We start from the raw sequence: 72,089 nt of genomic DNA on the forward strand, positions 1-72,089 counted from the left end.
CCATGTCACAATTTCTGATTCTTCATGCGCTTGTGTGTAGTTACGGTCATTTATGGAGCTAAGCTGCATAGTTTTTATAGCCTTCCGTTTTATCACAGAAGAGTATGTCTTAGTTGGAGACTGGAACGGGTGGAAAATAATGAGAACATTTATTTCTACTCAGGAAAACATCTAATATTTTCAAGAAATGGCAAAGAGATTTCATCTTGCAAATGTGTAAAGGAAGTCACAGTTTGGTCTACCTTTCTGCTTTTTCTCCCCTCTCCCACTTCCTAGTCCTTCATCCAACATGTTGTTCTTGAATGTGTTATACAAAATTAGACGCTTTCGAAATCTCCAGAAGACTCTTGTAGGATTTAATGTATTTAACCCACTGAAAGGTAGAAGACCTTCAGAAGAAAGGCCTTTACTGGACTGGGATCATCAGAAGCACTAAGGGGAAACAACAAACAAACAAATTACTCAAGGGACTGGCAGATGGGACAAAGAAGTTAGGTGTTCACTAAGTAAGTTGGAACAGAAGTTCAGAGAAACAAAAGCATCTTTTTTGAGATAATTCTATACTTGATATAGGAAAAGAATTTTTATCTCTTGATTTTAAAAAAAAAATGGTGTACGGGACTCTGGTACACCAGAGATATAAAAAGAATGTGTTTCATGGGTCATTTTTGGGCTAATGCTAGTAAAAATTAGAAATCCGTTCCCTCTTTGAAGTGCTCTAATCCCCAGATTGTTAGAAATGTTCAGTAGTTGTTTTTATTCATTGAAAAACTGTTGATTTCCATTACATGAGTTTACAGCTTTAACTCACAGTAATCTCAGTCTCTAATTGAAGAAATTATCACAATTTGGGACAATAACAACTCTTTTGGTAGTTGAAAGCCTGAAAATTGAAAAAAAAAAAAGGAGATTTAGACTCACTCCAGATGACTTTAAGGCACATTACTGAGTTGTCTAAATTAAATATCTAAATGTCATTTCCCTAGACTCACTGCATAGTCAATGGAGAGAGACCAGGACGTCTCAATATTGATTTCTCCCACCTATCATCTAAAATGTCATTTTGGAATTGTTTAACTCTCAATGCTCACAACCGAGGAGACCTACAAAAATTATGCTCTTAACTTAAATTTCTGTTAGGTGCCTAATGTTAGATGGGGTGAATATGGGTTCATTTCTGCCATTCACCCCCTTATTCATAATGACATTACCCAACTGGTTGAGAAGGTGGCGGATGGGAAAATATTTCAGGAAGTTTGCCCTGTTGTTATTTGTTCTGCAGAGAAATAGCCAGACAGTTTGGGGGAGGACTGGGTTTATATGTACTATGAGAATCAAATGAACTAAAAGAAAAAAAATTCTTTCAGTTTTCAACCTTTTACGTAGATGCAGGCAATTTTAATATCTTCTTTACCCCCTCTACCATTGTCTGAGATGTCTCATCTTGTACAATGATGTTACACAAGTTTTGCTACAGTTCTTTTTTTAAAGGTAGAGATAGTGAAATGTCAGCCATTTGATTATACAGAACTTGCCCTGGCTTCTCTTCCAACTTTTGTCTAATACTAGATAAAACACATGACATGTTCAGATAGTGGCACAGTGTATTATGGCAGGATGTTATAGTGAACAAATGTTATTTCTTATTATCTGGCCAATCTTGAGATAACTGGGGCTTTGTGAATAAACTTTGCTTAAATAAAAAAAAAAAAAAAAAAAGAGGGTGGTGGGGAGAGAAATTGCATGGTCCACTTTAAAATCTAATTCAAAAAGGGTCCCTGTGATTCATCCTTTCCAGCTCCAAGGCAAACAGTGAGATTGGTAGCACATTCATAATTCAACATGGTTAAATGCCAAGGGCCGAACAGAGAGCACCCTCCCGGCCAGTACGAGCAGAATGACATTCATGGTTGATTCAGCTCCTTGCAGCAAGCTGTGTAATTGGAAAAGCCAAGGGAAATGACCCCAGTCTCTGTGTCCTGCTGATGTCAAAATACATTCGTATCACTCTGACAAGTGGCCAGTTTGGAGGCTTCCTTAGAGTAGGAGGCTGAGAGGAAAGGTAAGAGCTTGTAAGTAGCCTGAAATAGCTATAGCACAGGTAGGGTATATATACAGAGTAGAGGCTTTGTAAGGTTTGTGCCTGAGTTTTGAAAAGGATTGAGCAAAACAGGCTCGGAAGACGACATCTGTTTAATTTAATTTGGTGTCTTAATTACACTGGATGATATGCACCAATGTGCTTAATGACACTTGCTGTACTTAATAAACGTGTAGACACTGCTGTAAAGCTGATCAGTGTGATCAATAGAAATGGATAGGATACTTGAAGATGCTGACACTGTGTTCAAATCTAAAAATTATGATCTGCAGTTTATCTATCTGGATCATGAGGAAGGGAAAATGATAATCGGGGGGGGGAAGATCTGAAGCTCTGTATCATTTGAGGCATTCAAATCTCTTCAAGGAGGAGAGAAGTGGTTCTGAGTTCAGACCATTTATGGTATATCCTTTTCCTGTCAGATCACTAACACAAAATATAATTTAGCTAAACAGTGTCCAGTCAGGGCTTTAAAAGTAGGTACTACAACCTGCTTAGTAATAATGCATTATTGATAATACATTGTTATTAATAATAATTAATATAATCATATTATTAATAATGTATTATTATTAATACATGCACACAATCTTGCTCAGCTGGATTTTTCCATCTGTTAAAAGAAGAAAATGAACAGCGTTGAACAAATGAAGAAATTGGTTTCCATTCATTTCTTCTGAGCTATGGACTGTCACTTCCACAGTGAACTGTGGAATGAGGGTCAGCTGCATTTATACACCATTTAAACTGTTCGGATATTTTCTGGGGAGGAGAGTGTGCCTGGCAAATTGTTTGTGTTCTTTAGTATGTCCCTACCACTCAGCATCAGTTCTTTCAGAAATTTATTACAAAATGCTTCCCCATGGTAATCTAAAGGACGTACTTTCTTTTTACTAAGCTTGGCTCACTCTCAGTACATGAAGAATAGAACCTTTTTTTCTGGGTATTTTGGTTAATTTATTGTAAGTTTTATTGTATCCAGAGCATGCAGACACTATCATTTGAATATAATAGTTGAAGATATATGGTCTTATGCTTCATTTACTTATATCGGTTGTAATGCTGATTGTAAATGTGAAATGCTTAATATTTTTCCAGATTATTTTCCATCTCTCTCATATTAATTCAGGTGCATTATTTTTGTTTGTATCATTGGTCAGAAATATAGTTCTGAAAAAGTGCTCCACATTCTCTAAGTCCCTTGTTAGAAATAATTTCCCTAAATAACTAAATTAGTAGGAGCTCCATATTGGGCCACAGAATCATAACAAAACACACATAATTCCTGACAAATCTATTTTTTTTTCTCTGTCACATAAATATTGAAGTGTAAATATGTATACACATACACATTACTATTGAAATTTGCTTTTCAATAATACTTGATCTGAAGTGCTTGTCTGCTTTACTGTTAGTAACACTTTACAGGTCTTCACCTGTGTATGTGCCTGAAGAGACATCTGATAGCAATAGTTGTTTAGTATTTTGTTTGCTAGTATAATTTTTTTCTTATGTTTGTCCAGTATCAGGCAAATAATTCAGTGATTAATTAATGCCACGTCTTTGAACTGTCTTTTTCTTGCAGACGTCACACACATGTTACTGTTGTTACCTGAATTATGATGGCCTAAGGACATTGCGATTGAGACAACTATTATCTGTACAGTGTTACACCAAGAGATTGACCATGCTCCAGAAAAGTTACAAAATATGAAGATGAAACTCTTAAAATTGCTGAAAAAAATTATAATTGTTTTTGCTTTTTTCTATACAAGTAGTTCAGAAAAGAGCTAAGATTTCTCTTCAGTTTAGGAAAAAAATGATTTTTGCTCCTCAAGGGTGAAGGCTCAGACCTGTCCAGGGACAGAACATTCCAAAAGAGTTATGGTCAGAGTAGAGTCAGGATGGGCAGCAGGGGAGAGCTCTGGAGAGTTAAGTAAGCTCAGTGGTTGCTCGTAGTGTCTTGTTCTGGCTTTGACACCTATGATCTAGAACTTCAACTGGTGTAAAATGACACAACTCAATTTTAGCAAAGGTATGTATTTACACCAGCTGTATCCATCCTATGATTTTACACATTTTTGATAAGGATTACCCAAGGATACATGTTTGTGACCCTTAATTCTGCTAGGTAACACATGAATCATTGAAAACTCTGAGTCAGTGAAAGAAAGTGAGGTGGACCGTGAAGTGGCAGAACTGGGCATCCTGTGAATTTGTTATACCAACCACCTTGTCTAAGAAACCTGCATACTCTTGCTAGCATTTATTAATCTCCTGTCTTCTTGTGTGCTTGTGCATGGGTGCTTGAACACACACACACACACACATATATGTATACATCTGTGTGTATGTTTTAATCTAATGAAATATTTCTGATGGGACCTGCAAGGGTGTCTAGAGAAATGTAGCACCTAAGTTTATGTGAATCACCCATCTATTTGGTATTTAATTCCCATAGGTGCCTTTAAAAATCTAACTCTTAACTAGTTGAATGCATAATTCACTACAGATTATTTGCTCAGCTCTACTCTCAATAATGATACTTAGCTGTAGCTGAATAGCATTTTTCATCTTCAAAGTGCTTTTCATTCGTTAACTAATTCATTAGCCTTCTAGATCTCACCGGTAAGATTTTCCTGATATGCAGTTTACATTTTCTTTTTGCTCCAATTCTTCCCATGGCTTTCACAGTTATATTCCCTCAGACTTCCCTTAACAGCTCTTCATTCTCTCTCACTCTTTTTCTTATGGCCAAATTCATCCCTGAGGTAACACTACTGAAGTTGACTTGAGTGAAGTTATACCATGGATGTATCTGGCCCTTGGTGATGACAACATTCTTCAAATACAATCTTTGTAGATGTTTATCCTATTCTCCACCCCCAGCTATCATTTGGCCAATCTATACATATTTACTGTCGCTCTTTTCATCTTTCCTCATAAATCAATCCCTCCAGCCCCTCAATCATGTTGGTTGATCTTGTCTTTATTACCTCCAATTTGCTCACAATTATGTAGTGCTTAATAGCTTTTCTGAATAACTTTAAGTCAAGAATGACACACGGCAGGGGAACTGCAGTAGTTGTGAAATAATTGCAAGTGCTGGTGGTGCTCTGGAGAGGGGGAAATTTTGCTGTAGCCAATTATGTTGCTTTCTTAGTTCTGCCTAGATGGCAAGAAACATAAGGCAGAAATTATTTCTGCTAAAGATTATCATACAAAGACAATCAGAAAGAAAAATAGCCTTTTTTTCCCCCAAAATAAATTTCATTAAAATATAAATACATATTTTTTTATTTACTTACGAAAATCACTTAAATACATTCTATGAAACCACACACTTCATAAGTTTTTTTGGGTGGGAAATAGAAAATGTTAATATCCCCTGAACTGTCTTTTATCAGAGGCATCATTTTCTGATTTATTCTATTCTTAATGGAAATGCAGATAAATAAATTGATAAATTACCTTTTAAATTACACTTGCCTAAATTTCTCTGTATTCTCCTTATTTCATACAATACTTATTTGTCATCTTCTCACCCTCAGCTTTTTCCTATTATCTTTGCCTCCATTAATCCAGTCGAAATACTTCTCAAAGCTGATTGCTTGCCTTGTCTGACTCTGCTTCCAAACTGTTTTTCCAAAACCACATTTTAGTTTTCTTCCCAACAGTACTTTTTCTACCTCATCTTTACCTTTTCCCTCGCCAGCTTCATCCTACCCCACTTAACCTGATCTCATCTTTTCTCCCTCTGATCACTCTATCCCCTGCAACAGTGACCTGAGCTCAGTGCACCCTGTTGGCTTCTCAGGACCTCGACTGAGGCAAATTATGTCCCACCAGGCTCAGGTCTCCGTAGCGGGAGGACAATGTTCTAGCATCATGCTATAACAAGATGAGGCACCTCCTTTAACTCGGTTTATGCTCAGACATTAGTTACCCAGACAAAAGGGGCACTGTAATTACCTGTGGTTCATGTTGGCATCTGAACTTTTACATCTTACATAGGAATGGAAGTGTAAGAAAGAGTTGGGGAGATTGAGAATGGCTGTAAGGGAAACCCTAAGAACAGTAAATCAAGTATAGCTTGATGTTTATGTTATAATATAATTGCTTTAGTTACTAATAAAGCCAAATCCAGGGAGTAAATTTCAGTTTCATATTTTTTGTGATGAGCATAACCCTCTTTCTGTATGTGTATACATGTTTGTGTATGTAGGGCTGAGTGTAGTGTGGGGTGCATTATATTGTTTAAAAAAAGCATGTGAGTTTGAGAGAATTGATTTCTTATACAAAGAATGCTGACTGAGTTGAAAAATATGTTTCTCCAAAGAAAACCAGGAGGACTGGGAGGTCTATCATATTGATAAATATGATATATGAACAATATTTTATTTACATACTGAAGTATTTCCTTGAAATTGAATCTATATGCTTGGGCTACAACGTCTCCTCATCTGTAATCTTGAATTGTCTGAAGAGTGTTTTAATTATTTGAAAAGCAGCGTGTTTGCCGTAGCAACTGGTATGTTATTACTTATGCATGAGAAAATTCAGTCATGACTCAACTTGTTTGGGTTGTTAATAACATCTGAGCTAAAAATCCCACCAGGGTCAGTTAGAAAACCTAAGTAGAAACTCATATTAACGTTGTTATTATTAATATTATTAAACAGAAAGTTGAAAGGCAAAGCAGAAAGTATTATGCATACATGTAAAAAAGATGTTCCTCTGCAATGTTTGATATTGACAGATATGTCTATAAAGCCTGTACGCAGGGGGAATGGGAGTAGGGGGGACTTTAATTGAATCTGAGCTGCAGCAAACTTCTGAAGATTTTGAAGAAAAGCCATTTTAGTCAATTAAGTCTGATGCAATTGAATTGAGCGTAACAACGAGGATGTAAAACCACTAACATTAGAGTTCTAGAACTTCACATAGGATCTTGAACTTAAACTCAGTTTTCCAGACTTTGAAGGTGTTCACATATACTGGCACTGGCAGTATTATCAGAAGGCTTCAAGTAATAGCTGATTTCATAAACAATGTTCTAAACAAGACTTATTTCTGCAATCCATACACAATCTTTAGCACAGAAAGTCTCTATGCTGCTAAGAATTTATAAAAAAGCAATAATTTTCCTGCTTTCCTTGAACATTAGCCATTGATCACAACTGGAAATAGGATGATGGGCCAATTTGTTACATGGTACTGTCCAGAAAGTCACGTCCAAAAGCCTTTTTTGGATAACCAGAACAGAGCTGGCAAATCTTTAAGGATGCTTTCCATAGAACGCAAGAGCTCTCGATCCCCAGGTGTAAGAAATCAGGAAAGGAAGGCAAGAGGCCAGCATGCATGGGTCGAGACCTGCTGGTCAAACTAAAGAGCAAGAAGGAAATGCACAGGCAGTGGAAGCAGGGACAGGTATCCTGGGAAGAGTATAGGGATGCTGCCCCGTTGTGTTGGGATGGGGTCAGGAAGGCCAAGGCACGGCTGGAGCTGAACTTGGCAAGGGAGGCAAAGAATAATAAGAAGGGCTTCTATAGGTATGTCAGCCAGAAAAGGAAGGTCAAAGAAAGCGTACCCCCCCTGATGAGCAAGACTGGCAAACTGGTAACAACAGATGAGGAGAAGGCTGAAGTAATCAACAACTTTTTTGCCTTAGTCTTCACTGGCAACCTCTCTTCCCACACCTCTCAAGTGGATGGACCGCAAGACAGGGACTGGAGGAGCAAAGTCTCTCCTGCTCACTAAGAGAAGATCAGGTTCGTGACCACCTGAGGAACCTGAACATACATAAGTCTATGGGACCTGATGAGATGCATCCCAGAGTCCTGAGGGAATTGGCTGAGGTAGCTGCCAACCCACTCCCCATGATACTTGAAAAGTGATGGCAGTCAGGTGAAGTCCCTGGTGACTGGAAAAAGGGAAACGTTGCACCCATTTTTAAAAAGGGTAGAAAGGAGGACCCTGGGAACTACCAACCTGTCAGCCTCACCTCTGTGCCTGGGAAGATCATGGAACAGATCCTCCTAGAAGCTATGCTAAGGCACATAGAGGACAGGAGGTGATTCAAGACAGCCAGCGTGGCTTCACCAAAGGCAAGTCCTGCCTGACCAACCTAGTGGCCTTCTGTGATGGAGTGACTACATCAGCGGACAAGGGAAGAGCTATGGATGTCATCTATCGGGACTTCTGTAAGGCCTTTGACATGGCTCCCCACAACATCCTTCTCTCTAAAGTGGAGAGAGATGGATTTAATGGATGGACTGTTCAGTGGATGAGGAACTGGTTGAATAGCTGCATCCAGAGGGTAGTGGTCAATGGCTCAATGACCAGACGGAGATCAGTGACAAGCGGTGTCCCTCAGGGGTCTGTATTGGGACCAGTACTGTTTAATATCTTCACCAATGACATAGGCAGTGGGATCGAGTGCACCGTCAGTAAGTTTGCAGACAACACCAAGCTGAGTGGTGTGGTTGACATACCTGAGGGATGGATTGTCATCCAGAGGGACCTGGACAAACTTGAGAAGTGGGCCCATGTGAGCTTCATGAGGATCAACAAGGCCAAGTGCAGGGTCCTGCACAAGGGTCGGGGCAATGCCAAGCACAAATACAGTCTGGGGGATGAAGGTATTGAGAGCAGCCCTGCGGAGAAGGACTTGGGGGTACTGGTGGTTGAAAAGCTGGATGTGAGCTGGCAATGTGCGCTCACAGCCCAGAAAGCCAACCATATCCTGGGCTGCATCAAAAGAAGCAAGGCCAGCAGGTCGAGGGAGGGGATTCTGCCCCTCTGCTCCGCTCTGGTGAGACTCCACCTGCAGTACTGCATCCAGTTCTGGGGGCCTCAGCACACGAAAGACATGGACCTGTTGGAGCAAGTCCAGAGGAGGGCCACAAAAGTCATCAGAGGGCTGGAGCACCTTTCCTATGAAGAAAGGCTGAGACAGTTGGGGTTGTTCAGCCTGGAGAAGAGAGGGCTCCAGGGACACTTTATTGCAGTCTTTCAGTACTTAAAGGGGGCTTATAAGAAAGATGGGGACAGACATTTTAGCAGGGCCTGTTGCAATAGGGCAAGGGGTAATGGTTTTAAACTAAAAGAGGGTAGATTTAGACTAGATATAAGGAAGAATTTTTTTACAATGAGGGTGGTGAGGTACTGGAACTGGTTGCCCAGAGAGGTGGTAGATGCCCCATCCCTGGAAACATTCAAGGTCAGGTTGGACGGGGCTCTGAGCAACCTCATCTAGTTGAAGATGGCCCTGCTCATTGCAGGGATTTGGACTAGATAACCTTTAAAGATCCCTTCCAACCCAAACTTTTCTATGATACTATGATTCTACAATATGTGGAATTTCCAAAGCATCATAGTGTAGAAAAACTGTGGCATGTTTTTTTACCATGGTTTGCCTGTAGCAAATCCAGAATGAGTGGAAGAAGCCAGTGCATTCATTAATTGGCTGTGACTAGAAACCATAGAGGCTTTGAAGAGAGGGAAAGGCTGGCTCTGGAAGAAACATTCTTTGCTACTTTGATTTGTTGGCCAAGCTGTAGCAGACACCATTGAAACTAGTGCCTGCAACTTGGAAATTAAAAGAGAAAGAAAGAAATGGAAGGGAGGGTAGGGCTCCAAGACTGATTACTGCTGCATAAGCATTTTGTCATAAGCAAAAAGGGAAGGCAGACCAGATAGGGGCCTCTAACAGTGACAGAGATAAAGAGGCTAAAGTTTAAAAGCACAGAAGTTTAACTGCCAGTGTTTATTTATAGCTTCACACATACAAAGGCACTGCTATTTCAGGGAAACGGCACTATTTTTTATATGTGTCAGTTTTGAATAGTCCAGACACAGTAAAAGTAAAATAAAGTGAACCGCATGTGTTAAGGAACAAATTTAAATAGCAATGGCTCTGAGAATAAAGTGTACATTAAAATAAGGGAAGAGGCTATAGCTCATTTAATTTGCAGAATAAATCTCTGACAAAGATCCCTGTCTTGGGTACAGAGATGATATTAGGAGTTGAGAAAAAGATATAAACCACCGTCTAATATAATATGTGTGTTTGTATGTATGTGTCTATAAATACTGCCACTTATCTATCCCACTAACTATCTATCCATCAGTAATACATGCACATTTAGAAACATTCATGTTCATATTATTCATTAATATACAAAGGCTTACCTATTAGCTGTATCAATACTTTATTTGGTAATAAATTCTTTGAGGCAATGATTTTCCTCATTTTTATACGTTACACATATATAGCATGGAGAGATAATTGGCTCTATAATGATAAAGAAGTTGTGCTTCCTTGCCACCTTATTACTTACTGACAGTATCAGAGTTGTTCAATAAATGCCACTTCTTCACCCTCTGATACACCAGTTTTACTCATTATATGCCACATGATTTAAAGAGAAAAAAAAAAAACAAGTGGATCACGTTAAAAATGTTTTAAAGTTTCCTAGAACTTCACTGGTGTGTGTTTTCATTGTCTCTGTATTTCTAGAGATAGTTTTCTAACTAACAAACTAACTTTTAAATAATTTTAGCTGGATGAACTCCTTTAAATGAAGGTTACAATACTATTTTCTATGCTATAGAATACACTATCACTCTGGAGATGAAGAAAGAAAAGCTATCCTAAAGATCCATTCCTATCTTTTCTTTGGCTAACATGTATGTTATTTACTGAGTGCTGAATTGCAGACGACTTCTCTGTTGATTATAGAGACATAAAGAAGGATCCTGCTTCACCGCAGTTTTTGACTTGGGCTGTTTTCCATTCCCATGTCTTTGTCAAGGGAAAGTTTAAGTATTTCAATTTTTATGCCTCTCATTCATGGAAATTGCCTTTCTCTGAGATATCATAAAGACAAAAACCTCCTTTTTTTGTAGTCTGCTGCCCTTAGGAAGATCAATCCCTGAACTCTGTGTTTCTCTCCCAGAGCCCAGACACATCTCTGCTTACGAGAAATGGGCCACAGCCTTGCTGGGTGCCCCACAGCAGATAACTAAAGGGAAAAGGGGGCAGCTCTGAACCATGTCATAAAGGGGATGTATCCAGCACATTATAGGGCATCAAAATTACCTCTGAGAGACTTAGTCATTAGTACAGAGGTATGCCCAAATTAGTGTATTTTACCTCCCAGGGCTAACAGGGCAAGTGTGCTGCTGGAATTTGGCCTGGCACCATCTAGTTCCCATGCCTGTAGGAGGTCAGATCTGTTTTTTCCCTATCAACCATCTTTAAAATACATAACTTTTCATTGCTTTAAGAAGGTCAAGAAATTTAAATCCGGAGAAAAATTACAATCTGCACTCTGATTTAAAGACAAGATCCTTTTTTTTTTAAAGTTTGAATGGCTTTCCTCTAAACTGTTTATGAACTGAGGAGAATTCCCACTGCAAGTAGCAAACTGCCTCAGAACTGTCTCAGAAAAGCTTTGCCTTTTTCTCCTTTCCCTTATCACAGCTGTTGCTGAAAAATTTGATACAAACTTGTGGTTTTGATTTCTCTCTTTTTTTGTTTCTTTTACTTTCGTAATTTTTACAGATTAATTTGAAAAACTATAACATTATCTTCTGGAAAAGCAAAAACAGTCACAATTTTCTCATTTGAAAAACATTTACTTATCTTATTTCCCTTAGAAAGGAAAACAGCTTATCTGTAATCACTGATTTCTGTGTCTTCTTTATTTTCTCTCTCTCCGTTCCTTTATTATGATTTAAAAAAAAAAAATACTGAATTTTCTATTATTTCAATTGAATATGAAAGTTACAGAGTCTGGTAAAAATCATCGCAAATGATACTCCTCATCATCTTTATTCTTCCTTTTTCACCCTCTTCTCCTAATGACTTTCTGACCAAAAAAAAAAAAAAAGGCTAAAATCCTAAGATTTTAATGAACAGTTGAGTTTTTCCTTATCTAGTAATTGGTCCCTTTGATTTCAGTGGTACTTCTCATAAAGTAAGATACAGCCAGGTATTATCAAGGGTATATTAATCATTAACAATTATCTAAATGACTAAGGATCTCAATTTTACATAGAATAGATTAGATTGTTTCTAAGATTATATGCTTATGAAGAAGCCAACAACATTGTAAGAACTCCCAAGGCTAATCTATTTAAATCTTGGATCTTTCCCTTAGTACTGAAGGGGGCTAATCAGTGCCTTTCTACCTTTTTAGTGAGACTAGGTGAACATTTATTTGGTTACTCCCCCATTTTCCATCAGACAATATTATATGGGTAGTAATTTGCTACATGTATGAAGCATAACTCCTCTCTCCCAGGAACAAACGGAAAGAAATGAAATCAGAGCTATTCAGAGAGACTTCAACCCTTCTGGGCTATTTCTGCAGTAGTTCACTGTGCATCCATTTTCCACTTTGCTCAGGGCTCATTCCAAAATCAATCTGTAGCCTTATACGTGTTTATATAGCATTGTATTGGCACATCTAAGTATACAACAGCACCTCTTTCCCCCCATGGTGACTTCCAGCATTTTGCTGCAAAAGATATTTTTGGGATGAGATTTTGCTTGCCAGTTATTCTGGGGTGACTTTGTAAAGGTCAATGAAATTCCTCTCAGTTTGTTCTAGTCAAAAATCTGACACACCCGCATGGGGGCAAATAAAATCCATGTGGATTGTACTGACATTATAATAGTCATTTTGTTTGTTTGTTTGTTTATATATAAATATGTGTGTGTGTCGCTGTGTGTGCATTTCTCTACCCCTCATCACTCTTAGACTCTCACCACAGCCCCTGTCATAACTGAAGGCAGTAGACAGTTATCTCATGACCTAAAGGCATTAGCCAAATTATCATGGATCAGACATCCGCAAAATACAAAATGAGGTTTCATTTGACATAGACATTTACATCAAACATATACAGAATAATTATTTCCACTGGAGCATTGATGAATCAACCAATGGCAATTTAATGAGAATACTGTCTGTCCTTGTAAGTTATATTCCCCTTCAGTTGCAAAGGTGCTAGCCAAGCGCACTGTATCACTCAGTCTTGTCAGAGTAGATGTTCTGTCACTGATTAAAGAGCTGGATGTCCTCTTTAGTCACAAAAACATTTCATGGAATAACCTTGTTTCTGTCTTAATGGATTCTTGCAATGTAATGAAAGGATCCAAACTGGACTTGAAGAAACCCTCAGAGAGACAGAGAGTGTCACTTCTCACTTAGTCACCGCTGGCAATTGCTGCCACTCTGCCCATAGCACACCTGAGAAGAGATGTACAAGTCATTTAAAAGGCACATTCCGTCAAATGTATAATGGGCAAGAAAAGCATCAGGAGAGTTTTTATTTCCTTCCCCCTCCCCAGCCTCCTCAACTTTCAGATTTCTCAGATTTGTCACAGCCAAACGAGGGGGTCAGGCGTAAGAACGAATATTTGATACTGTTCTGTGAGCTGCGTGTGACATGCTGATAGCACCTTGGTAATCTCTGTCAGGCAAATAATTTCCCAGGGTTTGTGGGGAGGAAGGGGGGGAAAAAGAAAGGAGAACTGACGGTGCAGTTTCGCTCCACATCTGCTGCCAATTTTAAGGAGCCACTAATTCACAAACTATATGGTAAGCACATTTAACTGTTCTAGCATTTTTCTCATGCTTCATGAAAACAGAGATAATAACTGGTAAACCAACTGTAAAATTAAAAGAACTAGATGTTGCCAATAAAGACCATCATTTCAGGAAAATAAATTTGTTTCTTGGAAGCTGCTCTCTAACGTATGCTTTAGGTGTCCACAAGAAAAGCAATTCAACCGGAGAGTAAATTGATCTTGCTCCACTGGTTTATATGAACAGAGCAAAAATATACACCAACAGGTTATCACTTAATAACTCTTTGTTTCCCTAATATTGAATCAATAGCAGGATCACTTGGAGTCATCAAATCTTGAAGTGCAATGTAAAAAGTAATTCAAGGACACACACCCGTAGACACACACATACACACACACACATGCGCGCGCGCACACGCACGACTGAAGGAATAAACATTCCCACGGCAAAATGTGCCATCACGCTTAAGACAAGATTGGTCTTCTGAAAATAAGAAACAGTAGCTTAATATCTTCTCACAGATCTCATGGCCCAAAGCATCTTCTAGTATAACTCCTTATTTCTATAGAGGAACTGGTTGTATATGCAGCTAGAACTGTGCTGTAAACCACACACTAGGTGCCATGTATGTGCAAGCTGAGCTCTTCTCCCTGGTGTCCAGTCATAGGACTTGTGGGAATGGTTCAAAGCTGAGCCAGGGGAGGTTTACAGTGGACGTTAGGAAACATTTTTTTACCGGGAGGGTGGCCAAAAACTGGAACAGGCTTCCTAGAGAGGGGGTCAGTGCCCCAAGCCTGTCAGTGTTTAAGACGCATTTGGGCAATGCCCTTAACAACATGTTTTAACTTTTGGCCAGCCCTGAACTGGTCAGGCAGTTGGACTAGATGATCGTTGTAGGTCCCTTCCAACTGAAATCTATTCTATTCTATTCTATTCTATTCTATTCTATTCTATTCTATTCCGTTCTATTCCATTCTATTCTATTCTTAAAGATAGTCACTTAAAAAGGCTGAGGATTTTGTGGTTGGGCTTAAATTCAGGTCCATTTTGCTGCTTATCACAGACAATGTTTTGTTTACGGTATTTTTATACCTAGAATTTGGGGAGTGAAGCCTCTGTTTGAGATCTTTTCCCTTAGAAGAGAGGGGAGACAAACTGCTGGGGTGGTCACTAACTAAACTGCAGTTTGTAGAAACATCCTTAGTCTGAAATTTACTCAGGCTCCATCAAGGTACCAGATGGTTTCAGGACCTAAACTACTGTATATGTTTCCTTTACTGCAAGTGAAGAGAAATAGGCAGGTCTAAGGCAATTCTCACATGATCTAATTTCAATGACTGCATTAGGATAAGGTAAATAGCATCTGAAATGATCTTATTTCTTCCTTTTGGCAATAAAAGGTGCCTAAGATGCTTAGCGCAAAGGCAGCTATCTACATTAAACAGATGCATCCTATGAAGGATTGGTATAAGCCACAGACTTGTTCATACCCATATGGCCCCTTAGAATGGGTTAAAGTACAATTTCTATCAACAATGGTACACAAGAAGGAAATACACGTAGAAGAAAATCAAACTACTTTAGCTCCCTTATTTGAAAGGCTAAATTTCTTGGGAAAGAGCCTCTCACTTAAATTGAGAAATAGCTCTGGACAAGCTGTGAAGTATTCAAATTCCCTCCTTTCTGTGAAAACACACTCCAAGCATCTCTCTTAGGATCCCCTCCTTCCATATGTATAAAGAAAAAGTTTTAATAAACTCTTTTATATCTCAGCACCAGCTGTACCAGTGCTAGCAATATGGGGAATAACAGTATTTTCATTGCCAAAGTCTAATCTAGACAAATAAATAAGATAACTTCTTTCTCTATCGCTGACCTGTGAAAAAGCACATCAGTGTGAGATGCAGATGTCATCGTGTTGGTTATTGTTTGCATACAATAGCTAAGTCTTAAGGCAATGGCTTGGTTTAACGCTTCTAGTACTAAAGACAGTACTAGCTGCACCATCATACCTGTGGTCAAATTTCCAGTCCTAGGGAGTGAGAATAAGAAAAAGAAACAACAAAAAAGTTTTATTTCAGGGGCATGAATTAACTGGAAAGCTGTATTTCCACTACAGTTGATATTAAGCTTTTCCATTGACACCAGAGCTGTGAAATATAGCTGACTCAAGGGGTAGGAAAATAGAGGAATATGTTTTCCTGACAACTGACACATGGTCTGCTGTCTCCTTAAAGGGCTGCTGGCCATCCGCTCTGCTTCCTGGCTCCCGCAGGCCACCCTGGGTCTCAGCAGCAACGGGCAAATTTCAGCAAAGTTTGGCTGTTCAAACACAGAGCACTTCAGCCAGGGAACAGGACTGGAAATCACAGACGATTGATTCCTCTCACTGGGTTTCCAGCATCACCTGGTTTGGGGACATAAATCAAGGCCTCTATTTCTCTTAGTCTAGAAGGAAGTAAAAAGGGCTGCAACCCATTTATTTTAAATTAAACCAAACTCTTTTTTTTTTTCTTTTTTTTCTTTTCCTTTCAAATTTTAAATAAGGTTCAGTGCTAGTCCCAATCCACACTGGTGAAAAAAAGATGTCAGTTCTAGTTTTTATCAGAACTAGTTGTTTTATTAGTTCAGACTTTATTTTAGATTTGAGGAATAAAATAAATGACTGATAATGATAAAAAGATAGCATTTCTGTTATGGGTTATGCATTCTGAGCACTGTAAATATCAATAAATCAATCCCTTCCAACTGCCATGTCTCTCTATTAACAGTCCACTCAGACGAGAAGAAACTGAGGCCAAAAAGTCACTTTGCAAGAGCTATACACAGTAGCAGATATGAGCTGATCTTTCAGTGTCCTGATCACCGTCATTCCTCCAGAAAAGAGATTCCTTAACTCTTTTTGTCTGCTCATAAGGTGCACTGAACAAACTTTGTGCATGTGTATGTGTGTAAGAAGCCGCTGGTGTCTCAAAAAGGAGATGATGCTTCCCGGTCTGGAAAGGCAACACCAGTGAGCTTAAAAAATCTGTGCTAAACACATTTATCCACTAGGGGATGCCTGGACAAGCTCTTCTCGGTAGAAAACCAGTTCTTACGCTGAAAACTTCAGGGACTGATTCTCAAGCGAACAAATGTGTGGTTACATTCCTAATTTGTGCGCACCATCGCCGTTATCAGGACTGTCAATAAAGCAGCAGCGAATGGGCAACTATACGTGCCCCAACAGGCATTTTAGCAGGCAGTTACGAGATTTCCTGGTGCAACTGATGCAAGGCACATAGGGAGTTCTGAACCATGGGTCCAAAAAGCAAAGAGTGAAATGGGGGGAGATGTACTTTACAGTTAAATGGATGCTTTACTGGGGCAAGAAGCTTAAGCACAAGCCTAGCAGCTGTCTGCACATAAACCAGCTCTATCTTTTTTCCATGAGTTCCCTGCTCCTCACCTGGTTCTGCAGAGTTTTATTCACAGGGCTCAGCCTCAACCACCTGTAGGGCTGCAGAAGGCAGTGGGAGCTGCCTGCTCAGGAGAAGGGGACAGAGGGAACTGATTTTTGCAGGATTTAAGGTTATGCTTCTAGAAAGCGTTGCGGAATTGAGCTGTACAGTTTGGTTTGGTACACTTCCCCACGATTCTTTAGCTCTCTCTGAGGAATGGGAGTTCACAACAGCTCCGGCATATCAGGGTTAAGAAATAAAGCACAGACCTTCTATTACGGTGGCATTCTGCTGCTTTGACAGACTCCATGCTTAAAGTTAGTACTGAGCAAAACAGCTGATAAGCAGTTCAGAAATTTTTTTCCATCTGGAACAGCTCTCTGCATTTAGAATATTTTCACCTTAAACAACTGCACCTGAATACATGTGACAGCTATTGCTGATTCACTCAGCCTTTGCATATCATACAACTTATTTGCTCATTCTCTGGTGCTACCAAGAAGTTACCGTGAAATAAAATAAAAATAAAAAAACCCAACACAAACCTAAAATCCCAAGTTGCAATGTATACTTTAAAGAAATATGTACAATTATTTTTATTGTTTGTGCCGAGTACTGTTTGTTACCAATGTTTAACAGGATGAAGTTCAACAGATTGAACAGCTAATAGTGGTAGGTATTGAATTTACAATTGAACACAAAGTGGATGAGTCTATTATAAAGCTTGTCCAGGGAATGCATTTATGAGACATGCTCTAATCAGGCAAAGAGAGGGGGCATGTTTGTCCTTTCTCTGTTGCATTGTGAGTTAGTGTTACACTGAAAGACCGGCTCATATCCAGGAAGGAGCAGATGTGGGTGGATAGATTTTTTTTCCTTGCCTTTCGCTTAAAATAAGTCAGTTTCCAAAATTTAATTATAAAAAAGATCATCAGAATTGTTTCTTTGACTATTAAAATAATTATGAATATAAGCTCAGAAGAATTCCCCTCCGACTCACTCTATCTTTCCTGACCCTGGCTCAATGCCACCACTTTTAAATGTGGTTATTGCATGCATTGCAAAGCTCCAAATGTTTCAGAGAGCTCTGAATATTTGATTTATTGAGTTGTTTTAATGCAGCTTAATTCAGCTTGTACCTACCTTCTCTGGATACTGGAGGACCTGTTGTGGTGGTTTACATTATAAAAGGGAAACATTTATCTTGTTGTGATATTGATGTTATCCTGATAAGTTGCAATATTTAACTATTCTTAGTAACATTCAGGAGGGCTGATACCAACAAAATAAGATGAATGCTTCCATTTTGTTTCAAAGCAAAGTTCATGAAAATAAAAGGCCATGGTCCCTGCTTGATTGCATTTTCTTTCTTTTCCCTGGACATTCTATTATCAGATGAAAATGCAGATAATGGGCTATTTTGCTCTTTTTCTGTCTAGATTGGCAAATCATTATCTGTGCCCTCTCATCCATTCATAGTATAGAAGAATTATCTCTTAATACTGACTACTGGATTTTCAACAACTATAAAATACTAATATATATGCAATCTTTTTATCCATAGATCTTATAACCATTTATAAAGAACTTAAATATTGTCATTTTCTCTTGTCACATACAAACAGGCTATGACTTCTTTTGGCAAATGTAGAAACTGAGGCAGGAAGCAATGAAAAGACTTTCCCAAGAAAACTGAATACGTTTTAGATTGTCAGCTATGTTCTTGGGAAAATACAAGCCAAATACAGAGATCTCTAACCATGCAGTGGCCTTAAAAAGCAGTGTCCACAATTATACCAGAATATAATCTATGCTGTTAGCTAGGAGTTTGAAAGTATCTAGTAGCTTTAATCCAAAGGAAGAACAGTCTGTATTTAAATCTCTAAAATATTCATCCTATGTTATTCAGTGATGTGTCATTTGAGAATGTACTTTATGCAATAAGGAGAATTAGTACTTCCTAATAATAGCTATAGCAATTGGTTTAAGTTGATTGATAAAAGTTGTTTGGGGTTTTTTTTTTTTTCCTCTGGCATGTTGTATAATAGATCTTATCTTATGTGTTGCCTTGGAACTGAAAACACTTCACCCAGGCATTTATTTTTTAGGAATCTGTGTTTGGTCTGGATGGAACAAGAACTACCTCCAAGCATAAGATAGACTAAAGCAAAATTGCTCCACTGATGAATATAATTACTAACGAGTACACTTTTTCCTCTTTGAAGTAAATGTATTCCTACATGTTTTATTTTCACAATTCCTGAGCTGTTTGTTCATCTTCCCCTCTTGCAGCACAGCGCTGCTTATTGCCTGTGCTTGGCTGGTGTGCTAGCACCCTCTTGACTGGTAAAACTCTCCCAGCATCTCATTGCCAAACTCAGCAAAGGAATGGGAACATCCAGGCATAACGATGAGAAAGCAAAAGTAGAGAGGAGGATTTGGATTTCAATACTATACTAAGGTCCTCATAACATCCTTTTTTTCTCATTTACTGGCCTATTTGTGCCTAAACTGATAAATCTCAGCCTCTGAATGGAGTTGCACAACTCGGTGTTGTAGTAGACACTCTGAATACAGCTCCTATAGTCATACCCAAACTTCAAGTAATTAGATTGGGATCTCTTAGCAACACATTCACAGTATCCTGTAACTCAGAACAAACTACTGCTCAGTTCTTTACCCAGCTTCTAAGTGTAGGTACTTCAGACCATAAAGAGTTCCTTGTAGCAGCAGATACGCTATAAAAAGAATATGCCTTATTTAAGTTCTCATGTCTAAGAGCTGCAGAGACTGAAGTATAGATGTATTCAGTTCAAGACAGAATGAAGTAGGTTGGTGTTTAGGATTCAGATGACAGTGTTTTGGGAAAAAGTCTTGGAAGTATAAAGCATATTCTTAGTTACCTTTTCATTTATACTGATTTATTTTCTTGTTTTTATTTATTCATTTATTTATATTAGTGTATTTCTGCCATGAAAAAAACCAAAAACAAAAACAAACTCCCTTCTTTGCTGTGCCTTGTTGATGATATAAGTGCTATAACACAAACAGATCTTTCCAGGGCCTGCCCTTTAATGAACAGACAATCCACATATATGATAATATATTAAAGCATCTTCTTTACAAGAATCTTTCCATTCCTGTAGTTTGAAATATTGAATTGGACTTAAAGAATAGTTAAAAGACCTTTAAAATAAGACTATCTGAAAGGTTTCCTTCGGAAAACATCTGGAAGTTTGCCCATCTTCCTATTCCACTGCAATTTCAAAATCAATGCCTTGTCCAGTTTGAGCTGTAGGAGTCTAGTTTTACTGTTCAAGATTATATAGATGTTATAAGCCAGAATTTCACACAAAGAGTTATTCTTGCTTTACTCAATGACATCTGTGTGGAAAATCACTAGATTATCTCTTTTTTTCTTTCTTTCTTTTTTTTTTTTCTTCTTTTTCTTCCTCCCCCACCCTGTGGGAGTGCCAGTTCAAAGTTTTCTGGGCATATTTAGGGCTAAAATAACCACGTCCAACACCTGATGCATATCTTAGGTCTGTCCCTGCCATCTCCCCTGACAATGGCTTTTGCGTTTTTATTAGAAATATGTTGTGCAGTGATAGCAACAAAATGGATGAACAGTGTGCTGAGGCCACCTGCAATAGCCTCAGTTGTGGCTGTGCTCCTGAAATGAAACACCTGAACATTCGTTCAGAGGTGTTAAAGCAAGGAACCACTGCAATGGGTTCTGCTGTTTTTCAGGCTGTTTCGTTACTGCTTGCCCAGTGTGCCCTTCAGTCCTTCTCCTCCTAAGCTCACAGAGCCTTGAAGTGCTTCCTTAAAAGCACTGTTGTACTCAAGGTGAAAGAAACAGAAATGGCTTTTAGAGAATATGACTGCAATTCTCTTATCAGCTGCTGCACTCATAATACGAACAAAGAAATACACAGACAGACAGACAAAGAGGCAGACCAAATTTGACTGCCATGTTATGGGCTTGATATGTGAAAGTAAAGGTGAGTGACAATCTAGGGTGAATTTTCTTGGTTGTCATTGGTGTAAGAAGGAATTTCTGCCAGATTTTTGTTATCATTTAGATGTTTAACTTGAATTGGAGATAGATAGGTTGGCTGTAATTTGTTTCAGAAGTAAATAAAAGTGAGGGAAAACATCTGACACAGCTCAATTAATTTATTGGTTAGGACCATAAGAGAACCATAACCAATTAACAACATAAAATCTGTTACCAACAATTTGTCTGTTGTGGTTCTGAACCAGTTAAAAAGGAGGCCAGCTCAGCATGCCTTTTCAAGCTGCCTTCATTTTCTATTTCTTTAAAACATATAGTTTTATAGAATTTAATAACCCCCCATCTGCTTATCTTTAGAGTGAATGTACCAAAAATATCAACATGTACCAGACACACAAATTATTATTACTGGTATCCATTTGACAATTTTAAAAACAGAAACATAAAAGTGACTGAAAACCATCTAAGCCTAGTACAAGGAAGAAAGTCTTCGTATTTATATAACAGAACCAAAGGTTATATGAAGTTTAATAGATCTCTTGATGTGGATGTTGGAAGTCCAGTTCAGAGCTTAATATGTCACAGAAAGGACCTTTATGCACACATTTTAAAATATCCCCTTGAAAATATGTCAGTGGTTAAAATAAACCAGGCTATAAAGATGTAGAGTTGGTTAATGGATCGTTCTCTTCTTTTTTTTTTTTCTTTTATTTTTTTTCCCACCCTCAATTAATTAATGATCATGATGCAACATGAAGTTTTCCAACATTTTTTGTATCATCTGTCGCATGCTACAAATCATAGACTTACCTATGACTTCTTAATTGATGTTCATGATAGCTGTGACTTCCAGACAGTGCCCTGTCCAAACTCTGGATATGTCAAAAACTGCATAGTGCCTAACATGGCACAAAAGCTAGTATATTCTGTTTTCTTTCGATGAAGTTTATAAGGATTCAATCCTTATATTGCAGCCTTCAATATAGTATTGCAGCCTTCAATATTATATCCATTGAAGTTGGTAAAAGTATAGCCCAGCAAAGGAGCAAGTCAGCTGATATTATTGACATTTTCTTAACAAGTAGGACAAAACACATCTTGCAGATATAAGACGTGGGGGATCTCTGGGTAGTTATCAATGTCTTCTCTCAACAGGTGGCAACACCTCTCTGCGGAATGGTGCCTTATATATTTTAAAAAGCACACATGGTGCCAGGTCTCTTCAAAGTAGAAGGCAATAACATATGTTTTTTGTTTCTCTCTGAGTTACTGTTTTATTCCCATTTTAGTAAACAAAAGTTTTCATTAATTCCCAACTTCCTCTTCTATCTTATCATTGTTCTAGAAAACTGTTGTGTGCCACTTCATAAAAATGATTGTGTGCTACTAGCTGCTACCATTACAAGGAGAGTTGGTATTATTCTAAGATGTGATTTAAATAGGTCCAGTTTCTGTTCTGGATAGCAAACATATGCATTATTTTGTAAGAGAAGCTAAAGCTTTGGATTTTACTTTCATTGCAAATTGAGATGAAAAAGAAGGGAGGAAGGAGGGAAGAAGGAGGGAGGAGGGGATGATGGGAAGGAGCAGGAAGACAGGGAGGCAAGGAGGAAAGGAGTAAGGGAGAAGGAAGGAAGGAAGGAAGGGAGGAAGGGAGGGACATGTTCATGTCTTTGTGTAACCTTACAAAAGCTAGTCTTACCTTACCTCAAAAGAAAGAAACAAAACATCCAACACCAAAGAAACCACAGTATTTCTCTACTGTCAGGCTTCTGTTGTTACTAAATCTAGCCACCACAAAGCAGAGAAAATTCAAACATCATAGACAGAACCCCCAAATCTATTTTCCATAAACTCTTTGTCATGGCTGGTATATCAAGGATAAAACCTAGGTTTATTAACAATCAAGCTCCTCTCTTTCAATTTAAACTATTTCATCTGAGAGTCCTCTAGCCATGATCTTAGCATGCAAGGCACACACAAAGTTGACAAAGGAAATTATTGGAGACAGTGTCCCACTGTAATTAAAACAGTGGAAGGGCAGAACGTAGAAACTCTCCCACCCACCATTCACCCTTCCCATCCTAATGCAAGTAGAAATACATGCTTTGTAGACCACAAATACCCAGGCTGATTAATTACATGGCTATGCAATATTACTCATGCATTCCTCCTGAAATGTCAAAAGGATTAGGAGTGCCACATCTTTCCTCCTAAACTCTAATCTTAAGGAGCCCTGCTGAAATGAAAACAGTGCAATTACTTTCGTACACTGTCAATTTTACAATAGGGGGGAAAACGAGCTTTACTAACAGCAAATAATTATACCACCACTTAATGATTGATTTAACATAGAAAACCCATCTAATTCCTTTTGTCATTACAATCTACAGTACTAACACTCTAACAATGCTGCCTTAGTGGTTCGACATTACATTAGCATTAAGAATAATGCTAATATAAAACACAGCTTAACTTTTTATATTGTTAATCTGCATCAATGTACTATACACACGGTGTATTATGAGGCCTATTAGTGTAGCAAATGTTTGGGATGAAACAAACCAGTCTAGCAGCATCCTTTCAAGAAAGGCACTAGTGCAGCATATTATACATTTGAAAAATGAAGCTCCTACATGGCACACAGAGGAAGGGCTCATATAGTTTCCATTTTACTGCAAACAACAGCTGCAGAGTTAAGGAGTAATACTTACCCCAGAACACAATTCCATGTGTTCATGCCATGCCTACCTTTAAACTGGTCTCATACAGATGATTACTGCCCTATCTTGAGGCTTTGAGATGGGGATGGACCTGTTTCTGATATTGTTTATATACATCATGGATCAGTAGTACGCTGGTCTGGGAAGGTCTTTTAAAAGAATATAGGAGGGCCTCATTTTGTGTTACAGGGCTTTGGAATAGTTGTTTATTTCTATATCAACCCATAGCACTATGCTAGTTGCCGTATAAACACTCTAAGAAGCAGCACTTGCCTGTAGAGCTAACCATACAAATAAAATATAGGCCTGGGATGAGCAAAAAAAGAGAAGAAGCATTCTTTTCTTCATCATGCAGATTCCATTGTATGTCAAGTGCTCAATTAAGTTTGGAGACCCAAAACTTTTCAGAACTACTAAATTCCTTGTGAACAAAAGAAAATCTGAAGGGGTCATGGATGTTTTGTGAGTTCCAGGTTTGGGCCAGAACAGGTTAATTTAAGAATGTCATATAAAACAAAGACATATTTAATATCTGGTTTAGCAGAAAGAACAGGTAGAGCTGGTCATGTATTTATCGGATCTTGAAAATTCAGGAAACTTTATTTGCCCGTTCACATACTTGATGTAGGGTCAGTGAGGGTTTTAGCTTTTCATTCATCTCTAAAAAGAATGAAATGATCATAACAAGTATTGCAACAGAGTGAAAGAACTGCAGTGTGAAAATGTACGCTTGAATATGCCATCAGAGAGGGCTGTAAATTCTGCACTATCCATTACTCGGTCAGAGTGCTATTCCACATCTGGACTAAGAATGAAGGTGTGAAATCATTAGAGTTTATATCTCAGGCTGGCTGTAAGCTTTGGCCTATTTCTTTAGAAGTGTCACTACTTCCTGTTTAACATATCGACCTGCCTATTTGGCATTTGACAGCACTATTGAATTTTTGCTGAATTTTATGCTTCAGGAAGGACATAAAGTAACAGGTTTTCCCCTGGGCTCCCCCCTCCACAGCCTCAAATTTACTATGAACTTCAGAAACACATTGTTATCTCATGTAAATATGCTATTTCCTCTTTTCTGTTGGAGGGAGACTTTTTTTTTTGGCAGGGGGGCAGTGGGGTGGTGGGGGGTAAGGGTTCCCTTGACTCTAGAGAAGTCGTTTGGAAACAATATCAAGTGTGTTTCCAAAACACAAGTAAATAAATGTCCCCTTTGCCCTTTCTCCCCATACTTTATTGGCTGGTTTAGGTGGATCTCAGCACATAAAGTTGTCTTTGATGATCTTTCTATGTAGTCTCTTGGTACCTTGTCCCTCCTTCACACTTTCACAAAGCCCAGTCTCTAGGCTGGGACTGCTGGTTCCATTAGGTGGCAAAGGGTCTGAAAGTTAAATATTGCAACACTGAGAAAGGACATATCCACATTCTTTTGTAGATTCAAAGCCAGATTTTAAAAAGCCTTTTGGCTCTCAATTCCTAGCACAGTGTGAATTACAGCTGAAATCAAGATGTTCTCCAAAAATGGGTGTTGTGACACTTAGCCCTAAGTAATGAAAAATTAGGTGCCTGGAATTCACAGCAGTCATATTGCCATCTAAATAATGCATACAGCTAATAGGAAAACATAGACATGGAGGGTTCTTAACAGCCACCAAACCAAGCTAGAGCTAGTCAGCAAGGTAAGTCTGAGGAAAAGCCTGACTTGGACTTATACTACAACTCAGGCGTGCAGACCTTTGCTTCTGTAACACAGTCTCAGTATCTTCTCCTCGCTTCAGGTGTCTAAGGCATGGACTAAGGCACAAGTGGCTGATGGTTTCTTTGAAACATGCCCAGAAGAGGAAGATTTAGGAGATGGACTGTTGAAGGGAGTTAGAGTGTGTGTGTGTGTGTGTTGAATGGGCGTAGCAATGTCTTCAATATTCCTAGGGATCACTTGGGAGGAAAAAGTGCTATGCACTGAAATGAACTGTAATTCTGATTGTTGTCACTGGTCATATGACAGAGAAGGTTGTTGAGAGAAGACATGTCTTAAAGGCTTCTTCAGAGTCTCAAAAGAGCATTGTTTATAGGCTATGGATCCAATTCTACCCCCTCCTGCTAGTCTGCTTCATAGCTTTAAGATACAGTAATTCTAGGTTCCACTTCACAGGAAACAATTAGATTTACCAATATTTAATTTTAAAGCACAGAGTGCTCATGACTGTAATAACTTCAGTGAAGGGACAGGGACACCCAGAGCTCATAATTCAACTAGAATTTAACATTCTAAAACTTTCTTGTTGCTGAGCCCATTCTTTCCAACCCCCTTTTCATTTTTTCTCTTTGTCACTTTGCTCTGCCAGCGTTCAGTGTTACTATTTTTTTCAATTACTCTCAGATTTTCATCCATCATACTACAAATGCCTTTAAAGTTTCTTTCCTTTTTTTTTCTCTTGCCTAAAAGGCCCATGAGTTGTGAAACAACCCTATGTCTTTCTAATTTTTTTCTTTCCTTCTTTTTTTCTCATTTTTTTCTCCCTGCTTTGCATAGATTTATCTGAGGAGAAAAAGAGTGATTAAATTCTTTATTCAAGAGTGGGAATGACTGAAAAGACCATGGATTGCAATGACTACAATGACACATTTCACCCTGCAGTAGGGATGAGGTAGTATATCTAATCAGTTACTTCAGCTCAGGTGCAGGAGATGATAACCATTTAAGTTGAGGAAATCCCACCCCACAGGACTGTCCTTCTGCCTTCTAAGGAATAAGTCAAGTCCACCAATTATTGCATTTTTGCACATTTCTACCAATCCTGAGGACACATTAACACTTTTCTTGAGTCTGTTAGTATATTAAAGCGTTCCTTTACCACCTCTAAGATGGTAGTTTCACTCTCAGGTTCCTACCAGAAATCCATGCTTTTGGCCAAAGCAGTCTTCCTAAAGTTAAGGAGAAAATCTGAATTACAACATTGACTAGTTTGATAATATTTTATTTTAAACCACTGTTGTGGACACTTCTGAAATCTCTTTCTCAGGAGAGAAGAAATTTGAACTACTCTCCTGTGACTTCATTTTTCCTCTTGAATGTCCTGTTAGATATGGAGTCAAGAATGAAGATGCACTGATCCACGGAAGTAGATAAGAATATGATTAAATGTGGTTTAGGGATCAAAGAAGCTCATAATAAAAGGTTAGCATATGGGACAGCCACAGCAGGAGGAGATAGAAAGGTAAGCATGTACATGGCAGACAGAACACTGATGATCTGTCTTCAGACAGAAATCCTAAGCACAGACGAGAACAACTGTAAAATTATTTTGTCTTATAACACACTCATGGTGGAAATCCTGGGCCAGTTGTAAGCTGTGTGGGTTTATCAGACCACTGAAGTGCTGTTGAATGAAAGATCCGAGCCAATTTCACAACTTGTGACCACCAAAGGGGATCATATTGCACTTCCTTCTGCTTCCACACAGTGTTTCTCTGGGTAGCGTCAGACGTACTGTTTCTCACCCTTTGATTAGCTAGTTCAATTTTTCATTTTGGAATTGCTATTGATGGTTGGTTGATTTTCTGCAGAATTAGTGTACTGAACTAATTTATTGAATAGTTAGCTAGGTAAGAACCAGAATGGATGATAGAAGAGGAGGTAAAACAGAACCAAACCGTTTTGGCAGCACTGAGTGAGGCTGTCTCAGTCAGTATTATCTGAGTGCACCTTTAAATGCTATAGAGTTGACTACAGTCAACTGGTAGTCTGGTAGTCCAGGCAGAACCTGCGAAAAGCTAAGAATAACCAGATGGCTGTCACTCAGAATGCAATCCTTGTGTAACTTACTCATTTTATTTCCATTCAGATTTGAAAAGGTGGGTTACTTGCATTGATATTACCTGGTCCAGTGGGCCAGATAATCTTGATGAAATTCACCCTGTTTTAAACTATGTATTAGTCAAATGAGAGACTACTCAGATGACCCAATCAGCTTTATTAGACCAGTTCTTCCATAGACTTAATAGAAAGAGTCAAGCAGCAAGCATAACATAATTCCTAACAAGGTCCAAGTCTCTCCAATGAGAAGTCATGGAGTACAATGCAATGACTCCATTCATTTCCAAAATCTTTATGAACAGATTCACCAGGGAACTGAAGACTTCTCCATAAAATGCACATACTCCTATGCCTTGCAGCACAGTCCCAGCTGTGCACAGTCTCTCCTGCTGACACCAGGACTCCATCAATCTTTCGTCTCATCTCCAGCTGTATGTTTTAGGATCTCATCCTAAAGAACCAGCAAAATGCTAAAACACTTCCTCTGCTACTGCTGCCAGATATGGTAAAGAAGAAAACGTATAGGAGTCAACTTCAGCTGACAGGGTCCAACTTCCTCACCACTAAATGGATTTTAGATCACAAGCTACTCCAAATTTTAAGTTGTCTGTCTATAAGAAATTATTTTGCATGTATGAGGATGCCAATTTTTAGTGAAGGTAGCATGATATTCATACAACAGCTAGGACTCTCTGGGTCCATCCATACCAGTAAATTAAATGATTCTCAAGACTGTTCTCTGTCATTGAGGCGGTTGTATTAAGCTCGGTTTAGGGAGAGATTCAGGAGAGAATGACAGTTGACCTGGGGCAATGTCCTGCAGGGATGAGTCCAACTCTTTAGAAGTGTAGATGATGATTTTCCAGTGTCCAGGCACACCCTTTAATTTACTGGTGTGAGCAGAAAAGATGGTATTCACTAGGCCTACCAGTGTGTTAATGGGAGAAAGAGCTATGATGACTAAATCATCTTCGATTTGCCCTCCAAAGGTGCTTAACTTTCTCAGGTGTAGGCGTCACTTTAAATTAGCTCCATACAATAGCCAGTGTAAATAATCTTATCTGCATAGTACTTCTCTAATAGAAATGGCAATACCTTTACTAGGGAAACTGAAAAAGGGCTTGAGAAACTGGTGCTTTCTCAAAGCAATAAATCAGTATCTCTGCTAAAGATAAATATGAAAAAACCAATGATTATTTAACTTCTGGAGTATTGTAAGTCTTGATTAAATAATGTTTATGAGGGGCGTTAATGAAAGGTGGTATAAACACAAATTATTATTATTATTCTGCAGTAACACCACAGCTCTACCACACCATCAAGAAAGAGCATCAAAAGTTGGAATAAGCTTTGATGAAAACTACTCATAATTCTCAGACAAAGTTGATGCAGCGATGTGTTACTAAAGCTGAGTGATTTTTCTTGGTTTTTTTTAATGCTCATTAGTAATTAATTTTTCTCCTTTAAAGAAGATGAAGTCTTCTTTGCATAAAAATGAATCATGGACAATTTCCAAGGGACTGAATAAGTCTTTTTCTTAGCATGCTTCAATAAATAACCTGGGCTAGGATATTCAAAAGAGACTTGATCAGAAAAGCAATTCAGTGACTATGGTTAGTTAATTTCTTATGTGATTTTGGGTTAGTTATTTGTTGGGGAGGGAGAGAATTTCATACCACTTCTAGCTAAAATTAGAAGCCCAGAAGTGCCCTGGGGCCAATAGAGAAAAATGTTTAACCTCAGGGCATATCAGTGCAGCAGTTAGGCAGTAGTAAGACTCTGTACTTAGGTATTCTGTTTTGACAAGCTCATTACCCACACAAAAAGTTCATCTTTGAGATCCTGGAGGAGTAAAAGGAAAAGTTTTGGATGAAGAAAATAGAATCTCTCTCTTCCCCCTGATATTAGTGCATTGCATGTGCATATGTCTGTGGTGCAATTCCTCACAAATTAACTGAGAACAGCCGCTATTTTCATTTGTCCTATTTAGTCAAATAAATATATATATATATATATATATAATTGGTATCAGCTTTCACCAGATGGTTGTGAAAAACATGAAAAAGTGAGAAAGTTTTCTGTCAAAAAAACATGAGTCCTTCGAGTAAAAATGCCAAAATACAGCATCTGGGGCAATTTTGCTAATCCAACATAGAAAAGCTGGGACAGCCTCACCAAAATCGTTCTATCCCATAACATGTACTTCTTGCTCACATCACTTCTGACTCGAAAAGCTTTCCCTCTAGTCAAGTTCACCTAAAGGACTTGATGACTAAATTTGTCCTGATATTAGGGAATACCTGGTGATATTGACAAATGCCCACTGGAGTCCAGAACGAGGTGGAACCACCCAACTCATTTTCATCTATGACCTACTGGTATAGTAAGCATTAATTTGAATGGAGGTCTTGGAAATACAGTAGCTTGCTCATTACTTTCTGTTCTCTGTCACATCTATTCTGTGACCTACTGCCTCTCTTCCTCTGTTTTACTCTTGGACCAGCTGCTGTTAACTATTATATTTTTTCCCTTTACCACTTTTCACTCGAAGCTATAATAGGCAGTTATTCTGAGTTCTGTATGATCTAAGGAAGTCTTGGGAAAGAGAGAGACACACACATATGTGTGTAGTGTTGAGGGAGGTTACAAAGTGGAAAATAAAGTAATATCTGCATTCCTTGGTATGCTTTCAATTTGATTTGTTGCAGAATTATCAAGCAAAGTTATCTGACCTGTGTTATGCAGGAGGAGTTACACAAGGTCCCTTTTGGACTTAAAATCTATGAATCTATATCAGCAACGGAAAGTACGTATGAGGTGACCTTCCCAGATTCACAGTACGTTTCAGTCGAGAATGTCTTATCTGACTACCCATTTAACAAGAAAAGGGTTATAACCAACAATTTCAGAAGTGCCTTAGTGTATTTTAAAGGCAAACAAGGTCATTTGCAATGATTCGTTAATTTTCAGGAAGCATTTGAGGTTTTCAGTTTGGGTTTTCTGTTGTGATTTTTTTTTTTTCCCCCCTAATGCAGATTAAAATGTGGGTTGGGAGGGATGATTTTTAAAATCTGCTGGGAAAGATAACCTTTAGTTCCTAGGTAAAGGGTCTTGTCAAGGAGCGTCCTGTCAAACTTATGTTTTTTCTGTGCCCAGAGAACACCAGTACGTAAAGACACGATTGCTAAGACACCATTCCCTTGCTTTTACTCCCTTGCTTAGCAATACCTGTAATTTATTTGAAAGAATACAAGTAATGGCTGGACTGAGTAATGTGTCCTTCAGATGTAACCTTAGTAGATACTTAATTCTTACAATTTGTTGACAAAAGCAGAGTGGGTCAAATGCCCTTGTCTGTTCCAAGCTAGCTGAAAAGGTGTCTGAACAGTTCCAATAGTGTGAACTGTGATGATTTGGGCCAGAGCAGCCCAGGGTCTCTGGATGACTGAAGGAAGAGTTCCTGGAGGCAGTGTGAGGAAGAACTGCACTGGAGGAGGGCAGAAGGATAAGAACGATGTCCTTAATTTCCTGCCTCCTGAACACAAAATGCAGGTGAGACAATGGGGTGGAAGAAGCCCTCGTCCCCCATGGGTAATTTAAGACCTTAATTTCATTTCCAGTCTCGCTTCGCAGTGGTTCAGCCTCCATTTCTTGCTAACACATGACAGTGCGGTGCTTTTGACAAAAAGGAGGGTAAATGATCAGGCAACCTCAAGTCCCCTTTCTCATGTTTTCCCCCCTAACATACAGTGATACTGTCTGCATAATCTGTCCTCCAGCAATAGGATGTGTGCATACGTATGTTTGCAGAAAGCAATGTTCTACGGTTAGGTAGCTCACGCAGATGAAAAGTCCTGTGTGTCTTCATCCGGAGGTGCCTTGAAGAAGCTCTACTGCTGACCACATAGCTTAACAGATCTCAAAGGCACAAGTACACTTTGATCCATGTTACACCCCAGGGCTCCTGCCTCATGCATACACTACTTTGTTTCAAGGTTTCAGTGAAGAGTGAGGCATCTAGATCTGCTGTCTAGGCAAAAACAAACAAACAAACAACCCCCCCCCCCAAAAAAAAAACAAACAAAAACCAAAACCCACACAAACAAAAAAGTGGGGACAGTTTACTTTATAGTCCAGTTTCCACAAACAGTGAAAACATGAGCTAGTCTACCCCAGCTGGCCAGGGACCAGGGCTTACTCCCTGACATAGGTCACTAAGTCAGTAAAAGAATATTCTTTATCTCCTCCTCTGTTTGTCTTGTTCAAGGCCATGAGTTTGTTGCCTGTATCAATCTGCTGCCTTTCTCACCTACCTGTTTTGCTTGCAGTTAAAGTTGCCTGTTCTGTTTTGCCACACAAAAGATAGTTCCTGACATGAATAGGAAATATCCTTCTATAGTGGGATGATGTATTATAGGTATATATTATAGAATTCTGCAGTATAATATATTATTCCTGGAATACTATTCATATCTTTAAACCTGAACTGTAGCTAGACTGTCAGTGACCCAATCACAGCAGAATGCATGAATATCCAGCCTCCCATATTAATGTCCCTTAATCCTCCCTTTTTTTTTACCACTCTCAAGAAAGCCTCTTAATAAGGACAGAAAGTCAATACTTAAGATGGGGATTGTGTGGGGCTGGAAAACCTAATTTGTAATTGAAAAGCTCTTGATTTATCCAGGGTACAGAGTGGGAGAAAATATCAAGGATCTCCTCAGGCATCCCACCTGGAATCTTGACCCCTCTGATGCCTTGGAAACATGTCAGGAATTCTGCCGATTATGTGTAGAGTTATGGAGACAGCCTGTTCCCCTCTCTTGTTGCTCTCATTGCCTGAAAAGGAGAACCTATTGTCTTATCTCCTTAGGCAAGCCCTTAGTTTGGAAAGGACTCGAGACTAAACATAAGTGGGCTGATGATACAAAAAAATCTGTCATATCTTTTCCTTATTAGAACCATTTCTTATTTCTATTTTCTTCCCCAAACCACATGCACAGTCACACATACATACAGATTTGTTTAAAATAATGAACAGGAGAGCTGTAATACTAAATACAGTATATCTGTACCTGCTCTCTTAAATATCTCCAGTGTCTTCCTATCAGCATCTGTCTCAGAGGCAGATTCCCGATCCACACTTTCAAACCTGTCTTCACAATGCATTGCCCAATATAACTTATACTGCAATCTGAAACGTTTTTCTAATTGTAATTAAGGAAAGTTCAAAGATTACTTATTTCACCAACCCCATCAAAAGCTGTGCATCCCAGCAAAATCAGGATGGGAGGTGATCATACACTTGGGCATGACCAAAGAGCAGAGGGGTCAGCAACCTCCCAGAGTAATCTCTTCCCTACATCTTACCTTGTCATTCCCAAAATAGTGCTGGTGTATGAAATAGAGTTTTGTCTCTCCCCATCTCCTTTTCAGTATCTTTTTAATGGACTGTAATGACCATGAAGTGTTTTTATTCCAATGAGAAAATTCATTTATATGGAGAAGGAAAATCACCATTTAGAAGACGAGTCAGCACATGGAAATGCAATCTGTAATTTACTATCAGGATAAAAAAGAGACTTCAGCATAAATGAGACAGTGATTTCTGAGATCAAAGATTCTCGAGACCAGAATCCTCCAGAGCAGGATCCTCTCTCCAAAAGAGAGCATTAGACAACATTTAGAGAAAGAATAAGACAGACAAAACAACTGCAGATTTCTCACTGATACATTCCCCCAGCTCCTGGCAGCTTGTGATGTTAGCATGTCCTGAACTGAAACTAACAACCGTTGCACAGTATTTAATAGCCTCCCGCAGACCAGTTCTTTCTGGATTTGTCTACTGCCTTTTTTAATCCGCCTGGAACCTCAGAAACATCCTGTGGTGATGAGAAACCCAGTTTAATTTTGTGTTGTAGGAAAATGACCTTCATTTGTTTCAAATTTTTTGTCCAAGGATGTCTTGGATACCCCCGATTTCTGTATTTTAAGGACTAACGATATAGTGTTCCTTTTCCCTTTTCCATTCTGTACGTGACTTTACAGGCCTCTGTGAGAAACCTGACACAATCATCATTTTCCCAAGCTTCAGAGTTTGACTATTGAGTCTTTTCCTGTACAATACCCACCCGCAAACACAGATCATTTTTGTCACCTTTTCCTGCATTTTTTTTCTGACTGATATATCACCTTTTTAGAAGCTGTGAGAACTACAAGAAATATTCAAAATATGGCTGTACATTACACTTGTTCCAAGGCTGCCACTTTACAAGTCCATTTCCCTAGTTTGACACAGGAGCTCCTAGGTTCACGGGAACATACTATTACTGAAGACACTGGGATCTAAACACCCTCATTCTCCACCTATGGGCCCAGAGTCTGCTTGGTTTTCATTTGTGCAGGGGATATTTTGGCCCCATGAGCAGTGGAACAAACCCTCAAGATATGTAATGGCTGAGGCAGCTGCTTGAGTGGATCCATCATTATCACTCAAGTACGCTCTGTGGATAAACAGAGGCCTTCAGTCCCTGGGGCTGTTAATCTGACACCTTTCATGGAGCACTAAAAGAATTCACTTAAAATTAAAAACAATGCACAGCTGCTTCAATGGATAAGTCATGCCATTTGCATGAGGATAATGGATAATCAATATACAATGGTGACACAAATTAAATGTGGATTAAACAGTCATTGTTCCACAGCTATGCTCTGTGTGATTTTTCCAGATATCATGTGATAGTCCTGTATTTTCTATTATTGCTTCAAGAAAAATGCATTTTCTTCTTTTGGAAAATGCTGCTGCTTTATCAGCCACACTGGTACAAAATAAACAAATGAAAGTGCTAATTTCCCCCGTTTATCTACCACATCAGAGGTCACCTTTTGGAGAATGGTAGAGATTGTAGAGGGAAAGTATTTCTTCTCCTTGCAGTTCTCAGATACTCTTGGTGCAAGAGATTATGGGGATGGGCTAATAATGATGGGTCAGGATGAGCTTACCTAATTTCAAAATTCCCAGAGTTATTTTATTTCAGATATGCTTTCTCTGTAGTTAATAGGGAGATACAGACACTTATCCTAAGAATAGGACATAAGGCATACGGGATGAATCATTCCCTGGAGACGTCTGTCTCTCTCCACTCAGTACTGAGGGAGCCAAGACAAACTGCTTAGTTTAGGTGTCCAAATTCTATGTGGCTAAAATTATGTGAAATGAATCTTGTTCCTATTTGTTCTATAAGAGTTGCCTAGTAATATTCATATTTTTTAAAAAAATTATTCCTGCTTTCAGTTTACCCATAAAATGATAATTAAATATTTCAGCATTGTTAATACATTTAAACTCACAACATTTAGCCAACATTAGGAAACACAGTTACTTCCAATGTAGGAGAGTAACCTGAGTGATTTATCCAAAGTTACACAGAATTTCTTTGAGGCGGAAATTTTTGACTCATGAAATCTTAAGCTTAGATCATTCTTCTCTTTAAGCTTCAGTGGAACTTAGGCACTGAACTCCTATAGTCTCCTTTGAAAGATTTATGTTGCGGTGGCCAAAATTTCACCTAAACCTCAGTGACAGGGAACATCTGAAAGAGGCAGCTGAAGGAAAAGTTATGCACAGGACCAAAGGTTGAATTTAGACTCTGAATATAGCTCTTAATCATTTCAGATAAGTCAACCAAAAACCATAATTAATAACAAAAAGTAATAATGAACTTCTGTCTAACATACACTACTTAACTAACCTCAATTCAAATCACTGACCTAGAAGTATTAAACTCCCTTTGCTATTACTAATCAGATGAGAGAAACATCCAGTGCTCAGAGAAATGATCTTTTTTTCATTTATTTCACCGAGACAAATTAAGCTCTTTTCAGTCTGTGATATTTTTTCACAGGCAGAGCTGATGGCAAAAAAGACCCACTTCTTTTTATTTGTCAAAACATTTGTTGAGAGAAAAAAAGGTGGAGGGTGTTAAAAACCAGAATTATTTTAGTCATAGTTCTTAAATTCTTAAGAAATTTTCATCCATTTCACAACATTCTTTATCTTGGAAAAGAAAATATTGGAAAGTTCCATTCTCTTTCTATTTAACCTTGTCATTTTTCTTTCAAAATGGAAGATTTCTGGCAAAGGAGAAGCGAGGAATGTATTTTATTATGGTGGTAGGTCTGTGAGTTCAGGGCTCGTCCTTGAGACAGGTTGAAAAGCGTTCCACTCATTCCTGCTACGCATGAGTACTTGAACATCAGCATTTGCAATAAAAAGGGAGCCAGAGACTGAGACAAACCTCAGACAGACTTGACATTAGATTTTCGAAACTATTTAGTTTTGTATTAGCACTGCTTTTTCTTAGAGGCAGTAGTGAAATTTGCACCGACCTCATGGGGAACAGAGGAAGGCCTACACTGTGTACTTCCAAATAGTTCACCAGAAGTCTTTAAAATATATGCCCTTGCTTGGCTCTCCTGTTTGCCTGTTTGATCTATACTGTAATGGGAATGGTTTCATCTGCACTGCTACTAGCCATCTGAGCTGTTCACCATTCCCAAAGAATTTTGCTTTCAAGCTGGCTGCAAGCTGACATTGCCTTTTTGTAATATATTTATCTGGGTGTTTGCTGGCAGGGGTGGAGAGAAATGCCAGTTATATAAGTGAGAAAACCTGTTTTACAAGTGAAAATAATGTCTACAATCTGGAAGATTTAAATGAGTCAGACGTTAGGATACACATTTAAACCAAAACCCTGATACATTTGAATCCAGCAAATGCTTGCACATGCACGTAATCCTTGGGTAATCAGTGAAGAAATACTCACATGACTTAAGCTATTCACAGGTATAAGACTTTGCATGACTGCTCCCTCAAGTGGGAATATTAAAATTTCTGCAAGTGAAGTATTAAGCACAGGTTCTTACTGAGAGTCACTTACTATCAGCTGCAAAACCAATTGTATGACATATCCTGCATGGCACACACCATCAGTTAAGCAAAACTGCACTGCGATAGATTAGAAGTGGCCAAATAGCAAGGGTTTATGCTAAGCATCAGTCAGAATTTCAGCTGTTTGGAAAATCAGAGGTCAGATCAATGCCCATCTATTAATATATGCTGTGGTTGTTTTTTTTTTAAAGAGAAAATATTTTAATTTTATTTATTTTTAATGATGTCTGGCTGTAACAGCAGCTAATTAGAAATATTTAATGCGGGAAAACATCTGCAAGTTAAAATTATTTTCAGCTTAAATCTTAGCATTTGCCAGTACAGAAATGATATGTTAGGCATGTTGCACTCTCTCTCAGTATGAAAGCAACTAAAGTGGCTTAAAATTGGATTCATTTATAAAGCTGGACATCATTAATATCACCCCCTGCATGACAGTAATTCATTTCATTCTGGTTTGTCTGCACAGCGGTAGGGGCTCTGGTCCTTGTATTCAGATCACAGTCCTAATTAAGTATTCATTATAGAATACATATTTTTTCATTTAAGACAGAATATCAAACATTCATGCCTGGTATTAAACTTGTTTACCATTGGACTATTGTTTTATTAATAAACACTTCCGTACATGTCAGCACTAACTTCAGGGTCAAAAATAGATCTGTGTTGAAACTCGACCCTCACATACAAATTTCTTGGGACTTTTTGGAAGAAAAGCTGCAACCTTTGTATTAGTATCAACCTCTGTGATTTCAGGGAGAGTAATAAAACCTTGTGAGATTCTTTATTCTACTTTCTGTTTGAATGTACCTGAAATTTCATGAGAAAAAGCCGATTAGAGGTTTGTGGTATCAAATAAAACTCTATGGCAGATATTTAGATTTAGTTTGATTTCAATCTTGAGCTCATGAACACCAAGCTACATTTCTAATGCAGTTAATAAATTCTCCAAATCAAGCAGTCTGAGGAAAAATTCTTGATTCGGAGTCAGAATACTAATTTCTGAGCACCACGTAACAAGAGATGGAAACCTATCCTGCTCAAATCAGCTTGCACTTACAGAGTCACATGTGACATCGATCTGCTGTTCTTCTCTTTTTCCTCCCAAGCCTGTCCGAAGCAAAGCCCACAGGCGTTCCTCAGCCCAGCTCCAGAGATGTCAGAGGCCAGGAGAACCTCAACAGTATCCTCTCTGCTGTGCTTGATTTTCCCTGCTCTGGTATTCCTCATCTCCCCTTGGCTTGGGCAAGCAGCAAAACTGTCTCACTTTGACCTTTCCAGCACACCTGGAAGGCATACCTTTCCTGTGAGCTCCTGAAACAAGTCCATGTGAATCGTTAGTCTGTACCTTGCAAATATCTCATGGTATTGCTGGAGGAGCTTTCCCAAAGGTAGAAGAAAGAAGCCATGGGTACAATTAATCTTACCGAACTTTGGAAATGTAAAAAGTATATTCATAAATCTGTGCTACTTACTCAAAGCTCTTCCAAGAGTCAATGGAAAGAAAAAAAAAAAGTACCTCTACAGGAAAATGCAGCTGATCCATTTTATATGCATATCTTAGCATGAGGTGAATCAAGGAATAATCCAGCTACTCAAATATAGGTTTATAATGTAATTAAGGATGATGTTGGTTGTTTGAGACATTGTGAGAAGGAATAGCTCTTAGATACCAGAATCCAGCCTCTGGTTTCCTTAATCTACCTCTAGGAAATTTGTTGGGACCTCCAGGAGACGAGACAGGATTTCCTCATGTTTTACTCATTCTCTTAACCTGACAGTTCTGAATGGGCTGAGAGCTATCGAGAGCAATGTGCTTTAGTTTTCAGTGTTGTGTAACCACTTTCTGCATTTTTGGTCTAAAATAAGACTAGAAAGACAACAGAGATGGTAAATAACGCTACAGTCATCCTTAGGCTTAGAGTATGTTGAAGAAATTCTAGGCAAATCCCAGTATTTCAATCATTTTCATCATTTCCACATAGAAAGACTCCCAGAAGTCTCAGAGGATAAGTGTGAAGTAATTTTTTTTTTTATATATAGAATACTCAGGAATAATGGAATAAATTAATTATTTTAACAAAAACTCTCCAGCTTGACAGCATATTTTACAAACAGAAAAAAATATATTTGGGTTCTTCTTTTTCAGAAAAAAAACAACTTTGAATGGAAGTTTTTGTTTCCTGTACTTGAAAGAAGTTAATGTAAAGAGAAAGTAGAAACTTTATAGGATGATTCAAACTATTAGAAATAACAATAGTTTGAAGAAACTAAGGGAAGGGGTTTATTAATTGTGCTTCTGGGATAAGTTTTGTGAGAGTCCTAGAAGACTGGCCATGGAAGTATTTTGAGATCTGTTGCTTGGATTATTTAATTCTTATGTGGACAAAACACCAGAAAATAATCATATCGGGAAGGAAGACAGAAAATATAATGTACAATACAGTTTTTTCTGGAGGAAGTTGTGTTTTGTTGAAAAATCATTTTAAAAAAGAAAACTTTTTGGTTGAAAAAATAATTAAATTATAAAATGTTACTTCTTTGAAATTTTCAGTTTAGTTGAAAGTTCAGTTTATCACTTAGATGGGAGTTTTGATGACTGAGCTATTTTCATGAGTACTCCACGATACATTTCAGTCAAAAAGAAACACATTATCACAGACCTACTATCTATATTGTTTAAGTTAACCTAGTTCATTTTGGATTAAACAGGCTGGGGAGCACAGATGAGCAGTACTGTCAGGTAAAGGGACATTAATGAATGTTTAGTGGTCAGAAAAGGAGGAGCTGGCCTCTTAATCTGGATAATATGTGCCTACACCTGAAGTGCAGTCAGACCCTATGGGAGACATTGATTTGAATGAGTACAGATATCCATCATGTAGATACCTCTGACCTACTTACCTGAGAGTCCCTTTATGGTCAAGAGCATGATTCTTTCCACCCTAACATAGAAATATAAAACAGACTGTATAAATTGCATCCTGAAAGCTCCTACCACTCCCTGTGGAGTAAAAGAGCGTCCAGGATGATGCGTTCAAAGAGAGGTGATGCTGTAATGTCTCCCATCTACAGTTAGGTAAGATGAATCCAAGAGGATGTTACTGAGTTCCCTGCACTGACAACCAGAAGGCACATACATATTTACATCTTAATATAGCTTGAAGACTAAGGTCAGCAATAGGTTAACAAAGCTAGAAAGAAAAGAAAGTAATAGTAATAGAAATGCCTTTATATTACATTGACGGCAAAACACAGAACATGTAGTGTTGTTTGCTATGAAGTCCAGCGTAAGCAGGACACCAGTGTACAGCTGGGTCAAAATTCAAAACATAGAACCAATGTAGTAATGGTACAGAAATGAGAGGATTCAAGTGTTTGGTGAGGGTACCACAGCTAACACTTTTTTCCTTCTGTGGGATGATATGTGGTCCATGAATAGGGCGAGCTGATGGATTTTGCCCGTAGTGAAGATTAGACTATTGAACTCTTTGCTCTTTGCAGGGACTTAACTTGTTTTGTTTCTCAGTTTCCTCGTGTAAAAAAGAGTTACCTGTCTGAATAGCTCTGTGGTTCTCATTAGAGCTGAAATTTTCTTTTTTTCTTTTTTCTTTTTTTTAGGTGACTCATTTATTGGAGGGGAAAAAAGGAAACTAGAAAAGGACATTAAAAAAGTCCAACTGTAGAGTAGTAAATTCAATCCAGGAAATAATTTTGAACAGCAGTCAGGAGAAATGAAAATGTCAAATATTTTCCTGCTTTTCAAGGCAGAGTCACAAGACATCATAGACACCAGCTATAAAAATCAGCAAAACAAGGTTGCATCTTGCATTCTATAACCTAATAATATTTAAAACATACATGTTTTACTTGGAATTAATTCTTTTTCTGACTTAAATGGGATTCAAACTTGTATATCCTTCATCTGCAGGGAAATGCCCAGCAGCTGAGGACTGTATATTCTAAAATGGGCTTCTCTCAATGTCAAGATAAATAGACAGCTATTGCATAATCAAGAAAGCATATTTATTTCACGCTGCTTCAGGTAATATATTTAGAAATATGATACTTACATGGGTGCCTCTATTCTAATTCTATGAGAGGAATATCTGTCCAAAATTTTTAGGACCAAATATTTCTGGATTGTTTATTAACTCCCTTCTGAAACAAGCAGACAATTTGTAATTTAGTTCACTAGAAATACTGAAAATCTGTAAATGCCTTTTTGGAGTTCTTTAAAGTCCTTGGAAAAACACCAGGGTTTGGGGTTTTTTTGGTTGGTTGGTTTAGTTTGGGTTTTTATTAGCCACTATGAATCTATTATGATATTCCATTTAGCTCAGCTTGAAATAAATGCCTTTTTTTTTCTTTTTTTTTTTCCACTTTAATAGAAATAAAACAAACATACAAAGTGCATTTTCCCATATTTACCCGCTATAGTCAGAAGAATTTGCCACTTTGTAATAATAAGCATAAATGGTCAGGTTATAAGTATATATATTTACACAGAATTTCATCATTTCCCAGTCTGACTTTGTCTGAATTGAAAAACACTTTCATATTTTTACCAATATAATGTTTAGGGGAGGACAAAAGTTCTGTTTCTGTTGGGCTGAAATGTTTCAGTTTGTTTTGATATATGTTATATCCTAATCTGTCATACATAAAACATTTAAAACAAAACACTTGAAAAATGAAAAAGTATTTTTGAAATTACCAAAACAAGATGTTTCAAGTCTATTAAAATTTGGGGATTAATTCTACTTTTTTAGGTTAAAAAGAAAAAAAAAATCAAAATAGGTATGATTTTGAGAAATACTTAGACCTTGTCTTAACTGAATTGTCTGGCAGAAAACCGTTCCGTCAGTAGAAGACAGTAGAAATATCTTCTACCTACTGTTGTTCAGAAAGCATTTCGCAGTAGTATTACTAGACAAGGCAAAAGCAAGACATGTTCAGTATTATCTACTCCCTGCAGACAAGAACAGATACAGTAAAGCGACATTTTCAGAAGCAGCTGTCCATGATCCAGGCAAGAGTTGGATGTAGAATGGATTGACCTTCTAGAAAGCATTCATTGGTGTTGGGTTTTTTATTATACAATAAGGTACAAATCGCACAGGCTATAGTAAAAGATGGCCAGACAGAAAAAGTTGTTTGACATCAACAGTGACAAATGCCAAAATTCTACATGGGGTCTGTAGAAAACAGGAAAAAAAAAAGTATAAACTTGCAATAAAAACGTATCTTTTCAGTTCAATGCGTTCCTCAGATGAGGTGTTTCGGAACCCTGGTTCTTTCTGAGACAGTCCTACATGTGAAGCTCAGTTTATAGCTCACTCTTGATCACCCAGTTGAGATCTGAGCTTCTTGGACGAGAAGAGTTCTTTCAAACCATGATGACTACATGTTTCAGGCTCCCTTCTGATTGGAAGAACAGCCAGGGGCAACATTGCTTTCTCCAATCTGCTTTTCATGTCTTTCCTCACTTTCCAGGCCTTTGTGGCAATGATGCACTGCAATCTCACTACCCTCTGCTAGATCAGGTTAATGCTCAAGCACAGAAAATGCCATAGAGATCCCCTGTGATAGTGGAAGGCCTTCTCTACAATGGCAGGAGAGAATTTTTTTTTGTCCTTCATCTGTGCCTTTAAACATGGGAGTCAGAAGGAAATTTTCCAGGCTATTCATTTATAACAGGCAGAATGAGCTAGAAAAATGTCCTAGTTATTGCAAACCTGTGAGAAAAGGATATGGTTTGAATATGACTGAATAAAAATGAGGGCACACAAACTCAGTGAAGAGAAGAGATGTTACAGTGCTTAGCAATAATGGTTACAGTCTCATTTTCTGACAAACTGGTATAGAATATAATCACAATGTGAGCTCCATAATTAAAGCAAAGATAGCACTGACATTTTTATTGTATATTTCAACTGCTGAATAAGTTCTTTTTTTTTTTTTTTTTTTTTTTTTTTTTAAACTCATACAGAAACTATTCATTTTTGCAGGCAGGAACAACCCAGCTAGTGGAACTCTTAATTGCATGCAGCACTGTGCCAAGAAAAACTCCAATCCAGTGAGTCTCTTTTGTTGAGTAGCAATGGTGAAACTCAGAGGTTTGGTTTTGAAGTGTGAATGTTTAGCTACAAAAAAATGCAGTCTTCAAAATGCATTCAGAAAATCAGACTCTGTCCCTTGTTCTGAATGGGATTCGTATCAGTTCAATTTTAGCCAAAACATGCTGTGTTTTACTGTCTTGCCGAAACAAAACTAAATGCCCAATTTTGATTATGGTGGAAACATAAAAGGAAAAAGAATATGGAGACATCATTTAACCAGAAGTCAAAGTGACGATAACTAAAACTCAACCACCTGCTCTTAGAAGCAGAAAGGTTCTTTGACCATTCTACTCATTTATTCCAGTGCTTGCCTTTCTAAATATTGAATTTAATCCCCTGCTCTGTCATTAGTTCTTATCCTGCCTTCAAGAGACATGGAAAATATTTAGTTTGTTCCTTTTTGCAGAAATATTTTTGTAAACTTGAAGACTTTCAATATATTCTATGCATTGCATTCCTAGATTACCACCCATAGTTCTTTTACTTGCTTTTCTCACCCCATCTTATCCAGATGACTATACAGCTTTCTCTCTTCTGGGGTCTCTCTATCTGGATATAAAGGGATTCTCTGCATAATCATCCCTCGTTTAAGAAAACCCTACCCAAATAAGACAGTCAATACTTCTGAAAGACACAACTTCCTGCCAGGTCTCTCAGAGGAGGGATTTCACTTAGAAGGGAATGAAGAATGAAGAAGCATAAGCAAAGATAGATTAAATGGCCTGCATGACATTATATGGAAAAGATGTAACAGAAGTGGAAGAAAGAAGCCTGGGCTTCTAAATATCAAGCTCTCATAGCAATGATTCATGTAAAGTTTTCACTGACTGGTCACACATAGCTGAAACTTGATGAAGAGATCTCCAGGTTTTCTAAGCTCTAGTGGATTGGAAATATCCTGAAAATACCTAAAATACCTTTTGTTCTCATGTATTCTGCCCTTATTTCACTGTCTTTCTGAAATCAGGAATCACCTACAAGTTAAAAAGGACAATGCATACAAATAAAGGTTGAGATTGTCAGCTCAACTGACAGTGAAGATAAATTGATTACTCTGCCATAAAGTTTAACAAACTTTTTGAGCTTCCAAAGTAGCTTCAGTTTTTCTATAGGAGATTTTTTTATTTGTTTCTGATATTTCAGCCAGTTCTTATTCTCTCTCAACTGGTTTTTCGTTTCTTAAAATCCCTTGAGAAAATTCCCAATAAAAGAATAAATCTGTCACATGAATTGATTTACTGCACAGCAAGATCATGCTTTTAAAGATGTCTCTATTATAGGAAAATTAATTTCTCAAGCTACTTAACATAGTTCTAGTAAAAGCCTTCCACCCCAGGGAGTGCAATGAGCAACAGTACCTGTGCAGGCACAGTAGGAAGTTTATCAATCTGTGCTCTGTTTATTTTTTCCAGGGAACATCTTTGGGTTGCAACATGGAAAATATAGATGCAATCTTCTCAGAATTGTCCCACCCACAATTCCATTTTTTCTCTGTGTCTGTTGCCCAAAAAATAGACACCATGGTGCAAGAGTAACTGCTTGTGTCAATTTATTTTTTTTTTTGTAAGTAAGGAAGGATCTCCCAAATATTCTGGCATCTTCTATGACTCAGAGCATAAGGGTAAGTTGATGTCATGGCTGAATGATATGTTCCGAGCACTAAATGGCCTCATATTATATATATAAATATGTGATCCAAACGTAGGTCTTTTATCTTCTTCTCCAGATTTTCTATATCAGATGGTCCTACAGGATAAACAGTCACAGATTCATAGAATCATTGGTTGGAGAGAACCTCTGGAGGTCATCTAGTCCAGGATTCAAGGCAGGCTTTGCTAGTCATCATCAGGTCAGAGCAGATCAGGCTATGAATAGCCATGTCTGGAAAGTTTCCGAGGATGGAGACTCCACAGCATCCCTGGGTGACATGTTCCAGTACTGCACCTCTGGTCTGATGAGAAATTTTTTTCCTAATATCCAGTCTGAACGTCCCAAACCACAAGTCATTATCCCTTGGTATACCACCTGCTGGAAAAAGTTTGGCGTTTTCATCTTTATTAATGCCCATCAAGCAGTTGTAGAGTGCAGTTAGGTCAACTCTTATGTCTTCACCCGAAAAATTGTGAAATGGTGCAATAAATCGTAATCCAGTACAAATCACAATTATAAAAAAACAAAGGTTAAAACATCTGCTGTGGAAAGAAATATATCACAACTATCAGAAAGTCAGATCATTTACAATGATCTTCATGGAGTCATGCTGACTATTCTTGACCCTTCTATATCTTCCGTATGAATAAACTGTCTCTTTCCCACAAAAATGCAACCAGAAACCTCAGGAGATCAAAACTCCTTCAGGACCTTTTCTAGTTGAGATGGAAACAGCTTAAATATGAAACATGGCAATTTCATAAATATTTTTGGCAGTGTACAGCTTTTTCATATAATTTATCTCGTAATTAAGATTTGGCCAGCCCAGGAGCTATCACTTTCTGGTTCCACAGTCCAACCTTACAGAATGGGTCCTTCAGTAACAGGTTTATTGAGGGAAATTCTGTGGTTCTTGTGTGTGCATTCAGGACCTTGTTATTAGAGGAAACCGACTGGCCTTAAGTTCTGTGAAATCTTTAAATCATGACTATCACATCAGTAGCCAGTGGCATCCACATTGCCACTGACCTAGTCCCACCCACATCTCAGAGCTGTACCACAGATTAATCAGAACAATTTTTCCACAGCTATTAGCAGTCAGAAGAAATCTATTGTTGTTGGTTAGTGGGAACCTTATCTCCAGAATGTCAACAACATGTCTTGCATAATGATTTTAAAATATGGTCAGTGTCTTTTTGCTCTATGTTAATCCTTATAAAATTAATAAAGTATGTTTCCACTGCTGTTAAATTAGCAGTGCAGTTTGCCTAATAAAATGTGTTTTGCTGTCTTGGTTTTATGGGCAAAGTAATAAACTACAGTTTTCAAAAGCAGCTTCATGCAGTACAGGAAAAACCTTTACAAGTTTCTACTTAGATTCTAGTCAAAAATAATAAGGCACAGATTATTTTTAGATTAAAGACCATATGTTAGACAATAGACATTTTGGAAAACACTGTGGTTTTCATAATTGCATTCAGGTGCTATTTTCATATTCTGCCCTACAAGTCCAAGATATTCACTTGTCAGTTATGGGTGGGAAGAAGGCCTATAGATATAGATAACGTGCCAAAAAATACAGAGGAGAGCTGTTAATCTGATTTAATAAATTCTTGATCAGTTGTCATATGCCTGCCTCTCCCCAGTCCTGAGACAGAACAGGAAAAGATTTCGTCTTGCTTATGATTTCTGTTGCTTTTTTCCACCTGTGCATTTAATTTTTCCAGACAAAATGTTATGAGCCAAAAAAGAAGGGGGGGGGGGGGGGGGAAGGGCAGGGAGTAACTATCTTCTGCTTTTTCACAAAAAATAAAAATAAATCTATTGGCAAAAAAAAAAGCCTGATTTTTTACAAAACTAAGATCTCCTTATAAAAGGACTCACAAAGAAAAAAATCTGTGTCTACCTGAGAGATTAACTGTTCTTAAGAAAGTGCATAGAAAAAGTAAATAATTCAAAGGATATGGTGGCTGAATCTTGACAGACTCTGAGCTTGGTCTTGACTGAGACTAAATAGCTCAATAGCTCTAAATCTTTCACAGCTAGGTTCTCAGTTAGTCTCCTAAAAGAGTATTTAAGCATATGAATGAAACATTTTCGGTTTTGGTAGTGTAAACACAAGCAGCTTTCAGGTGCTGAATCAAAAAATACCAGGGTGGACCTAACTTTAGGCATCTGCAAGTTAGGGACATTCTCTAAGTTCACAGTCCTGTGTCTTTTCCTGGTCAATGGAGAGAAACAGCCCTCCATGGAGTATTTTCTGACCTTCAAAGATACGTGCTTATGGTATGTAATATGAATCATGTTAAGCATATCACCCTCAACTGTCTACTTAAGTTTCTTAGGCAACTAACTTAGTTTAGCTTGGAGATGGTTAAGGTTAGGCAAAAATTATATACCCTCTTTAATGCTTTTAAAATAGGCATATCCTTAAATCTCTTTGCAGTGTTCTAGGGGATTTAAACATATTTCTGTGGAATACTTTACTGATTCCATTGCAGTTAATCAACTCCTTAAGCTAGTTTTGTGAAAGTATTTGAGGTTTTTTTGCTTGTTTGCTTGGTTTCTTTAGGTAACCATATTTCAGCCAATTAATTGGAACATTTTGATCTTGCTCCAAAGTTTCTTTGAAAAATAAGATCTTCATCTCAAAATTGGTGCAGAAATCTCACAAGACCCTGAGAAAAGAAGTTTATTTTAGCTTGTAAGAGGTTTCTATTTTTTTTAATTTTTTTTTTAGAGTTATGACACATAGGATCATCTGCCAAAATGAAAAGTTGTGTGGCAAAGAGAAACAAGTTTAAATTGAGAACTTTCAGTTCAGACTGGAAATGGACAGCATAAGGACAATCTACATGATCTTTTCTGACTGCTTATTCACCGCTATACCTTTTTCCTCATTCAGTATTTTGTGCAGATGAGAAATGAAATTTACCTTGAATTGGTTTGGTGATTTAAGATGCTTTACTTAAGATAGGAGCCTGGTTGCAGACTGGCTTTTCCCAGGCTTCACAGCTTAGAAACAACCTTTTATATGGTGATAAAATCAAAAGTGTTCCCTGACCAGCAGAATATAGAGTACCTTGTTGTAATGATTTATAAATTTCTACAACAGCTTAAATAGCAGAGTCTTGTCCTTCATCAGAAAACCCTGTAGCCTATTGTACTGGACTTCTCTGAAATATGGAAGATATGAGGACACAGCTTTTTAGAAAAAGCAAGGTTTTGAACTTAGTTTAACAATGTACTGTACATACATTTTAATCATTAGATTATTAGATAGAATAGAATCAAGATTTTCTACATGTCTTGCATGTCTTTAATGTGGACTAGGTGATGAACCAGATTTATGTGACTCTGGGCAGCACAGAAGCAAACATCTAGTTCCATAATAGATACTAGTCAGTTAAGGAAAAGACGAGTCTTTAGGCTAATGTAAGAGATTAGGGGATCTATGTTCTTTGTTCAAGCATGACTGTGTTGTCTAAAAATAATAGTATTTAAAGACATTTTATCCAGGTTAAGAATATAATTCTAAATTCCATTTTTTATCATATGAGACTTAAATCTATTTGCAATACTGAGAACAAGACAATTACAGTAATGTTAATAAGGTTTATGAATACTGTTTCTTCAGGTATAGGATCCACGGAGTGCTGAGACATATACAGGGCAGCTGTCTCTACCTGAAATTCTGTAAGAGTAGGAAATCACAGCTCCATCAGGGTCAACTTTGCAAATAGTTTTCCAGTGGTGCTAAATCTGGTACTAAATGGCACCCGACTGCACCAATATGAGCATCAACCAACAGCATTTCCCTTCAAAAACATCTCTGTTTCAGGCAAGCTTACATAATACTACATGCAAGATGTGTATGTGATGAAAGGACTTAATTAAATATCAGGAAATAAGATCATTACAACACCAGTTACTACTTGACTGATGTGTTTGAATTACACTTTTTTGTCAGTAAAGCAGAGGTAAAAGATTAGGTCTTTCTGCAGATGGAGGTCAGTTTTCAGAAAGAATATTCAAAGGAAGGCTGTATCACCCCTCAACCCAGACCCTGAAGAGGGAAGAAAATGTATGGATTTTGACAAGAACTGGGTCAGTTTCCAGAAGGACCTTGCGAGTATCTTTTACTGTTTCTTTCTTTTATGGATTTTGTTTCCAATTTTGTAAAGAGATATCTTACCCTGACCCTTGCTGGAGTAAACTGGACTTACTATTCTTACTAAATCTTTTAAGTAATAAAAAGTGATCTCAAATTTATCTGAAAAACATTGAGAACTCCTTCTCATAGGGATCAGTGAACTGTGAAACTCTTTATAAAAGTGTGTCTTGAGATGTTTGTGTCCTTTTGTATGTGTTACCAAAGTGTTATTTGGAAAGAAGCAGGAAGTGAGAAGAAAATTAGGACATGATAATAGTTACATGTATTATAACCACTAACAGGACACTTAAAGATCTATATTGCTGGGTTTGGTTCTGTGTAGAAAAGTTAAGCTGAGATTTGGTTTATGTTGTCCCTTTGAAACTTAGATCCATCAAGAAGATTTTCATTGATTTCATTTTCTTTGCGCTTTACCACCATCAGCTGTATTGATAGAACAGCTGTGTATAGCTCCCAAGTAACTCCTGCAATAAAGCAAAAGAAGAAATACATTTTGCTCCATCTAAAGCTTCTCTCCCCAGTTATGTTTCTCAAAAGGTAAACCTAGCTTCTATAAGGCGATCTCGGTGTCTTTAAGGGGAAATTCCAATTATCGGCAGGGAATGAGCAGTGGCTCGAATAAAGGAAGAGGTGGCTTAGTGAGTGAGATAATACACTGCTTCATTCCTGAATAAAACAGATCAAACAGTAGAAGATTCATTCCTGCTTGTGAATACAGGCGTTGCACTCATTTCATTTAAGTTACTGATTTTAATTTCCACGTTTCTTCAGGGTTTGCCTGCACCTGAATGTACCATGAGAACTGGAGGCACAGAGGGGAGGCTAGAGAGCACACTGCAGGGGTAGCAATCACATTTCCTAGCTTCACAAGAGCAGCTCAGGTCTAGAAGCACTGGTATAGTTATAACATAGGTAGAATCTGCACCCAGGTTAATGAAGACTGTGTGGATTTACTGGTTCGAGGCTCAATAAATCATAATACCCACTTTGTGTTTTATTTTGTTGTGTGGACATGCACTACATAAACTCCACTGGATATACAGGCAGTCAGCTGAAGTGTCATGATGTCCATAATGACGATACAAGAAAAGTTTCCTGGAAAATGATTTCAATGTCATATCAGCAAGGCATAGGTTGCAATATATGTAAACCCTGTCCTTGGGAAAACAGTCCATTTCCTGGGATGTTGTAGGATGTAATTATTACTGGGGGAAGGTTCTTGGCTCTAAATCTAATGTCAGGTTCTCCTGGGTAGGTTAGACATTTATGAGGATGCCCTTTTTATGTATTTGGTGATAGGGAAATCCTGAGTGCATAACTCTAAGGCTTAAGCAGCAGAATGCTGGGAATGTAATACTGGATTTCACACTGAAGCAATGCCTGAACACCCTTAAGAACCACTCTTACATGACTTCGGAAACGGGTACTGCTTGCTTTCCATGAAATACGTGCTCCTAATTCACAGACACACCTCAGCAGATGCTAAAATAAGCGAACTGAGTTTCTGAAGTCCTGAAAATAGTGTATCTTTCACTCGAATTAATGACAGCTCTTGGCCAGCCTTTGGTAAATAAGCTATTCAGGATCCTAAGCATGGATTTAGAAGACTACCTTCAAGCATCCATTAAAACAAACAAAAACCCAAAACTATTAGTCAAAGTTCTTTAGGATTCTGTTAATTGCTGCCTGTGTCTTTGTGAGGAACTCCCATATACCTACAAATTTCACAAAAATAACAAAAATTTCAGAACAAATATTAGCATGTCTGACATTTTGTACAGACAATAAATACATTGCTAGCTTACTATTCATATGCTCATTCCTTTTTTTAATGGTAAGGGTTCAGTTGTCAAATTAATGAACAACATTTCACCACATGACTTAGATGAATGCTACACAATGTGAACAGCAAATCATTGAAGTGAACTGTTCATATGCAAAGCCTAAATGAAAAAAAAATGCATCTAATTACTCATTGTAATAATTATAATTATAAGACCGACTTGGATGCATGATTGATTTGTGACTTGTTCACACACACAAAATCTTTAAATCATAATACAGACATTCAAGTACTCAGATTCTATATGACTATATAGATTAAATACAGAGATGAATAAAGAGAATATGAAAAAAATCATCAAAATGTTATGTGTCAAATACTTCAAAAAACTCTGTTGCTTTCTGTGTCATTTATGAATAAAGACAATTTGAACCACCTATTCCTCTCAAAACGTTCTAGTCGGTGCAATTTGTGAAGACATGTCTAGAAAAGAGCAGAAATAGATATGTTTCAGCTACGCTGCCAAATACATTATATTTTCTTTTCCTCAAGGAAACACAATAATAGGTACCACATTTAGCATGAAAGTGATCATGCTAATGAGATGATGTCATGTTTGTTATAAGATCATTATTCCAAGGACTATGTTAATTCATTCAATAACCCTCCTGTGAACAGTGTGTGGTGGCCGCCCTCTTGGTTGGTACAGCGGCGATTTAACCAGGGACAGCCAAAGCTAAACACCTGATTTGTTGCTTTGTGACCTAGAGTTACACTGCTGGGGATATAACAAGGCAAGTCCTATGTAGGTTGCCAGACAATGGGGTCTGTAACTAGAACTGGATGAATGCTTGGTTTATCCATCTAATAAGGAATTCTAATATTTTGAAAGAGAAATTTACACCAAGCATCAGGAGAAATCAAAACCTGAAAAAGGAAAAGGAAAAAAAATTGTGAAAAAAAAAATCAAGTCAGCTGAAGCAGCTTTTCTGACAGCTTTTTTTAAATAGCTTTTTTTCCTTTTTTTTATATTTAACAAATGATAAATGCATACTTACTCCTAAACAAAGGAATATGTTTAAATGTAAATATTGTAGGTTTCATATTAGAAAATATGTTGAAATATGTTCTTCTTGCAATTTCAGTTCCATTTCCTCCAATATGCCCTGGGAAAAAGTCTCAAGAAAGCAAGAAACTGATTTATTCTGAGAAGAATCATAATTCATAATTAAACAAAATGATTTCTTTAAAATAACCTGGCTTGCTCTATCTGCAAAACACACTCTTCAGTGAGTTACTTATCTAACAAAAATTTGGTGCTGAAAAAATAATTAGATATTTTCTGAATCTCAGTTTGAGTAGAGCAATCATGCAGGTAATCAATATTTGTTTCTTCTCTCTAATCAATCTGTGTCCTGAGTACTTTGCTAGATATTATAGACAGGGAACTCTTCCCCTTAAAATCTTTTTAACTGGAGGACAAAGGAATTATTATGAGAAAGTACACGTGGCTGCAGGATATTTTGCTCAGATATGATTCCCACTTTAGCAATTCAAAAAAAGCAGGATACTTGCATGCCCATCAGTGTTTGGGATACGACAGAATTACTCTGTATTTGAATCAAAGTGAATGAGAATTAAACTGGACTCTTAGTCTTTATATTCAGCTATAAAAATGCCAAGCCTACAGAATGTACATTATGATTTGCTATTACTACTGAATAGTAATTTCTTCCAACACTTGTACAGTGCATTTCTCCCTAGCTATTGGAGCGGAATTTTATTAAAAAGGGGGAGGAAAAAAAAAAACCCAAACCCTCTTCACCTCCCCACGTCCTCATTAGTGGTTAATGGGATTCATTCCATTGTGCCAATGTGTTAACTTTGCACTTTTCTTTCACAGTTTCCTGTGCTATTTTGTATTTTCAGGTTGAGGTGGATAGCAAAACCATTCAGTCTTAGAGGCAAAGAAAATGTACTGACTTGGATAATCTCTGTATTTTGATATGTTGGCCCTATGGTCTTAGGAGTGGAGGACATTAGCAGGGAGAAAGAAAAAGCACCCCACCAGTAGCTTAAAGCGATATTGTGCAATGCCACCACCTCAGCCCCTTGCTTTGGCATAGACTTTGCCATTGAAAAAGAGTTCTGAGCCAGGCTTGGCACAGCAGGTCTGCTCTCCCAGAGGCAGGCCTGCCTCTTCTGCCTCATTATGCAGGGTTATTATCCTGCTAATCCATCTGCAATTCTTCCCTATACCACCAGCCTGCAGACAGGAGCAAGCTCCTTCCTAACACTGCTGAGTAAGTTGGCATGTGAAAGCAGATACCGAAGTTTAGATACTTAACTTTGTACTTAGTTATCTAATACTATACCTAACTGAATTGCCAAAGAAGTTAGGCGTACAATTGTCCTCCTTAGCCAGTGAGGAGAGAGAAATTCCTCTGGGTCATCACCCTGCATACCTTCTCACAGGTTATAGGATGCAGTGAACGGCCCGTGGAAGTGCTTATCGCTTACTCTTAAAACTAGAGGGAGTCACTACAACTAGTCAAGCTTAAATTCCTAAATCTGAGGGAGATAGTTGGGTGAGATTAAGTCAATACCTTGAATTCTACATTAACAAGAAAATCATAAGATGTTCTATAAACTGGGGGTTGCATTGTGAAAATAATAAAATACAGTAAAAAAAAAAAGCTAACAGGATAACTGACTGCAGAAAATCTTGATCTGTGATAAACACACAACTATCAGAGGATGTGGGTGGAAAGAGGAGATAGAGAATTTAATGTTCCACAGTACTGGAAGCAAGAGCAGCTTACTTCCCTGTTAAGAAACAATTAACAATGGCTAGAGATGATCAGTAGGAAGGAAAATAAAATGAAAAAAGTAAAACCAAGAGGTCAAACAAAGACTTTGCAAACTGAAAGAGCTTGAGGATCCTGTCCAATGAAAACAACTCCTGTGAGGCTTAGAGTTGCATGGAGTCAGGTCTGGGTTACATGTGGAACATTAGTTTAGTTCTATCTACCTGCTAAATATATAAATATATATCTATAAATAAACATATATGTATGTATGTATGTGTATAATTTCAAAACAACAACTTCCTATATTGGTTTGAAAATTATTTGTGGCAAATGTTTGATGTAAATTGATGGATAAATATATCCAGAGGGACCATAACAATTTCACAAAATATTTGTTGACAAACAAAGGGACTATGCTTAATCACCACAAGTATGTCAGTGCCCGAGAACCTCAACACAGTAAGAGAACCTCGGTATAAGAACAAACTAAACCAACAAAAACATGTTTCTCACTTGAAGCAAAACGACATATTTATGAGCTTGCAGAGGTAACCGATTTTACCAACATTAGTTCACAAATTTTCCTTTGATACATTTTTCTCAATGACTTCCCTCTCTTAGTATTTGTTTTAGAATTTTTGCTCCATACTCCCATACTCCCCAGCTTCCATTCTATTTATTTAATTATTACTCATTGTTTCTTGATTCCAAACACAATAAAAGCACAAAATAATATTTCCCACTTAGCTGGAATCAGAGTGAACCAAGCCTTGGAAGTGTAGAGGTGTAGCTGTGTGGATAGAAACATTCAAGTTATATTTAATAGACCAAATCCTAAATTATCAGCTGATAAGCAATACAATGCTGATTCACATCACCTGAGACTCTAACCCCAAAGCTGAAGAATGAGCAACCTTTTAAACTTTTACACACTTATCCAAATTGAATATGTTATCATGAATTTGAGGCCTTCCAACATCAAATACCTGTCAATATCTCTGAAAGCGTATCACACTCCAGAGGATGCCTGGAACCCCATTAATCTGTTATCAATAAACAGGATTTTATTCCCTGCTATGAAAAAATGATTAGTGACCCTTGATGTGGAAGACAGAAATCAAGGGCTTCTGAGTGAAGACAATAAAACTGATTTTAGGAACAGCTTGATATGTCTTTGGACTGAAAAAAGGATGAACCAGGACTGCTAGTGCTGGAACCTCTTTGCTTTTCAAAAAAGCTATTCCTTTTTAGAGGAAATAAAAAACTCCTTCCATGGGACAAGGGTAAAGCAACATATTTGGGAGGTTCACCGCACAAGACAGACATTGCTGGAAAGAGCAAGGCCACAAATACTGGAGCATATACAATGATAAAAGGAGAGCATATAAATGAAGTGCAGGCAGCTGAAGACAAAAGCTATAGACTGATAAAAGACTCAGTAAAATTAGTAACTGTCCTTGATAATAGAGGGAAGTAAAGATTACACCCGTTTTGCAAGTATGAGTTACTCTTTATTGGCTGCATTTAACAATAAGTTCCTTGTCCCAATTATATACTTTAAAAATTAATTGTGCACACCCAATTTCCTGTCCCGCTGCTGTCACTGCATCACTGTTGCATGAGGTACCTGTTTATAGCTAAATGTCCATCTTATCAAGGGCTTTAGGGTAACATGGTTATAAATTTTAATAGAAGCTCTGAGAAGAATGTGAAACAAACAAATCCCACTCCTGGCATTTCTCTTTTTTCTCTCTTTTTTTTTTCCAGTAATCTCTCTGTTTTAATAAAAAAGAATCTACATTCGAAGTGGACGCTTGGCAGTTTGCAGTTAAATGAACAGAAGCAAAGGCTTTTTGGAGAGAAAATTAACTGATGAAAATTGCTATGGCAAAGTGTACAAGGTAATAGCATAGAAGATGCAGATTCTGGGCTCTGTGCTGTGGCTCTATTAAATTTACTGTTGCACATGCTTGAGGGAAGACAGGAGTTCTTCCATCCATGTTCAACAGGGCTCATTAGTTCTTGCACAAAAATACAAATTCATGGCTGTAGAGCTCCAGAGGGGAGATGACTATAATCTAACCATCCATGTGGTTGGTGTATATGGCAGTGTTCAACAAGTCAATATACACCCATGGCTGTAAAAGTAGTTATCTGTATGTGCAATTTGGGTGGGATTCAGCTCCAGATTAAGAAACCTACATTAGGTACCTGTGTGAGGAAAGTTTTCCAAGCTCCGTGATCTTCACTGATCTCCCAGTTTATTTGCTGACATACAGGACTATAGCACACTGAAATGCCCTTTGGTTTCCCATCTAGCCTCCCATTACACTGTCAAGAGGAAACATAAAAAAAAATTATGGACAGGACATCAGTGGTGGGACTCATCACCTATTTGTAGATCTCTGTGGTGTAGATACCTATGAATCCCACTTCTGCTATAAGGTGGTATTAAGATAAGTATCTTATATATTTGCCCTCTTCAAGCTAACCATTGAGCTCACTAATGGCTACACAGCCAATGAATTTTAGTAGCTGACATGCACTCTTCTGCATAGACAAATGCTTGCTAAGACACAGTTTACTAGTACTGACATCCATATACACTGACGTACACATACATCATTTAGCCCTCCAACCCATGATACTAAACCTGTCAACATGATTTCTTTCCTTGAGTTGCCCAAATAAGAAAGTATCTGAGACACAAGACACAAGGGAAGTTTTATTCTTGAGCAATTTACGTGTTTGTCTTCAATGGTTATTAGGTAGTTGTTAAAAGATGTTATCAAGTAAACTCTCCCATGGATTCCAAATACTCCAGTTCCAGATTCCTCATCTGCCTCCTCTAGGATGGTTGTTGCTAAGATAATGAAGTAAAAATTACTGAGCCACTTTAAAAGGAAAAATAAGAGATTAAAGAAAAGTCGTAATATAACTTGAGAAGGAAAGTTCTGTAAAAAATTGTACCTTGCTTCCTAACTGCTCAGAACACATTAAAATCATAATATTCTATTTCGTTTTGGGCTTTTGAGAAAAGCAGGTTGTCCCCTGAATAGTAAAATAAATGAAGCCTCGTTTCCTATGTTTGTTCTGCTTGAGATTAAGTTGCTCTGATATCTAATAATGTGCAAATTCTGACTGATAACTTTTGTCACTTCACGTTCACTTCTAAACTTTCTTGTTACGGATATTTTTTGAGGTCAAATAAAAATCATGTGTACAAAATACACGAGAGCAACTGCTTTTTTGTTAAACTTAGCTAAAATTCAAATATTGGTTCAAAGCTACTGGAGAGAAAAAGTAGGGAGACAGACATACAGATGCAGATACACAGATGCAGAAACATGATTGCGAATGCCTTATTTCCTTAGGGAATCAGGCTCACATTGCAGATATGAGTTAGAGATCTTTTCTCTTCCTCTGATCAGATTTACTCACATCTTTTCAATTTGTAAGGTATTGCTGGCCCCAGAAACAAACCACAGCTTTAGCTGTATTGAGAAGCACAAGCTAGTGCAAAGTTTGAAAGATATCTACTATTACTGGGGGTCTTTTCTTGAAATTAGTTTGTATGATGAATGCAATGAGGTATATGTGCCTGGACTGCCTACAATTGCATCCCATTTCTCCCACCACAAATTTAATTTTTTTAAATTTGTTGAATTTAAATTTCATTTATGCTTTGTTCAATTCCTTGCTGCAAACTATTCACTGAACAAGACTGAGATTTCCAGAAACCCTACCAGCAATAGGAAGCACCAACTTTTGTTGAGAAAATCAGAATATAATGTTTGCCTAGGGTATTTCAAAGATAATACACAACAATTAAGGCTTGAAATAACATAACTGCCAAATACATCTCACTACTTCAGCATAGGTAGCAGCGCAACAAGAAAAGGGTTAAATATGATTACAGATAGCATAAGAAAATCCTGCTTCTTCAGAAGAGGCCAGCTTTTCTTTCTTTCTAAGAGAAGTGTACGTGACAACTTGGTATCCCCTCCAGAACCCACCAAAATTCTGTGAAAGTCAAGGAATTGGACATCTTGTTTTGGTCAGTGTTGGAGAAATTATATTTATGTACTTCAGCTGAAGTTGCTGGACTGAAGTATCTGGTTGCTTCAGCTGAAAGGGAAGGGGAAGAAAGGAAGGGAGGGGTGAGGAATGGCAGGGGAGGATGGGGAGAGAGAAGGAAGGAGCAAGGGAAGAAGGAAGGAAGGAAAAGAAAAACAGCAGAAGTTGATTATTGGATCATCTGTTTTATTAAACACAAGTCAGTGTATTGAGTCACTTAGTGCAGGTAGGGTTATAGTATGAATAGAAATGTGTATAAATCATAGAAGGATTAATACAAAACAATCCTTTCTCCGTTTGAGCCAGGCTTCTAAGACTTTTTGTTCTGAACTCCTAGAAAGAAATAAATAAATTGGAAAAAATACACGCAGTAAATTTTTGCACTGGAAAAAATTCTCATTTTGAATGTGTGATCTGGCTCAGTTCAGTGAGAATGGAAATGGAGGGCTGCATCTTCAGGAATCATATGGATTATATAAGGAAATGTCCTCAGACAAATGCTAGAAAGGAAAAAAAAAACAACCCAGAAAGAGAGAAGAACCATAATTTAGTGCAAGTTGCTAGACAGAGCAAAAGGAAAAGAGGCTGTGTTTAGTGTCACTGAATTCAGTAAGTGATTACACGGCACGGGGTTCATTCAGGACCCAGCGAGTGATCTACAGCCTGTGTTCTGCAGGAGGTCAGAATGGAGATTAAAGTGACCTTTTCTAGCCTCAAATTCTATGAATCCAGGTCTGAACCCAGGGTCCCAATGGAAACTAAGTGACGCTATGGAGTCTTTGGGGTAAGATAACCTATGGTTGATGGATGGTTTTACTTCTTTATTTCCATAGACTCCGCCACCACATTACTCACACAAAACAACTTTCTCACTTGTGACATTCAAAACTTTTACAGACAAAGGACCAATGGGTATACATAACCACAAGTACCTCCAGGCTGGAAATGAGAAAAGGGTTTGAAACTACTGGGGGATGAAGTTTCTGCAGAAACTTTGCAGACAAAATAATGGGACAGAAATGCATTTGAAGATGGAACTTCATATGTTCATGGAGAAGACTAAAATAAATTATGCTCTCAGTAGCAGGGAACTGTACTAAACAGTTGAGATTTGTCCAAGCTTTGTTGCTTATGTTTCTAATTCCTTGGAAATGACAGTATAGATTTTCCAGTGTCACGTAATGACTGAGACCCAGGAAACTTTTCTGTGTCCAGGGTGAGCTGAATTTTGCATGAGCAAGCATTTCCTTAACACCTTCATATCAAAACTCATGGTGAAAGAAAGCAAGCTGCATGAGTTGTTTAGAAAAGCAAATTCCTCCTTCAATCATTGTGTCCCCTTTCCTCCCTCTCTTTTCAGTTAGCTGTCTTCATGGCCCATTATTTACATGGCAAGCACTCACCGGGCTAGGTACATCAGCCTCAATTTCTGCACTGAATCCACTTGTGTACTTTCACACTGGGGTAGACAGAGAGAATATTGGCATAGAGAGGGTTAATCCTGAAAGACTACAAGGGGAAAAAAAAACTGTGTAGAGTGGGAAATTAGTCAGCAGAGACCTGACAAAGTGCTTCCTACACATGCTGTTCTGTCAGGCTGCACAGCTTCTTCTGCTTCAGAGGTAATTACATAGATTTTCTGTCTTGTACTTGCAAAAACACAGCACAGCACTCCACCACTGCTTGTAGCTCAGTGCTTCAGGGCTCCAGCTGCATGGGGCTGGAAAATGTTTACACAATTTCTTTTAAGATTTTTAAACCACAATAAGGGATGTGGCTAACTCTTCATCTGAGGGGGGGAATGGAAGAGTCCCCTCTGAAGCTGGACTTGGGTGGAGGGAAGGACTTCCTTGTAAAGCAATATAATTATCTCTTTCTCAAGGAAATGGCTTCTGCCATACTGCAAATTATCCTTTTTTTCTGAATGTTTTAACTAGAGAGGGACTCAAAAGAATTTGGACATTGGTCTGGATTTCAAATTCTCACTGTTTCATATTCAGAATCCTGATTTTAAACTCATTGCTAATTTTATTCAGTAATTTTCTGGGTCCCATTAAGAAATGTGTCTATTCTTTTTGATTTGACAAATACACGAAATACATAGTCAACATATAGACAATGTGTTTATCAGTAAATATAATACATGTGAATATGTATATTCCCCCCTCATTACTTTGATGTGCTTGAATAATTGTTTGGTTAATGCAGTACTGAGATGGGTATTTCATATCATATATAAATTCCAATTTAATATTCAAACCAATGCTTACAACATGCACTTTCATTAGGGTTTGTGACAAATGGAATGTCCAAATTGTTTTGAAAAGACATTTCTATACTAAATTATAAACTTAATGTCTTAACATGAACCTGCTTATAGGTTGTAATCTTCACCAGCAAATATGATACAGCAGATTTATATATGTTCACCTCTATATACAAGGCATGAGACAATGATGGAAACTAGAGAAATTAAAAACAAACAAACAAAGAACCGCAACAAAACACGACCCCCAGTATTCAGGGTGAAAGGGACTTAGAGAGTCCACCTGATCAGTGTACCTTAGGAAGGGAGAAATTTTTCTTCTGTTGCCTGTGACACATGGCTGTCCAATCTCTTCATAAAAGCTTCCAGGCAGTCACTGTCAGTGTTTCCCTACCTTCACCATTAGAAACTCATTGCTGTTGCTTTTGCTACATCTTCTTTCAGTTACCAAATGTAGTGGCCCTTACCCATAACGCAGAATTCCTTTCCTTTGTGGCACTGCCTTCAGAATGGCTGAAATAATCCTCATTCTTCATTCTTCTCTTTGACTAAACATTCTTTGTATTTTTCCACACTTGTCAAGTTTTCCAGACTTCTGACTATTCTTGAGATCCTCAGGAAACTCTCTTAAAACCAGTTTCCTGGGCTCCAACACTTAAACGAAGCAGGTAAATTGAAGTGTACATTTTAAAAGTTTAAAACCAAAGGGAATTTTAACTTAGTTTGTATTTTTTTATTCATAAAAAGAAAAGTTCTGGTTAATTTGTGACAATGGATACCTGATTCATTTCTTAAGTATTTCTTCAATAAAAACTGGGCAAGTTGTTGGCTTGAGTCACGTCTTCACTATGAACACAGCACTAGATTATCACCACTTTTGTCTAAATTGATACTTATACTTGATTTCAACCCTAGAGGAAGGGACATATAACTATGTGCACTACAAAAGACTGAAATAATGAAATCCTCCTATTTGATTCTAGTAGGAGCTTGGTTTTATATTTCTTCCTTTTTTAATTTCTATCATGTTTTTCTTCATCACTATCATGACTTGTGTACTCCTATACTCCTTCAGTCTGTCATCTCCAAAGACAAACAGTTCCTTTTCCTTGGTGGCAGATTATTTGGCTCCTAAACAATTTCTCTTTTCATTGTGACCTTGCTAGAGGCTGGGATGTGAAGGGGAGGGGAAGGGAAAAGGAAAAAGGAAAAGCAAAAAATTGAAAAGGACAAAAAGATACACGACTAAGGGAGAAAGGTAACATCAGACCTCAGTCCTTTAGAAAATGTCAGCTGATTTGAACAGGAACATACGAGGTACAAGGGAGGATCAAAGCAAAGTTTAATCATTACATTTCAGGATGTTGGGGTTTTTTTCCAGGGTTTGGTATTTTCAGGAGCTATTTCTCACCTTTTTTTCAGGTACACAGATTTTTCTGTGTGGGCAGAAGGTGAGAAGCTGACAGCATAACTTCACCACTGGTAAATAGAAAAGATTTTCTCTGAAGCAAACACTAAGAATTTACATCGTGTCTAGATAATCTCAATGAAGCCATATACTAGATAATTCCAATGCAGAAATGTGCTCGTTTTATTGCTTAGAAATAAAGTCAACTCTACTAGATTAAAGGAATTTGCATTCTGACTGGTTAATAATAATTCCCTCTAAATTGGGAGGAGGGATTTATTTTCTCTGTTTTTTTACAGAATACATTTATTAGGGAGATTAGACACTTAGATATAAAACAGCAGTAATTATATAAGTGCAGGGAGAGAAAAAAGAGGAAAACCAAGATGCACCCAGTTCCACGATGGATGGAGGCAATAAGTGTACGTGAAACCAGTTCCTACAACAGCTGAGGCAATCATAGTTCATAATAAATAATACAGATGTCTAAGGCAGGAGGATGTGTTACCTCAATAACTAAAAAAAAAACAAGGAAAAAGGAGAGAGAAAAAGCTGTTCAATGGCAAAACAGTCTTTATCACTCCATAAAAAATGGTCGTTTTCAGGGTATAGTATACATATAGTATTGAACTCCTTTACGTAAAAAAAAAATAATTAAAAAAATCCATGGGCATAGCTCCTTTAAGAGCCTGTAGAAAAGGTAAGTGGCAAACACAGAGTCAGAGGGGAAGCAGCTTCAAGCAAAAGTTATTATTTCTCTTCTCTTTGTGGGTTTAGGCCTAGATTGGATTGTGCTGTTTTTGAAGTTTCATGTTAGAGGATATTGGACATGTGCTGTTACTCCTTGTCATTAAGGTTAGTTTTTATTGCTAGAGTGCAAACCTGCTGTCTCTGTTCTGCAGGCCTTTTATATCTACATAGTCCTTTGGTTTCATCATTTTGCTTTCATCAGGAAGGTATTCAAAACGCTATCTGAGCAATGCATATTTATTTGCTGAAAGCATATTGTCATACAATGTCAGTTTAGAAGTGATCATCCCAGCCACCACTGGCAAAATAAAATGCACTTCTTTCTTGAATGAAGTTTAATAATTTCCACCATGAGTTCTGGACAGGAAGTAGAATGCTGAGGCTATGAAAATGTTCTCTGCAATATCACAGAAGACGCACAGGGCTTTATTTTCACACAAGCTTTGATAGTTTCTCTTCATGAAAGCCAGCATAACAGATATTAGAAATCAGATTTTATTCACAAACTCAGACAGGTTTTGTTCATAAGATCCCTTTCTGCTGGACTTTTACATTAGACTGTTTTTGAGCTCTTAAAAACTGAAAGTTAGTTTAAGCATGATCTCAGTGCAACTCCTAGAAGACAATTAACATGACTCGAGCCATCAACACCATTGTCATTAATTGGCTCCCTTGCCATAGTTCAGAAGTGTAAGGGTCATAAAGATCAGGAGTCTCTTGGAAGATTTATAATCTGGGGGGAAAAAAGATGTTCTCTACTAGCAGTCCAAAAACTTTTTTTTTTTTTAAAAACAATGAAGTTATCCAAAATATAATTAGCTATTTTCTGGGGGTTGTTTAGTTGCTTGGTTTTGAGATAGAGTAAGAAAAAGGGATTAGATTAGGAAAAGGGACAAGACTCATACTATGTGATCACTTGCTCTCCCAGGTGGTTACAGTAGCTCATTTTTGACTCAACACTGTAAGGTGCTGTGGCATTACTGGGACGTGTTAAGCATTATTATTATTGTTGTTGTTGCTGGGCTTTTGTTGTTGTTGTTGTTGTTGGTTTTGTTGTTATTGCTTTCTTACATAAAGTTTCATGTGTTTTACCAAAAGCAAGCCTAGCCTCTACCATTTGGAACATGCAAGGCAAATACAAAACCAGAAGACAACCGGATATATAGCAAGGTGACAAGTCTTGTCAAAGCTGACACATCAGATCATTACAGAATTGGGAAAACAGTTTCCTCAAGCTCTCCATCCACTGTTCTAACCACAGAATCGAGTTGCCCACATTCATTTTTTTTCTAGCCCTATGTTACAGAAGAAAAATAATAGCTGCAAAATGGGAGAGAGAAAAAGAAAAACTAAACTGGTAGAAAAATATTTGCTTTTCACACTACCGATAAGGGCATCACTCACGAGGAGTAGGGGTTTCTATTTTATTCTTTTTGTTAACTGGTTGACAGTATCCATTTAAGAGGCAGAATTTTATTGGGCTAGCTTGAACAGCAACATCTAAGACAAAAGGAAATGTGACACAAAACAGTTATAAAAAGATTCATAGAAAAATAAAGGAGGCTCTTTTTGTTTGGTTTGGTTTTATTTTTCTGCTAAGATTGCATGCCCTATTACTTCCATTTGTTACTAAGAAGAAGGAAAAAAAATGATAACTCATATCTAAAGAAACATCGATTTCACTATATTTTCAATTCAAATAAACAGTCTACCTTCAACAATGAAATTCATAAAAGAAATAAAAATGGCAGGGGTTTTTTCTTCTTTACTTTCCTTCTTTTATTTATATAACCACAATCAGACAAACTATAATGCTATCTAAACAACTATACACATTAAGAAAAAACCATAGATCAATAGCTATAATTTGACACACATACACTGTTCACTGAGAAAACATCAATAGTACAAAAGCTTCATGGGCATAGCTGGGAAAAAGCTGTTCGGTAGATGGTGTTGGCAGAAGATTAAATAACCACATGTCAGAAAGAAGTAAAAAAAAATTCAATGAAACCGAGTATGTACTGGAGATGTGCAAGTACTCTGAGCTAAACTGTTAGGATTAATAATAAGAAAATTATCTTTGTCTTCCAGTCATTCAATTACTTCATGAACAAATATTTTGGCTTGGATCAAATATATACTGTCTTTCGTGTCTGCCAAATGACTGCTATTGAAAGACAAGAAAACAGGAAATTACTTGTGCGTTGGATGACAATATCTTGAGCTGCTATATGCTATTTCATAAACAGTGCTATAGGTGACTATTCATCTAATCCTGATCCCTAACACTCTGATGGAGTCATGAGAGAGAGATGTAGCAAGTGATTATTTGGCCAGGAAGAAAAGAGACACAAAGTTTATTCAAAGAAGCTAACAGAAAATAGAACTGGGATTCAAGGCTATATGACCATATCCAGTATGTGCACAGTGAACTCTTCGGTAGAATCCCGTGGTATTACTCTGAGATATACGCTTAAGTACACACTTAAAAGCTCCTAGGATCTGACTTTCAATGTCTCAGCTATTCATTTTTCATTAACTTATTTCAATATGTTAACTGATTTATAAGACAAAATGAAGCTGGAAGTCATCTTGATGACCACAAGAAAGTCTTTAATATATATTAACCAAGGAACTCCATTCTTTTGACCATCGTGCTTACTCCGTAATGCCTTTCTCATTGGTTTGTTTTATCAGCCAGTTTTTCTTCTTCTTCAGATAGTCTTAACTTCTGGGTTTTGTTCTTCAGGTGAGGGGAATTGTAGTTCTTTTTAATTTCAGTTAAAGTTTTGAGTGATAACGACTTAGAAAACTGGTCCCATCACACCTCTCTCTCTCTCTCAGAAGAAAATACAAAGCGGGTCGGAATGCCACTTTGCACTGAAGAGATTGTATGAGAAGTCCTTCAAACTGAGCTGATGTTGTCAACAAAGGGAAATCCAAAAAAAAAAGGAAAATTGTTTTGAAGTATGAAATATGCGTCTCACAAAAATATTCCTCCTGCCTGATGGTTTTATATGACAAATGGGTACTTCCACACATAAATTACCCTCCTAAAAGCTAGTTTGTATGTGCTTGTGCACCTAGTGAGATTTTTGAATATACACATCTATCTCCTGTTTGCTACTATGCTGCCAATTCTTCATTTCATGATGATATAAGTAATGAGATTTTGTTGGTGGTGTTTACATTTTTAAAGACTCATAGAGTGATTGGATTATATGCAAATTAAATTGTAACTAAACCAACAAAAAAAACCCCAAACCACAAAATGTGTTCCAAGCTCTTATGGTTAGGAAGAAGCACTTTGGATCCTGAGCCTTAATAAAAAAAATATTTTAAAAGAAGAGATTATTTTAAAAGAAGAGATTATTTTAGCAACCTTTTCTTGAAATTCTTTTACTAAGGCCTTTATAAATTTAGTGAGGTCTAATCCCTGATAGCTTAATGCCTACGGCGAGCAATATAGAAATTTGGGAATGAAGCAGTCTCTCCAGTTCGAGTTGCTTAGGTGAGGTGCTGAACTCAGGAGCTTAGTTATTCTAGACTTTTTGAGATTAATGCTAAGATTTAGGTATCTGCACAGGGCTATTCATCCACCACAGATCTTGGTTACCCTCTAAGTGCCTGAGGGGAATATTCAGGTTGAAAGGACTCTTAGTATTGATGCCATATTCATGATATATACATCACAGTTAACATTCATTATATTAGTTTAATTCAGTTCTACCTAAATTTTAATTTTGCAAGACTGTGGACCTGAGCAACCCAATTTTCAAACTTGTTTTTCTGTTCTCTGCATGTGTTGGCAGTTTGCTCAATGTTCCAGCTGCCAAAGTGCTGAGATACATCTCTCTCACCTTTAGCTGATCCATTCTCAAAGACTTTATAAAGCCATATGCAGGCTGAGTCCCAACCATCATGAATCTGATAGCTGAAATCAATGAGGATGTCCTCGTTGATATTTCCCAGAGGCAGGGTATTGGCCTTGCCCCTTTCATGGGTTTCTTATATTGGGTCCAAGAAAGTCAACTTTTACTGACCTACAAGGAGTGCTGGTGTAGCCTGTTCCCCTGTGTTTTTACCCAAGGATGATGGTTCAAGTGGGTAGTTTACTTTAAATGACAAAGGAATGGTTGGTCTGAGTCAGGTGGTCCGGTTTTAAGCTATACAAGATTTCCTTTCTGCTGTGAAAAAATCACATAGCCTTCAAATACATGGATAGAAAACTAAGAGCAGTCATAATTTCAGCATTTATCAAGTGAGTCTGCTCTTGTTTACACTGAGGGCTGAATACAATCCAACTGCTCAGAGTTCAGTATGAGAAAGGCAGTTTAAAAGATTCAAGGCTACAGCTACAATGCTAAAGTCATCCACCCAAACGTACAGGCCGAATTGTGCAGCAGGGCTTGCACACACATTTCTCTATACATTTCTCCTCTTCTAAAGCCACAGTTTTTGTACTTCTTAGGATCTGGTTTGGCTTTCCTAAGGTTTTATTCAGCACCCCTCTGGCGCTAAGATTTTTTTTCTTCTTTATTTTTTTCCCTTTTTTTTAAATTCCATTTAAAGTGCCTGAAATAATATGAGGGCTGTACGGTGGCTCATGTGAGTGACTGATATGAGTATCTGATATGATAAGGTCAAGGGTCTATATTGCATTTCTGACTCATGGAGGACATGTGGAACTATTAATGGTGCAAGGCATGCTGGAATAGAGACTGCAATGCCTGTGCAAATGGGGACAGGGAAACATGGTATAGCCTCACACCTCCTGCCTGCAGACATGAACTGTCCCCAGAACTATATCAGGACTTCACCCCAGAGGAAAACTATTGGCTTAGTCCTAAAGAAAGAGCCTGTTAACAAACTAACATGAGGATAATTAAGGAACAAGGAGCAAACCAAGGACTTAAATTATTTGACAATTTAAATGCATCCCTACAGAGTTACTTCATTAATATTCCTCATGCAAGAATAAGGATAACTTAGAATCAAAACCACTTTCTCTTTCCTTCTCTTTCAGCAAATGGTTAATTTACATTGACAGCAGAAGAAGAGATGGCCATGTTAACTTGGTCATTATCTGGTGTCAAAGGGCATTGGTACCTTAGCTTCCAGATGTGAGATATTTTATAGCCCTAGAGAATCTTGTCCAGTTGATTCTTCCAGTGTTGATAATGTTTGAAGATTTTTAATATACTAAGAAATGTCTGCAGACAAGGTTAGCAATGAACTTTTTTTTTTTTTTCCATTGTTGAACCACTGCTTCACATTTTAATAACCTGTTTTCCAGGGTCCATAACTTTACCAAAATTTTCATTATTTTTGCTGAACTTTGTCAAACAACACAGAATTTTATTGAAAAAAAAATTATACTGCTGCTTCTTTTTACATTACTCACTTCTTTGATCAATTCATCTTTCTTCTTTGGTCTATCCACTTAGGTTTGTATGTCTTAGCGCTGAAGTCATGGAGTGATTTCAGATCAACTGACTGAAAAGCCAGGATCTAGGCACCTGTGGTGGGTTGACCCTGGCTGGATGCCAGGTGCCCCCCAAAGCTGCTCTATCACTCCCCGCCTAAGCGGACAGAGGAGTGAAAATGTAATGAAAGGCTTGTGGTTTGAGACAAGAACAAGGAAAGATCACTCACCATTTACTGTCATAGTCAAAACAGACACAACTTGGGGGAATTAACTTAATTTATATCAAATCAGAGTAAGGTAGTGAGAAATAAAACCAAATCTTAAAAAAACCTTCTCCCCACCCCTCCCTTCTTCCCAGGCTCAATTTTACTCCTGATTTTCTCTACCTCCTCCCCTCCAGCAGTGCAGGGGGACGGGGAATGGGGGTTGGGGTCAGCTCGTCACACCTTGTGTCTGCCGCTCCTTCCTCCTCAGGGGGAGGACTCCTCACTCGGCCCCTGCTCCGCCGTGGGGTCCCTCCCACGGGAGACAGTCCTCCATGAACTTCTCTAGTGTGCGTCCTTCCCACGGGATGCAGTTCTCCATGAACTGCTCCAGCGTGGGTCCCTTCCCCGGGCTGCAGTTCTTCAGGCACAGACTGCTCCAGCGTGGGTCCCCTGCGGGGTCACAAGTCCTGCCAGGAGCCTGCTCCAGCGCGGGCTTCCCACAGGGTCACAGCCTCCTTCAGGCACCCACCTGCTCCAGCGTAGGGTCCTCCCCGGGCTGCAGGTGGAGATCTGCTCCACCGTGGACCTCCCTGGGCTGCAGGGGGACAGCCTGCCTCACCATGGTCTTCCCCACGGGCTGCAGGGGAATCTCTGCTCCGGCGCCTGGAGCATCTCCTCCCCTCCTTCTGCACTGACCTGGGGGTCTGCAGGGCTGTTGCTCTCACATGTTCTCACTCCTCTCTCTGGTTCCATTTTTTTTGTTGCACAGTAACTTCCCCCCTTCTTAAATCTGTTCTCCCAGAGGCGCTACCACCATCACTGATGGGCTCGGCCTTGGCCTGCGGCAGGGCTGTCTTGGAGCCACATGGCATTGGCTCTGTCAGACATAGGGGAAGCTTCTAGCAACTTCTCATAGAAGCCACCCCTGTAGCCTCCCACTTCCAAAACATTGCCACACAAACCCAATACAGCATGTGAAAGGAGAGTAGCAAATCAGCATGGAATGAAGAGATTTATCCTGGGATATACCAGGAAGAGAGGGAAAAAGCAGTGGGTCAAATAGGAGCAGGCCAGCAGTCTCCTCTTGAGATGACGTTCCCAGATGCTCCTTGGAAGGAAGGACTTAATGAGACCCAGCGTTCCCAGTCCTTTGTTTACTAGTGAATATGCAGCTTGAAAGCAAAATATCAGATGGACAGGAAAGAAAAGGATGCTTACATGATGGGAGTCTGGTATTTCTGTGACATACAGAGCTCCTCTGTGCATGTCCACAGGATGCCCACGTCTGCCACTCATAGGATAACTTTGCCCACAGACGGTGACTGAGAACTGAGGAGACAGGGAAGATCAAGGCTGTGGAAAAGATTTGATGGAGGTGCTGTTTCAAATTGAAAACAAATATACCTGGAAATAAAAATAACCTTTTTTAAAACAAAACATAACAAATCCAAACAGGGGCTAGGAAATTCAAATTAACGTTTAAAAATGGTGAATGATTTTAACTTTAACCAGAAAGATTCTTACAGATTCTTGCAAGATCTAGTCTGCAGTAGAAGCACTGAGTTGTGTATATAGCTGATGTCTCAGAATCAATTAGTTAATTATACTGAACCTCTCCTGCTGCGACATGTTTCTTGGTGTGTAGATGTAACCACCATGAACACCAACGAAGAAATAAATGAAACTGTGAAAATGTCTTGTTGAATGTATATTGTTTACCCCACTCTCTAAAAGGAGTGGGGTTCCTGAGGGGAGGAAGTGTGGCAAAAACAATGTATGTGATTATTTAATCGAAGACTATGTCATAACACACACAAGGTTAATAACACATCAGGATGCAAAGCTAAAATTACAGTTGAAAGGGTTACCTGAACTCTGATAGTTTCTAATTTTTGATTCTGCAAATGCTTTTTCTTAAGAAAATTCATTTGAAGGTTTGGGGTTTTTTGTGTGTAACTAAACACATGAAACGATAGTTTGAAAAAAGCATAAGGGAGTTGCCCATCTAACTCTATTAATAGAGTTTAATTATTAATAGAGTGCCTTTGGAAATCACAGCAACAAATAAAGAATACAATGAATCCTTCCTATCACTCTTTCTAGCCAATACTAGTTTTACTAATTCTACTTCCAGCTGTTTTATTTTTCCATGATTAAACATTATTTCATTTTTCTGCCCTTCATTCTAACAATAGATAGCATAAAACTTAATTTTTATTCACTGTTCTTTTGAAGAAGCTCAACATTGTTCTTCCTAATTTGCTCTTGTCATCTTTGCACTTATTGTCATGCATGGGTTCTTTCATGCGTCTTCATACCACTAACAGTCTTTGTCCTTTTACATCTAACTTCAAATGTTAGATGTGAGCTTCACACTGTTCACATTTCATTGTTGTTATTGTTTTTATTATTTTTTAAAAGATGGTATTGATATGTAAGTACTTTGATTTCTTCACAAGTGTCTTTTCCCCTCCCAAATCTTTACGTTATTTTCTCTTCTTTTTTTCTTACTCTATTCTGTTTTACCTCTAGAGAATGTATAGGATAATGTAAATATTAATGGCAAATGGGATTTTATTTTTTTTTTTATGTTGGCCACAGCTTGCTCAAAGCCAAAATAATCTACATATTCATGTCCATTTTGATGTTCCTGGAGTCTCCCAGGCACATTGTAAACAGACCTGCATTCATGATGTTGAATTTAGCATGTTTGTGCTTAATACATTAGAGACTTTTTTTTTCCCCAGGTTTAGCCTTGTTAAAATAACCTGTAATACTGGCAAGGTCAGGGAAAAATGTCGGTTATTTGTTCTGTAGGTGCTGGACAGGCAAGCTAAAACTCCCTAGAGGCTCTTCTAACCTGTCTAACCAGGTTTTCAGAAACAAATAGACTTCTTTTTTTTTTTCTCCTCATAAATCTGCAGGCTCTGTGGTTCATGGCATTCTGACCCTTTGCCAACTAGCAGCTCCTTGGATGAATAAGCTACGCTTGGGATTTGTGGGCTCTTTTTTCCCCTTCTGTATTGTGTATGTTTCTAATGAGAATCATATTTGCTTGTCAGAGCTATGTGCCTGTGAGTCTTTAAACAAGAGAAAGCTGAGTATGACATAACCTGTGTGGTTTCTTTTCTATTCTTCCTATACAGCTTTGTTTGAACCTGATACAATAGTACAGATGTCCTCCATTTCCATTTTAAAAGCCAACAGAAATGATCAAGCACTATTACCGGTCTGTTTCTTGTTGGGCATATACAGGGAGTATTCAGCGCTGATTCTAGCTACTGAAGGAGAAGCAGTACACTTAATGGGACAGATCTTCAAGCAGATTTGTATCCCCTGATGGCTTTTCCTCCTAGTCCTCTCTCCTTTCTCTTTACATATTTTCCTGAGTTAAATACAGATTTTAAAGGTCCTGATTTAATGAAATGAATTCCAAAGGCAGAGGTTTGTCCGGGTTCCTGTAGGTCTTCCCTCTCACACCACTTTCCTCTCCATGACCAGTCCTTGGATTTTCTTCCAACAATAACTCATTACCAAAATGTTTCCATTTTAGATGGAAACTCTCCTCCACCAAAGTAGCAATATGCAATACTTCTGTGGCTTCTACTGTAACATGATACTCCAATAAATTATTGTTTCCTCAGTCCCATCCTTCTGTATTTTTTCCCTTCATTCATCTCACTAAAGACAATTGAACCCTCCCCATATACTCCTCTTCCAGACACTCTCTGTGGATTTCAGTGGGATTGCCTTTCTCATGTGATGCTACTCAATGCCAGGTGATGCCTGGTACACACAATCCTAGAAATCAATGGACTCAGTTCTAATCTAGCTTTTTGACCTGGTTACATTTCCCTGGAAGGTATATTTAGGGGAAGTTGTAGGGTTAAATGAACCAGGTCAGATTTCCTGCTGGAGAGAACATTTAGTGTTTGGTTTTTCATGCTATCATCAGGAAAGAAAACTGGGAGGAAAGATGTGTACTCTTTCTGCAAAGCTTTGTTTTCAAATCTGAGAGGTACCAGGAATAGAAGTTTATATTACATATCAGATAATATTGGAAACTGAATTACTTTTAAAAAATATGTCCCTAAATTTTCTTAAGATGGTAAGAGAAAGAATTCCTGATAGACACTGTATAACTCCTGGACCTTGGTGTCATCTTAGACACAAGATTTAAAATGATATCTGCAAAAGAGTTAACCACTTTTTGTTTCACTGTTTCAAACAAAGTTTGTTCGCATTTACAGTGCCAATGCTATGAGTCTCAAGGATGAAGAGTGATGCATTAACTAAATAAAGCTAAGCAGGCTTAAAAAAAAGAATAGAAACATAGGAAGTAAACACTTAGGTGGTCACATCCTACTTCCTGATTTCCAAAAGAATAATAATTACATTCTATATGAGGCACTCCTGAAAAGTGTATATTCTAGAACATTAAAAAAAAATCAATCAAACAAAAAGCTTAAAACCAAAACTCCCCACAGAGAGACATATTTTCTTCTTTGGGGAAAGAATAAGACAGTGTTGATGTTACACGGTTGATGTTAGACAGTTGACGTACATCTGGAAAACACTCAGAAACCATAGGGATAAGGTTGGGAGAAGAATCTGAAATGGATATCATTGTCTTTGTTAACACCTAGCAGGTTTTGGATGACAGGTTATTCAGACATGTAAATGTTATTATTAATTATTAATGATTAATAAGAAAATAAATATTTTTCTTTCATAAACATTTAAAATGTCTCTCAGAATAA

The sequence above is a fragment of the Harpia harpyja genome, chromosome Z (assembly GCF_026419915.1).
Source record: "Harpia harpyja isolate bHarHar1 chromosome Z, bHarHar1 primary haplotype, whole genome shotgun sequence".
Lineage (NCBI taxonomy): Eukaryota > Metazoa > Chordata > Aves > Accipitriformes > Accipitridae > Harpia > Harpia harpyja.